Source organism: Achroia grisella, unplaced genomic scaffold, assembly GCF_030625045.1.
Source record: "Achroia grisella isolate CSIRO2021 unplaced genomic scaffold, CSIRO_AGI_Agris_v1 utg3288, whole genome shotgun sequence".
In the NCBI taxonomy this organism is placed as follows: Eukaryota; Metazoa; Arthropoda; class Insecta; order Lepidoptera; family Pyralidae; genus Achroia; species Achroia grisella.
Genome location: NW_026712800.1, coordinates 674,861 through 746,949, shown reverse-complemented (window position 1 = coordinate 746,949; position 72,089 = coordinate 674,861). Strand labels below are relative to the sequence as shown.

Genomic DNA, 72,089 nt, shown 5'->3' with positions numbered 1-72,089 from the left:
ATGGTATATGTCTATCTCTTAAGGATAACCAACAATAACCATTTTTTATCTTTTACATTTTACGGGAATTTTTTTTATCGTATGTTTCCCTTAAAATCATGTAAACTATGTTATTATGTCATAATCTAAAGAAATAATAATATTTTATAGTGACATATCCACTATAAAATACCAAAAAGTAGCAATGTAATTCGTTACGCGCGAATCAGTTGTTATAAGGTCAAAGGTCGGTGCACCCCGCGTATTTGATAAATAGTGCTTCTCTGGATGTCTTTAAGAGAAAATGGCAGTATGTACGTGTATATGTACAAGTCCTTAAGTGTTAAGTTTTTCAAATGTACAATAAAGAATAAATATTTTTAAGTTCAGTACTTACGTACATTAATATAATACCTACTTTTTACTTGTATCTATTGTTATCAAAATTAAATTATAAGTTCTTAACTTGACCACGACTATGTGACCCTCTCTTGGCGCCAAAACGAGTGAAAAAATGAACAGCATACGACGACGACGCAGTACCGTATAGAGTGGAGCAACTGCTTATTCAGTTTTATTCAACTATTTAGTCCCTCCACCGTTACAATGAATGGAGGCGGATATTACAATGTATGTAGCATTGCGAATATAAAATATCTAGATTAGGTATAATAAATTCATAATTGATAGGCCGTTACGGTATCAGAGCCAAAAAGTCTTCTTTCTTTATTTATATACTGTTAGATGCGACATCGACTTTGTTTTATACTACACTATGTAATGATTGATATACCTAAAATAAATAAAATATCTGAGGTTTAGACAAAAATTCAAAAGGTACTTAATTTTGAAAAAGTATTTTGAAAATACCTATTTTGCATTTAGTATTTGAAATACAAAACACAAAACTATTTTTGTTTTTAGAGTGACATTTCTATGAATTCACTGTCGATAGCGAGCGGTGCGATGGAAAAAGATAACCGTTTATAAAAATATAATAAATAGCCCTGGACAATTAACACAGACTGATACTGAACTGATATAAATAGATATTTTTATTTTGTAAATACATATATAATATACATATAAAACACCCAGACCGATGAAAACAATCGATGACCGATGAGTACAAATGTTTGCACCGTGCGAGAAATCGAACCCGCGACCATCGGATGTAAAGCGGTGTGACCACCGAGGCAGTCGAAATATATAAATAATCTTATGAATTTAATTTATTCTAATTTGTTTGTGTGCGCGGGGTGCGGTGTACGGTCCCCCCTGCCTCCCCCCTGCCTCCACCGTTGCTGGAGCTTGCATGTATGGAGCATTGCGAATATAAAATATCTAGATTAGTAAATTAATAAATTCATAATTGATAGACCGTTACGGTATCTATATATATTCGGATTAAAATAAGTATCGCAGTAAGGACCAGTATATAAAGTGATCAACACAATTAATTGATTTTTGAAATATATATACAGAGCCAAAAAGTCTTTGTGTATTCAAAAAATATCTAATTTGTTTGTGTGCGCGGGGTGCGGTGTACGGTGCTCCCCCTGCAACGGTGGAGTTACTATGTATGGAGCATTGCGAATATAAAATATCTACATTAGTAAATTAATAAATTCATAATTGATAGACCGTTACGGTATCTGTATATATTCGGATGAAAGTAAGTATTGCAGTAAGGACGAGTATATAAAGTGATCAACATAATTAATTGATTTTTGAAATATATTCAGAGCCAAAAAGTCTTTGTGTATACCAAAAATTTAGCCGTTCGGAGCCAGTCAGTCACGAATTATTAGTAAAAAAAGTGTCGAGTATATCGTACTATCGACGAATATATATGGCCACATCGCAAAATAGAATGCGACGTTGCCATACCGCCTGAGATATACGCAATAGGAGTCAAGTTATTCAGTGCAAAAGGTGGAATCAGCAAGTGTTTCGCTTGTGGCGTGATCAACAAAGTGCCCAAAGAGGTGTTTATATATATATATATATATATATATATATAGAGCTATTTATGTATATTTGAAATAAGTGTCAACATAAGTATCAACCCCATCAACAATTCTTATGTCGATGTTATTGACAATTTGAACTGCCAAATAGTCCATCATGAAATTAAGTATCCATCAAAAACATCCCATACTGAATTAATGGAGCTATGTTGTATTTCAAAACCGACATGATTCACGTTTACCAATTCATTTTGATCATGTATAACTTCATAGCATTTGCATAATACAATAATGTATTTTGTATACTATATATACAACATAATAAACCTAAGTTGTAATTGCGATACAAACGATAGAATACAATGATGCATCGCTCGATTCAATAACATCTGCTCATTTACAAGCGCTGATAAATCATTCGCTATGTACATATACAGTTAACGATAAAATAAACGATAGATTACTTATGTTGCCGTTATAGTCAGACTATTTATTTATAACAAATTGTAACTCCTTAAACAAAATATTTATTAAATAAATATCAATTCTAAATTGAGATATTACATTAACAAATATACGGGACTAAAACGTAGACTGGATATTAATGGAAGATTGTATACTAGTATGAGGATGAGTCAGGTGCCAACTAATACGTCATAAGTGGTAACAACTAATAAGTGATAAACTTATAATGTGGCATCAAGAATTCAATTTCTATTCCTGTCACGGGAGTATTAAATATCGACAAGTAACACGTTCTGGTATTTAATTCATTCATTATTATTCATTTGCTAACCATAGACGTATGGATGTATTCCTATCTTATGTGTAGATGTACAAGAACTAATCTAAACATAAGCTTAAAATAAAAATATTAGTAGTTTATAGTAGATTTTTTTGTTAGAAATCAAAGTAACCCAAACCGAGTTTAACCACAACGACTTCCTTGCATTTTGAAGTCCGATTCCAAACAACCAAATTCAAAACAGGAACCAAATTTCTATAAAAAAAATATTACTACTATAATAAGATAGGCACCGGCAGGTGTTTGCCAACTGTTACCAATGCAATAAACAAACTCCATACGTTCCGTCGATCTTGTTTCAATACACTTTGATAGCGTTTAATCGTACTTATACCGTCTCTGTATATTTAATATTTACGGCGAATTTGTTAAACAAACAAAGTTTTGGTGTTTACCAAAGTCGAACGAATTGTAGGTTTACCGCCTACTCAATCACTGCATATGTCATGTGTACATATTAATCCACATTAGTTTATTCTAGTCAAGTTTAAGATGAACTTTCTACATCATCAGTCCACATTTATGCTAAAGTACCTAGCCGTCCGCACACACCACTATCCGTACCTCAAAATCATCATTCTCTTCAAACAAATAGAGGAAACATTGAACTTAATGATATTATTGACAATATGATATTCTAACCAGTGTATTTCAAATTAGAATGAAATATAAAATATTAACTTTTATATATATTATGGTTGAATCATTTTTGATACCTACTGCGTGATTCGTGGATACTCCATTTCAAACATACTGATAAATATCTATCTGACTATTGGTGGAATATAAAAACTCGGAACCTAGTCTTCGATTTTCTATAACCAGTACTTTACGTTTATATGCCAAATACATATTTTCAAACGTGATAATGTGTAAGTAGATGTAAAACAAAGGAATGATGAACAAAACCATATCTAAAACAGATATTATTGCACTGCATACCGCAGTAATGACTTCCTTACTTGTTTATCTCTAAACTTTAATTGTGAAGGAAACATTGTGTATGTATTTTTTATCTTTTCTTTATTATTAACTAGCCATAATATCTGAATTAAGATAAAGCATTGTTTGCATTAGCTTTTCTGGTAATAAACGATATTTTTTACCTAGGATTTACTTTTTGGAACAACATAACATTTTAATGTGTCTTTTTATATTTATATTGTATATACTAATATTGTAAATGTAATGCTAAAGAATTTGTTTGTTACCGTTTTACAACTATAGGGCTAAACTTATCGCGATGAAATTTGACATGAAGATAAGACCTAGTATGGACATCTTTTAACCGAAAAAACCGGTCCGAAGTCGCTATCTTTGTTACTAATGAATATATGGAACTGTTAAATATCTCATACTATATTGCATTATATAAAATAGTACCCATCCATATACTAAAATTATAATGTAGTGGTAGGTCACGACACTGACTGACTCGCTCGTCATCGCCGGAATTACATTCTACTATCGTAAACTCACGGTAGTAAAAATATAGTCTGTCATTACTGAGTCGATACTACTGGAGCTTTAAAGCATAAATTACATATAGATTCCTTTCATACAGGAGATGTTGCAGGAACACGGATATTTGACGATTCGTACCTTAAAGGGACACTTTGAAAGTTTGAAATAATTGGCATAAAATCACATTACTGTAGCGATGTTCGATATTCATTGATCAAAGTTTAGAATCGATCTCATTCAATCAATTGATCAATAGATGTTATCAAATACATCAACGTATCGATGTTAAGTCTACGGTTTCATCGACAATAAAAGGTCATTCGTAAAATAACATCACATAGAACCAGATATTTGAGGTCTAAAAGAAAGAACATTCGAAATGCAAAATGACAGGAAATCAGATAGGCCAAGGGGAACATCGATGTTTGTCATTCGATATTTATCATGCATCAATACTTATAGACAGATTGATATGGACGATTAATTAGTTGAATAGTGCAACAAATAGACAAAAGCTCCATTTTTGTTAGAGTTTGCTTATAATAAATCTGCATAAAATTACGTTTAGGTAAGATACAGCAACTTATTCTACTTAGAAAAGATTTGTATCCTTTAAATTACAATATACAATACTGTATTGTATGGAAACAAGCATGATCGAATATAACAGATACATTACTTGTGTATAAATTATAATAAAATAATGGATAACTAGAATCGCCCGAATAATTTAAGCAATTTTCTTAAAAACAATCTATTCTGTAAAAATTTTAAATATTTTTTATAGTAAATATTAACATGAATTCATATTCTTGGAAGAGCAAATAAAAATAACAGGAAATCCAGGTGAGGAGTTTGATTGCGATACCACTATGGTATTATCTGTGGTTATACCAAATTATGAGGTACTACAACTACCTACTCGGAGTCGTGGTATAAATTGAAATTTATCGTTCCCCAAGGATTACGTTATCTATATACGCATACTACGTTTATTCAGTATTTATACAACATGGACGTTTGTCATGAAAGCATACCTTATTTCCAACCTCAAAGAGACAATAATATACCACTAAATTCTGTAACGATGCCACAGTTTTGCTTTTGCAACATTATAATATACAATGTGTACGGTATTCGCAGTAGGTAATATATTATAAGAAATACTAGTAAATATTGAGTTATGATTCGATTTCAAAACGATTCTGACAACTAACATCAATCGTCAAATAATCCATGTATACTAATATCATAAAGAGGTAGAGTTTTAAATGTTCGAGATACTGTACTACTCATTCGATTTTGAAGACCATAGGGTATATAACATAGGTCAACAGGAGCTAAACTGCAATGCAAGAACGGAGAAATTTGAAGCAGAAATTGCATGGGTCAGCTAACATTATAATAAAAACTAAAACACATTATCACTTTCAAGTAAAAATAATAGAAATTACACTTTTTGTTACATACTAAGTTTTCCATTGTCAATACGTACGACAATAAGCCGTTTTTTTATGATTCCAATTATCACACCAAACAAAATAGGTACATAGTCTATTATTGCTATGATTCATCACGCTGATCATATTAAATGGTCAATTGTGTTACACTTCGTTTATACAGGTCAGATGAACACTAGTGTAATTTGAGACTGAGCTCTCCATACTACCTGGTTGCATATAAAGAGAGGGTCATGGATGGTGGTCAGTTGTGACATATAAACGGTGCTAACATTTTTGCTGATTATGTGCATGTAACATTTCTCTCTTCAAGTTCATAGAGTCCATCTTTGCACACAATCAGAGTACTCCCGTGCATGTTGGCGACTTATTTCTTAATTATTTATCTTTCATTCGACGTCCTTTTCACATGCCTGAACCAATGTAACATACCCTTTCTTATTTTTATACCAACATTTCACATCACAAATACTAATCGTGATAATATTTATATTCCATTTACACGGGAATATATTCTGTTGATTGCAGAAAGAAGCATCAAAATCGCTTTTATTTTGGGGCAAAGATAACGTACACAAAAAGATATAATCGTATTGTGGATGTGTACTCCTTTTTCGAACTCTTCTAATGCTATTGGCCGCAGTTGGCCGTTACAGTTTCTCCGGAAGAAAATGGGGGCAAATGCGATCTAAACCCGCATAAGGGCTTATGGTTCGACTGTAGGCGACGGAAAACGGTTGCCTACCTAATTTTTGAAGTAGTTATAAATTATTATTTTCAAACTATTAATAACGATGGGAAACTATAATATCGATAAAAAAACTATTTTATATCAAGGGAGACCAAATTGCATTAGATTAACATTGTTTCGCAGCTATTGGCTACACCTCTAAAGTTACAGATTTAGATATATATTTTTGAGTCTCATCAGGGATAATCTTCGTTTTATATTATCATTGCGTTGTGTAGACGAAGTTTTATAATAAAACTGGTATAAAATTATTTGGATACATTCCAAATTTCTTCTGTAATTAAAGTGCGTATTCACTACTCACCTTACTAATTTCTTTTTTTATTTTGTAAATGTATTAAATTTCTATAAACGATGTGATATTCACATCGCATCTTTTATAAATATTATCGCTTTAATACATTTTTCCATTGTTTTAGCAGACAGAACCTTGACCTTGTGGGCAGATAGTTGATAATATTCTTTATTTTTTATTACTAATAAAAGAGATTTCATATGCTAACATATCCAATACAAAATTATTCATATTTCCAGTGTCGCACTATGAAATAACTGCTTATGTAGATATTTACAATAACGATTAATTTAAGTTCCTTACCTCGGTGCCCATGCGGCATAAGGACAGCATTCTTGTGGTCCGGGCGCAAGAGGCTCTCAGCCTCCGCTCCGCCCTGTTGTGACATCTCCATTGCTGCTCACAGGTCCACCACTTATATCATAATCCTGATACAGACATCTGTGTGCACGTGCTAAATAAGGATTGCAGCATCTGTCGACAATTAACATTTTTTTTTTTACATTTTTTTTAATGGAATGTCTAACGAGCTGTCTGCCATGCGACGGAAAGTAGTTACCATCGTACATAGACATGAAGGAACACCAGGAACAAGACGTCATTATGTGTCGCCTGTGGCACAAGATATTATCTGTGTACCCACCCTATAACATTTCACTGCCATAACTCACAAAGACCAAGCACGCAGATGATATTATACAAAGTCTACATCGGTAAATTAAAGTACTTACATATTTTTAAAGTGTACTTAAAGCTAGTAGTAAATTAATTAAAATATTATATAATTGTATGAAGATAAATTTCTATTTTAAGGAAAGTGTTACATATGAATGTTATAAGAGCAGAGAAAAGAAGGCCGAAAAAGAGATTGATGGACTGAGTGAAAGATAATTTGGTAAGAATGGGAGTAAATAACGAGATGACTGCGAGCAGGGTTGAATGGTAGACAAAAATATATTATGCCGACCGCAAATAAATGGAATAAGGAAGAAGATGATGAGATATTTATTTGTGTGTTCATATTATTTGCGGAGTAGTTACGGTATGTTTACACGCGTTTGTATTTAAAGAAGAGTGGCGAGGCATGTCCTTGTAGGTATGTGTTTGAAACAACTTTGATGTAATTCTACAATAGTTTAATACGAAACCAACTCGAGAGATGACACTGTGGATGTCATCAAATCTGATTACAAATTTGTGAACATATAGTCTACGTAATATTAAGAAAGGAACATTGCTTTTGTAATTGGCTGAAAAAAAAAAAACATGCCAACTGCGATTTCGCCCACGTTTGAATGTCACAGCATCGGCATGACTCAATAATTTTGCGTGTTCAGTTGTGATTCACCAGTGACCTTGTGAAGTTCGTACAAATTATGAACTAGTACGTCTAAACCCCATCCCCCGCCTCTTTTCTATATGTAAAAAAATTGCGATAGGTTCTTTATTGGGTGCATTTTCTTAAAATGTACCGAAGAAAGAAAGACTTCTACTATACCAACATTGAGCCTTAGTACAGAAAAAAAAATTAAGTAGTTTTTAGAATAGGTAGTATTCACTTGGCGCGGAAAGCAGTTTTTAGAATCGGTAGTGTACAAAGGGCACAGAATTTGTGTAAAATTAATTCAGTGAACAGTAACTTTTGATTTCCCGAAATTATGAATTCGCGCCAAAATGATTAATATAACATCATATTCGACCAGAAGATAACTCTTCAATAAAAGATTTCTTGTTTTACAAATATCCAGCTAACGTACGCTGTATCCGTCTATTGTGATTGTGATGCATTAAATGTATGACAATAACATCATTACATAATATAACATATTTCTTGTAACTCTGTGGTGATAAGAACATATCACACAATATAAATAAAAGAGGTGAAGCTAGAGTTAGGTTCGTATACTGAGGTTCCGAACAAATGAAATCATATTTTTCTTTTATTTGTTATAAATTGATTAAATATGAGATAATTTGATTAAATAAGGTGTGTTTCAGAAGCTTCGGAAATAACACATTCGTAATTACAGTTATTCTATAACGATCGATAACTATAATGGTAATAAATAATACAAAAACAGTTTTGGATTTTGAGAAAATCACTGAATCGAAAAAAAAGTTTTTGGTATACAATATCTGAAACTATTCCAAATTTCGTATCAGTATTTTTTTTAATTTAACGCTATGTATCAAATATATTACATTAAAAGGTTATCGCTTTACCCTTTTGCTACGGAACCCTACAATGTACTTAATCAATCAAGTTTTGTAACGCACTGTTGAGACACCCGCCCTAAAATTCTTATCAATTATGTCATGTTATGTCATCCATCTATAAACATATTAATAGAATAAGAGACAACAAGTCTGTTTTATTTCTTACTTCTTATTCTTTACCACATTAGAACTAATTTTTTTCTCTTTGTAAGATGTATAAAGAATGCAATTATTCCCATATTTTTAACTGCCGTAATATCAAATTTACCTCCACGCTGTCTCCTCTAGATCCCATCGTTGTTGATTCATAGTGAATTCGTCATAACTGACTGAACTGGTATCATGAATATAATTTATCCTGCAATGATGCCCCACCAGCGTATCACACCACTGCAGACGGGAGCACCATTTTATTATCATCCCTTAAAAAATATCTCTCAGTAATGAATACTTCTTTATAACAGGGTCCGTTTTCGCTTGTAATATTGCATTATTTTTTTGACAAAGAATTAAAAGACGTATACTAGCTTCTATTATTTTACTGGAAGTAAATCTGATTTTTACATTTCATAATTACATAGTATAAATTAAAGTCGCTGTCTCTGTCTGTATTAACGGATTTTGAAGTGTTTTTTTTAATAGATAAAGTGATTCTAGAAGAAGGTTTATATATATATACTATAATACATGTACACTTGGGCGAAGCCAGGGCGAGTAGCTAGTTATAAAATAAAAACGATCTATAGAAACAGTATAAATTTAGCTGATAATTCCAATAATAATAAATACGAATAGTCTTATTTTAACAAAATGTACGGTAATCATATACGTTGATTAAATTAGAGCAATGGACGTCCCGCGGTTGTGAACTGATTGTGCACTTACACGCTAATGCTTTGATAATTCAATCACATTCCATGACTGGACTGGACTAATAAGGTTTATTGCCGCTGTAAATTTATTTTCCATCTACTTTATTACGGTGTCATCTGTAATATGAAACCTAGAACACAACCCGCGACTTCATACTGATTAGAGTATTTAGACTAGCATCAACTATGTACTGGTGCCTGTAATTTACTGTATTGTAATAGTGTTAGTGTAAACCTTAATTATTACTAAATAATAATAACAATAATTTTATTTCATAAACAAGTTATTCTACCTATACACATATTGTAATTATCACTAAATTCTATACTTGACAGGTCTTGTCCAGAATCAGGATCCAGAATATGAAAATCGATATTGAAAAACAAACTTGTTAATATATATCATAATTAATAAAAGGAACAAAAAGAGTACATACTTTTTTGCCTTAGTTTTACAAAAAATTTGTTCAAACATATGCATTGGTCATATCAAGAAATATCGATCGATAGAAACTGACGCTGTTTGTAAGACAGATTATGGCGTCTTCGAAGGATTTATGCAGACAAAAGTAAAATTTTACATTGGTGAGCTTGCAACTCCACTCAAGGTACTTAATTTTTGTTAACAATTTTATTCCAGAAATTTTGAGAAACCAAGAACAGTGAGACAAGACAGTAGTTATTTATTGCATCTTTGGCGTTTCATGTTTATCTCTAAATAGTTTAAAACTATTTTAGACTTTGAAAACCATGCCCTGTTTTGTCTTTTCTGCTGCCAAGCAGCTTGTGTAAGCTATGGTTTCAGCAAGTGGTAAAATATAACAGTGCAACTACAGTATATGGAGGCATGACTCCATAATAGCCAAGAATAGAAAGGCACAGGCGTTCTAAGAGTACATGACTTATTTTATATCACATTGGTGGCATCTGATGGTAAACAGTTGCCCTAGCCAATGGACACCTAAAACACCAAGTCTGTCACATGTGGGTTTCCAACCCTTAAGAAACATTAATATTGCCTTATTGAAAAAACCATGGACTTGTCCATCTTTTCATGAAGTGTGACATCAGCTCATTTGCCATTCAGACAGATAAATAAAAAAAATTGTTGCAATAAGAAATAATGATGCAAAACATATGACATTATCATGTAAATACAATTGTATAGAGACAAAAATATAATGCCTCATACTGATTAATAACATACACCATATAATAAAAACCAGGATGTGTATGAGACATGTCATTGCATAATAATAACTGCTTGTAATATAAAAGATAGATATTACATTTCTTTAAACTGAGCTCTACCTAAGAAAAGGGTACTATTACATTACCCACCATCATTTAAAAAATACAATAGTAAATGATGCTAAGTGAGCTTTTAAAAATGCTTGAACACATTAAACATAATATAAGTTATACATATAATTAGTAAAAATCACGGGATCTTACCACATTTTATATTTATTTGCTGAGTTCCCGATATTTCGATTTTTACTAATTATACATATAAATAATGACAGCGTCAAGTTTAAAACAGTATATAATATAAGTTAGTCAAAATGTAAGCAAGTTAAATATCAGTAAAGTGAAATGGTAAACTATGGATGAATTTACTTTTGATATATTTTAGAACAATTAGTTTAAAATTTACTTAACATAAACTTAGTTTAAAATTGGTGTTAGATTTGATTAATTTCAAATTAGAACAACCCATAGCAGCAATGGTTTTGTATGGAAAATATATTTTATTTCATAATTATTATCTTGACTTACAAAGTGTGAATCCAATAAGACAAAAAATTGGTATGGCTTACAATACAAATGAATAAAAATGGTAAAAGGTAACTGGATTTAATTGTGTGATTCAAACTAATAACTTATACATATTATAGGTATTTTATGTGAAGGATAAATAAACACATCATATTCTAAAATTATCTAGTGATATTTCATGTAATTATAACTTTTATAATTATAACAGGAATCACACTGATCATAGCATAAAATATTATAAGGCAAGATATCAGGAGAAGGCTTATAGGTAGCGATTAAATTATTTTACCAGGTTAGGACTTAAGTTATACAATAACAAATATGACATGTGATTATTGGAGTAAGCAAGTCAATGAACTTTTCACTATTGTATTTGATTTTATAACTAAATAAATTCTTACTCCTTATAAATTATAATATGAATCGTGTCACTTTAAACGCATACCAATCAACTCTAACGATTTTGTAAAAAATGCCTCTGGCCAGTGATAGCAAAATGAACTGGTACAACCTCTGTCGACTTCCTGTCCTAACTACAAAATATGTGAGATAGACACGTATTTGCAACTAATGATTATTTAAAACATACGATTTCTACAGTAGACCCCTAAAACTTATAACAAATTGTGTGAAAGTAAGAAATTAGCCGTATGATTGTTAACTCGCTATGGGTAAGGCACTTACCAATTCATAATTTTGTTGGCACCAAATGTGACGTACGATAGAATTTATTAATTGGATATTTCAGCAATTTATTTCATTTATAAAAAGACCATTAAAAATGTAAGAATGTTTAATAAAAAGAAACACGTGTAAGTCGACTAATAGAAGCGACCTATTTGTATTTTGTATCGTTAGGTACTTAATTTTTTTTTATACGTTTATGGCTTGGTCAGATATTTATACATACTTAGGATTTGTGTTGCCAGAAAATTGTGTGACTATTCCCCCAATTATTAATAACCAAGGTACAAACGGCAAATGTTATTGATATTGACTTAATATTAAAGCGAGATAAAGTTTGTACTTACAGTTAAATAAGTACTATTATTTAATAAAATCTAATATATATTTTTCTTGTCGGAAAAATTAATTAGTGCATATGTCGGAGCCAACGGTATACACTGACTGGCGGCTGGAATATCAGTATGTATAGATTGTTATGAAGATAATAAAATCAGTTAGCATATCATGATGGATGTACTAGGAATTAGGAAATAGATTTACCAGAGTAATTTCAATAAGGTTATTGCTGCAAATGAGACAACCACAGAATTCTCAAAGATTAAAAATTGATTCGCCTTCGATCTTTTCTCAAATATATACCCTCAACATTTGGTGTTAACTCTAATCTGGCATCTCCGTCATACCATCTGACACCTAAGTCTTTGGTAGTCTGTGTTCGCCTTTTAACAGCACAGACTGACTCAAAAAAAAATTCAGTGTTAAGATCAATTTCAATGTCAGACGTCATTCTACCTCTTTTTTACAGATCTGTGAACTACTCTATGTGAACTGTAAAACAATAAATGTCAATTATCTATTTTTAAAATTACTTTTTATCGTTATCTATATTAAACCTTTAATTTGACCTTTTCTTTTGTTTTGTTAAATTAGCACATTTTGTTTAGCCTTTAGTGTTAAAATGGTAAACGCAAGCCTAGCTTACGAAATATTACTTTATATAAATTCGTTTTATTTCGGTCTATTTGCTACTTGTGAACTTGGTACATTAATTCTGAAATCCGTATTGATCATAGAAAAGTATGATGTAGACAAGGATCCCACAAAATTAGGTCAGGATTATGGCGTGTTATTGGGACTCTTTATTGTGGAAGCCGCTAGACTCATACTAGGTCGTAAGGGCAGTCTTAGCGAAAGAGGTAGGCGAGGTTTTGCTTTTATATCTAGACTAGATAGTGAATATTGAAATTAACTTTATTTAGTAATTATTCACATAACTTACATAGTTGTACTAATTCGACCAAAAATATACAAGTAGGCAGGAATGTAGCATTATTTTAACTTATATTGTTCTTTTCTCCATTGTTTTTTACTTTAATTTTTTGGTCACCTGTGTTTCTAAATATTTAATTTATTTTATTATGTTATAGATGTACCAGTAATGTTCTCAGTGCTGCTAACAGTTCCTTCTATCGTTGGTGTGCTGTACCTACTGATATGGCAAGTAGTGGTCCTAAGAATAGAATACATTTGGTGCACACTGATGCTGTCATTGCAAATGTTGGAGTTCACATTTGCATCAATGTTTGTTGTCACTATGTGCAGAGGGCCATCTTATGATTGATATATACCAATATATAGGTATTACATATTCATATAAAAATAAAATCAAGCCATCATAAAATTCAGATTTACTCTTCAATTAATAAACTATTTATTATATTTATTTTTTAGATAATAAGTTTTAAAAGATCTAATTTTAATGTTTTATTTTAAAAAAAACTGTCACTTTTATGTATGTCCAATGGGCAGTAATTGCTGCTATTGCATTTATTTACTTGCCTACAAATATATTTTATATTACATAGAATTTGTTTTATATTACAGCTTTAATGCATGCCTATTGCAGGAATACTGTCTGTTTCGTTATTATCGTAATATTCTTAAAAATTAGTTCTTAAAAATTAGTTCTATCTAAATTTTTAAGAATATTACAATAATTATGAATGTTATGTTTATGGATGTTTAACTTATATCAAACATTTTTTTGTATAAATTTGATAAGTGCACTTTGGCATGTCATAATTTATGATATTTTGAATGCCAGTTTATTCAATAGCTCAAATTTAGTTATCTGTACTTTAAAGTCTCATGCTGCTTACAACCTAGTCAATATTTTTTTACTTTAAGTTTATAAATCTGCTTCTGGAGATGAATATAACAGACTGTTTATTTTCTAACTAAATAAGTTGAAATTTCTGGGTTAGTCCATTAGTCTTGGTTTTAGCCCTTCTTTATTCAGTAGGTGCACAAATAAAATCCTTACAGGGTTTACAAGTGAACATATTTTAATATATTCAGTTGTAAAATATTTAACTTTCTTTCCAAATAGTAGTTGCATACCAATAATATACTTTTACATAGAATATAAAATGTGTACCTGGCCAGGATTTCCATAAAATATTTTAAAGGCAATAAATTAATAGAAAATTTTATGACATTGTTTTTGTGTGACACTGGTTTTAAATAAATATATTATATACCTACTTTATGAATGTATAGTGTGGTTTATATATTGATGTTGTGCTACTAAAATTTTATTAATATGTATACATATTTTTGAAATGCAGTTATACTGCAATTTTATTATAATATATAAACTAAAATATTACTCTTGTAATACTATAATACAAGTCTCTAGGTTTAAGTTTAAAATTAAATAGAGCAGCAGCAGACACTCGATATTTTTGTGAGAACATCATTTATGTAATATTATTACTTCATATTTAAAATAATACTTATTCATTGACATAGTTTTTCCTGATACATTCATCTGTGATGATATTTTCAGAAATTTGATAAAAAGTTTATAAATCCCATATATATGTGTAACTAAAGTGATAAAGTGGCCTTTATTTAGATGTTTATAGTATATAATCACTATCAAGTCAAATCTTCCATTGTGCAGTAGAAATTTATATTTTTAACACCAAAAATTATTTAACTATTATGTATAGGACTGCAGTATATTGTTGTTGCTAAGTTATTTTGATTGCTTATAAATTTATCTAGAAGATTTAATAGTAACTAAGTATAGTACCTAGTGTAAGATAAAACATAATTTATGTATTTTGATAAAACTGAAAATAACATTTGATGAACACTGATAATGTAATTGCCAAGCTACCCAGTTAAGGAAAACTTTTCTAGTCCATTAAAATAAGATCTTCATTTTTATAAGTACATACTTTATTTATAGTTAAAAATTCTAGTCCATTATGTATATATTCTAAGTAGACAAATACTTAATATTCATGAATATAATATTGACTACTCATACTTAGATATTTAAATTATCACATCCAATATCCAAGATGCCCAGTAACCATAGATGTACAACAATATAAAATTACTATCTTGGGGTACCATAACAACTTCCATACCTCTTTCAGATTAAATTAATTAAACATGTATGTTTCTGATAATTGTTACAATTTTATTGTTACAGATACATTGATATTTATTTTTCACTATAGTAAGTCTACATAATGTAGAGTTTGATTTTTATACCAATACTATATTTTTATTATTATTTTAAAGTAACTATAGAAAACTCATCATAATTAAGGATAAATTGTTTTCATTTGTTTTTCAAGATCATGCTTATGAAAAACGAAAGTTCTATTAATAAAAGTCTAATGTTAAAACAAACATTTGAAGTACAGTACACTCATATAATTGTGTGATCACAATGTGGGCCTCTTTAATATTGATATGTTATTCATGATTTCCTGGACCCTCGATTCATTGTATTGTTTAGGTAAAACAATTTTACTTAGCATTAGCACTGTTTGAGATGTTTGTATACATTTAAATATATATGTACAAGAACTGCTTTGATATTATTAGATGTTCATGTTTACACATTAAAAATTGTATTGAAGTGTACCTTTTTGTTGTGGAATAAAATATATTAACAGTTTGAATCATTTATAAATTGACTAGAATATTTTTCCAATATAAATGAGATACTATGATTCATAAAGATTCATGGGGCTTTCTATATTCTGCCTGTAAATATAATGGCATCCTTCCCTTGGCCATCTTATCCCTTTTGTGGACTCTCAACTCATGTCTCATAAGTGCTTTTCGTGTTCCATACTTATTGCCACACAGTTTACATCCAAAGTCCTTAATTCCAGCATGATCAGATTTGAAATGGGCACCCATATCATGCTTTGTATAAAACCCTCTTCCACACTCCGTACATTTATAAGGTCTATCTTTTTTATGAGTTAATAGATGCCTGTTCAAATTGCTTCTAGTTAAAAATCTCAATTCACATTTGTCACATGAAAAGGGCTTGTCTCCTGTATGAGTCCGCATATGAATCTTGAGCGATTCTAAAAATCGGCCCCTGTATGGGCACATTTGACATTTAAATGGCAAATCAAAACTGTGCAACTGGAGGTGCCTAAACAAGTTGTCCTTGCGATAAAGTTTTCCACACACTTCACAGATGAGATGTGAAGCTGATTGATGTCGTTCTAAATGTTTATTGTATAATTGGACAGTTAGCAATCTGTAACATATTGAACACTGGATTCGAACATTTCTATGCTGTTTCGAATTTTTATGTAGTAAATACTCTTCTTTAGTGGAATACTTAATATTACAAGTTTTACAGTTATAAGAATCGGGGGAAAGTTCATTAATTATGTCTTTAGCTCCATTTTCATCTCCCAAGAATGTGTTACTTGATTGTTCATCAGAAAAGTTAGACGAGTTACGTAGAAATCTATCAGAGTCTTTAGCAGACTTTCGAAAGATTATAGCGCCTTGTAATAAAGAATGGCAAGAATTGCATAAATATTTAGGATACTCATCATATTCACTTATGTCTATATCACCAAATATACGTATATCCTGAGAAATGTCTTCTTGAGACGAAAAAATAGGAATGTTACCTTTATTTAAACATATCCTACACTTCTGAAAATCTTTATTTTTGTTTAATTCAAATTCTTTGTCAATATTAATTGTAGATAATTGTTTTCTCAGTGCTTTTTGGCGTTTACGTCGTATTATTTTCATGATGAAATATGCGCTCGCCATATATATATAGATGTAATAGAAATTAGAAGTAAAGATTTTTTTATACAGTAAATATCGTTTTCTGTATTATTTTTTTAATTCATTCCAACCACAGACAACCCATAAACACGGATCAGACAAATTATAAATGACATTTTCAATGGGAAATTATTTACAAAGAAAACCGCTATTATGGACAAATTGGTAAATTATGTTAATTTAGATCTTATCTCATATTTAGATCTTATTGAAGATCGATGGTATTAAATGATGATAAAATATCTTTTTTATCGACAGTACTCTGTGTTCTGAAATTTCGTATTTTGTTGTGTTTGAAAATTTGACATGCACAGACGTGCCAAGCCATAAAATTTTTTTTTTGGTTCAGTTTTTCCCTTTATAGGGAAAGGCAAGCCATAAAGAAAATTTGACATTACGCTGTCAGTTTAGTGTCTGAGAAAAAAACATAGAAAGAACTAGTATTTAGTAAATAAATTTTTCTGAAAATCAATACAAAATTAAATAATTATCGAATAAAAAAAAGGTGTTGTACTCTTAATGAGTAGATCCAAGGAGGATTTATCTCAACTGATATCTACTATTCCTTTTTTATTTTATAATTACCTACATTGAATTCTAAATTGCCTTAATGCTTTTGAAGTCCTTAGTTTACTAGATACTAAATAAACTATTGTAAATATTTAATAATAGGTGATGTACGAGTTTTAGTTCATAGGTTCATACCTAAATAGAAAAAGGTAATAAATTTCTAAACCGATCTAACAATAATGACTACATCATACTATTTGTTGCGAATGTTAAAAAACAAAAAACCAAACGTACATAATTACTATTTGGATTTGCCGAAAAAATCTATAAAAACAAAAGTTGACCTACATACAAAATGCAGAGTTTGCCTTGAAAATGGTACAATATCTATATATAATGAAAATTCTGACGCTGTTGCGGCTTTGCAATATTTTGGTGATATTGTAATTAATGACGATGATGAATATCCAAAATTACTATGTGATACTTGTTTTGAATTTATTAAAGCTGCTATGTTGTTCAGAAGTACAGCCAAACGTTCGGACGAATTACTACGAAAACAAGTTAAAGAAGAAACTGATGTAGCAGAAATCTTGGATAGTACTTTAGATTCCGATTTCGATAACACTGACTGTATAACATATGATAATCCAGCTACTCAGAAATGGTTAAATGAATCTAAACTTGAAGATGAAAGTGTTAAAATAGAGGAAAAGAAAGAGAAAAGTAAACATACACTTAAAGTTACGTGTCATATCTGTCACAAGATTATAAATCGGTCATATTATAAAGAGCATATTACAATGCATGATCCAGATCACAAGAAATATGTTTGTGATGTTTGTGGGAAGTCATTTAGATTACGTTGTGCATATCACAATCATAGCTTAAGGCACAGGAATGATTTTCCATATAAATGTACATTTTGTCCATATAAAGGACGTTATGCAGAATTGTTAAAAACACATATGAGGACACACACTGGAGATTATCGATACATGTGTACTGAATGTCCTGCCAGATTTTTATTTAAAAGCAACCTTAATAGTCACATGTTAAAACATAAAGAGCCACAGTATAAATGTGATGCCTGTAAAAGGGGCTTTCATACAAAGCTCATGTTGCAGAGACATTTTGAAGCTGACCATTTAGGAATAAAGAATCATGTTTGCAATATGTGTGGTAAGGCATTTGGATATAGAAATGCAATGATGAAACATCAAAGACATGTGCATAAAAGAGAAAAGTTGCTCTTTGGCAGAATGCCCTCATATTTAGAAGCAGAAAATAAAAAACAAGATGGTAATCATTTTATGTCTGTTAGATCACCACTAAACCAAGTATCCCCTTGAGGTAATAATACTAATCCCATAAATAATACAAATTATTTATGGGACACCTGTAAGTGAACGGTTATTGACGATGGTTGACGATCAGTTACTATCAGAAAAATAAGGTCATACATATTACATGGTTCCATTATGTAGTTTAATATTAATATATTAAAAATATTGAGTAGTGAGATTGCTGTATTATTATGATTATTAAAAAAACTTACTTTTGTTAATTACATTTATTCCTTTTACAATTGATGGACACATATATTTTTTTTATATTTCTGTTAGCATGGGTTTATAACATTAACTTTATTATTACTGAATTTCCAGATATCTGTCTTAATGTATTAAACATTTTCAGATAAATGTTGAAATGTCAAGTGTTGTTAAAACTTAAATTAATATAATTTGATAATGTCTGACTATGCCATCTGAGATAACTATGATGAAGAAATATAGGTTTTTATATATTTGATCATAACTGTTTAAATTATTATTAAATAATTATAGTTACCTTTTCCTTTAGTCAACTTTTCACGTTTATGTACTTTCAACTGATGATTCATCATACCATTTCTGTATCCAAAAGCTAAGCCACAAATATTACAAATATGATTTTTAATACCCAAATGGTCCACTTTATGATGTCTTTCTAATCCCAGTTTGGAATAAAAATCTATGACATTTATTAAATTTGAAGTCAATCGGTCCTCTTTCTTTTCAAATGTATGCTTAAATTCCTTTTAATAAATTTAGCTGGACATTTTGGACATATATAGTTATAATCTCCAGTATGCCGAACATGAATTTCTCACTGATGCATGGCTTTTGTAAGGACAAAACATACATTTATATTTTAAATCATTAGTATGTGTCATTGCATGAAACTTTAATGTTGTTAATCGTTTGTATATTTTCCCACATTTGTCACAAACAAAGTGTTTGTTTGATTCAGGGTTTCTAATATCAACATATTCCGCTAAATGGTTATCTGTATCTCCAGTTGAAAGACTTTGTATTTTAGTATAATGAATACGCTTCATATGATGTTTGAGGTAAGTTTGCTTAATTTTCTTTTTGCATATTGGACACTGGGTTTCTTTTGTAATGTTCCTATTTTTTAAATCATAAGATTTAACAATATTGTTTAGTGATTCCTTTACAAATTCCTGACATATTTCATTTTTTAATTTCGGTTTCTTATTTACATATTTTTCTTTATTATCAGGAACTATGATCATGATTACATCTTCATTTTCATCTTTATTTTCTGTTTCATTAATACTGCAGTCAACCTGTTCTGTTAAAATCTCATCAACAGAATTTTCATTTATGCATTTATGATACTTTTGCACATTAATAGTTTCACAAGAATCTGTCAATGAATAAAACATTTCATCATGAAGATCATTTTTAAAGGAATTCTGTGATGCATATTTAGTTTGTCTTAGGAGGTGGTCGGACTGTTTTGCGTTACTTCTAAAGGTTATTGCGCCTTGTAGTAACTTGTAACAGGATTTACAAAGATGACTTGGCAGAGAGTCACTGGGGTGTAATTTTATGTCACCAAAGGTTCTCACTTCAGCTGACATGTCCGGGTGATAAGAGCTTCCGTGTATCGGGATTATCCCTAGGTCCAAGCATACTCTACATTTTTGGAACAATTCATCTGGTAAACATATATTAGATAAATTTCCAATATACCTGTGGGATTTACGAATTTCCATTCTTGTATCTCTTTTCATAAACTAAATAGGCAACACCAATAATGAACAATGAAGAGGAAAGGAGTAGAACAGGATTTGTAATACAAACTGTATAATTAACAATTTAGTAATTATGAAATAGAGTGTATATTGTTTTGGATTCAATTTATAAATAAATATTTTGTTTATATTACAAATTAAACTGAAATTTAAAAGCTACACAACTTACTCTATGAAACATATGAATGACATACAGTCACAGATGACAGTACTGATAGGGATGCGACCGATTTTTCGAAAAATAGCTTTTAATATGATTCATAGACGAAAATCTAATCAGTGAATCAATCTAGAAAATCGATATTCGTTTTTTGTGTTGATAAGAATAATAAAATTATATACATTTACTAAATAACTCATGATGTTTCTCCGTGCTCAGTTTTCTTAGCCCCTCCATCAAAGATACCATTAACGACTCGCAGAGTACAAACATTTATATTCATGAGTATGTTTTATATCTAAATTATGCATATATTTACAAAACAATGTATGTACAGTGGGTTGCCAAATTAATAGGGACAGTCACGAAATATTCGTTTTTTGTAAAATATTGGTCTATAATTAATTAAAAACGTCACTTTAGGCATAATTATATTTAATAATATCAGACACATATCTTATAATGAATTTACTATAATAATTTAATATTTGAACAACTAGAAAATATAAACAAGCAAATAAAAATGATGATGGGAAATTATTAGTATTTTGTCATTTTCATCTTTATTTATCAGTGTTGAATCCGCCTCATACTTTCAATACACTGTTTAGCAACCTTTTATTTCTTGTGAAACCATAATTTATTAATTTTTCAATTAACAGAATTTTCATTTATTGGTAATTTCATTTTCTATGGGATTCATTTTGCAGGCCAAGGTAATGGAATGTTGTGGTCTTCCAAAAATTTGGTTACACTGCTTTATGACAATGAATCGTGCATAAACATTTCATCATTCGAACCATTCCTTTGCGGCAAAGCGATTTCTAATACTGCTTGTATTGGTCCTGTTTGGTTCCCTGGACGATATAGAGGCGCCCAACTCCTTTTGTGCTGATGACAGACCATACCATTAACAGGGTTTTAATTCGTTCCACTATGTAATCAGTGAACTTATGGGCAGATTTTTTGTTGGCAAATTTCAAATGACTTGGAGAAAGTACCTAAAAAAATATAGAAACTATTTATAATTTTTGTAAATATGATTTTATATAACACAAATAAAATTAACCATAGAACACTTTCAGTCTTCAACATGTTCAGGCGGTGCTCACGATAAGCAGCCTTTTCTTTTTCATCGCCTCTGTTAATCGGGTTTCTTAACTGGACGATGACCTATCAGGCCTTCCTCTGCCATACTTCGCTACATTCTTTTTGAAACACGTATTCATCTATCTGAGTTAAAAATCCATACTTTTCTTTCTGTTTTGCAAGCAGATATCTCGAATTTACCTATCGGAACGTGTTGTTGTGATACGTTTTCTGCCATTCCTTTTCTTTTGGGCGAAATCTGATTTTCTAAATTTAATTTTATACGGCAGATTTCGATATCCAATAATGATCATCAGAGTGATTTGTGTGTAGGAGAAGGGTTTTAACCTCGGATTTTTTCTCGGAGTCAAATCTACACCCATAGCCAAAGTGAAAAAATAAAAATAAATTAAAATTGTTCTAAAATCCGCTCCAAAATACTTTAATTTTAATTATAGTAAAATATTACTTACTTGCAGGTATATTATTTCACAAAACCACTAAAGAAATTTTAAAAGAATAATTTACAACTTTCACTTTTACACATGTGAATGACTGTGTGTCTCTCCCGTCATTAAAATATATTTCCAAAATAAACACAATGGCATTGAAATTCACTTTGAATTTGAGTTATAGACCATACAGAACATAAAAACTTCAGCAAAAAACTTTTAATGACAAAAACAGTCAAGACCACTTGAAGAACAAAAATTATAAAAAATGATAGGGATGCGTCCGATTAATTTGGAAAAATGTATGTATTTATATCAGTTGTCTACTACCTATCCATACCACAAGCTCTGGTTATCTTGGTACAGCCTTCGAGCCGGACTAGAATAATATTAGTAGTAGTAGTGGTATATTTTATCCACAAGTGGATAGGCAAAGGTACGAGACCATACAGCCTAATCTTCAGTAGTATTTCCATGAAATTAAAAAATTCTTCAAGGCGATATCGCCAAATCTTTTCATTAATTATAAGTTTGTGTTAAGTCCATGTATGTGTCCATAATTGAAATTTTTATAATTCTCCGATTGTTGCTATGATGAAGTCGTAAATTGGTTTAAAAGTTGCAGTGCATTTGAATAATTCTTGAAGCGATGGCTAATAATCATATATTCTTGAAGCTTAGCAATGAGCAAAATGTTTAATGAAGGCCGGGCAATCAAAAAATATATGTTCTAATGTTTGATTTTCGTTACTAGAGCATAAAAGACAAATCGGAGAATTAATGATCTTCAATCGGTGTAAATGTGCATTGAATTTACAATGTCCTAGAATAATATTATCCATCTAGGATGGCACTGTTATTTGAGTTGTCCTGAAATATTATTATTATTATCTGTGTGTTTTATTTTTGTTGATTATAGTGTGCGTAATTTTTTTACTGACGGTCGATATCGCATTTCTATATTTTATATTAAAACTACATACTCGAAAATAATCGAATTTATTATTTCTCAATTTACTAATATATGTGGACATTTCATATAGCGCTGTCTATTCTGAAACAATGCCTGTATTATTATACCATTTCATGCTTAGTAAAGTCAATAACAGATACAACATACATTTATGTTGTTTTTTTTTATTTTTCGATTGTTTTATGAGATTTTGATCAGAATATATTTAAATATATGTTTTTAAGACACTCGCTGTCCCTAAATAACTCTGAGCATTTTAGCAAGTCACAAAGCAGACATTACTGGAGCAATTTATCACTGATGCCACTAGTGTAGTATATGTTAGTTTATTTCCAGAATAAATAATAATAACCTTGGATAATTCACAAATTATTTACATTCATAAATGAAATACTATGTAATTCCAATGTAAATCCAGGTTCTTAAATGTTCTGTAGCTAAACAAAAAAGTAAGGAAGGTATCAAAATTAAACAAACTGTTCTCAAAAGCAATTTAATCTATAAAATAAATAGTTAAAAAAAACAATAGGTACATCTATTGTGTTATAATCATCACAGAAAAGAATTGAATTCTTTAATAATTTCTACAAGATTCGATAATAATATCAGACAGGGTCTAAACAGATTTTTATAACTGGACTGTCTCATGTAGGGTTTATCAAAACTTAGCAAGATAGGTACATAGGCGGATATAACTGTACCTAATAAAACAAGCGTTTCACACTTCAAGTAGAGAGGTTATAGTATAAGTCAAATATTTTATACAGGATAAATTATATTTAAAACAATGTTCACGTCACAGAAATAAATTAAAAAGTGTATCTAAAATTAAAGATTTTGGTTATCGTATTTTAATTTAACAAACTATGTTAGCTATATTTCTAAGTTTAACCTCTTCCCTCTACATCTACACAGACATTACTAGCGTTACACTCAGGCAGACAATGTAATAAAACGCCTCTTCACTATTTATATTATGTTTTCCTACAATAACTATAATTTTACTCAGCATTATCAATTTAGTTAGTACGTATAATTTAGTATATAACTAATTTAACAGCATTTTTTTGTAGAGGTAACAGCATTTAGACTATTTTAAATTAAATTTATATTTTAAGTAAAATCGATGTAGCAGGTCATATTAAGATATTAAATAATATTCATATAATTGTAGATTTGATATTGTTAGGTAAAGATAAAAATAGTGTACAAAATTGGTATAAAAAAAATAGATTAATTACAAAGCATTTGTATTACAAATTATATTTTTTACTTCACTACATGAATACCCTCGGGAAAGTTAAATAGATACTAAATTATCTACGGGTCTTTGGTTCTCATATAAACGCAGTTAGAAAACATATTGCCGGAATGCTAATTTATGCTAGTGGAGAATAATTGAAATTATGGGATTTGGTAGTGACTACTACCTTCTTTCTACTTGCCATAGTTACTTGTATGTTAATTTTCCGTTAATTTATAAATAGACAGTAGAATTAACTACGGGTATTTAATTGCTAAGAAAAGTACATCGCGATGGTCCTTAAACAAAGTTTTAGTCACCACCACGATATACATTTCTTTTATCATTTTTACTAAGTTTTTACTACAAGAAGTAAATTATATAACAAACAGAGAGCAGTACGCCGCGTCATCGTGTGCAATAAATACTTATATTTTCCATTTTATTTATTAAAATTTTTTAAAAGTTTTAAGTTTTACTCTTACATTAAAAAAGGTAAAATGGCTATAAAAATTACAGAACTTTTCGTAACAGTTACAGAACATACATATGTAATTCGTCTTTTTTCACACGCGATGCGACGGGGCGGTCATCAGGATCTTCAATATTCGATACTTTATAGAGAGAAACGAAACAGGCCCATAGATGGCGCTGTGAATAAATATACCTACGTGGATTAAATACTGTTCTTTTCTATTTGTCAAATTGTATATACAAGGAAGCAACTTATGAACGTATAGTACATTTTAAATACAACATCAATATAAAATATTACAATTTGGTGCATTATTTTTCTATTTTCGTAATTAACAAATTCTAACCTTAACAATTAAAAGCAAAATTTTGTCTAATTTATACTGAAGCCTAAAACGTTTTAGATGTAGAAATAGTGTGTATAACTTCTGGAATTTCTAGGCCTTATTTTAAATTGATCATTGGTTTTATCTGTTGACTTGACTTTGATCATGATATTATTTAGTGAACTGAAATGAAGTTTACAGTTATATTCAGTATATAAATTAATTACGTGCACTTTTAATACATTCCATTTCAATAAATCGAGTGAAGAATATTATGAGATATTTTCTATAAATCTTATACATCTACTATATATAAAATACTCATGAAATTAGAATATAGAGTAATACATTGTTTTTTATACATTCTCCAGTGCGTTGCAAAGTTTACTCATTTTTACAGATATGATTGCAGCCAGACCAGAAATATAAAAAAACTCAATTCAGAACGCAGAATATCACCAATAAGTATGACTAATTTTAACTAACTTTATTTTTTATGTATTGTTCCCAATAGCAGTAGTCATGTTTTTCAAAAGGATTTAGTGAAATTGGAATACAAAGACTGATAAAATCTATTAAAAACTCGATTACTTGTAAAGCTTCGAAATATTTCTATATATATCTAGTGCAGACTGTTGTTGGCAATAAAGAAGTTAACATTTATCATAATGTATTTTATTTAATAAGACCTAATACCGACATAATCAGTTTTAATATATAATTTACATTATTATTACGTTTCATAAATAATAATAACTGGAGTATAATTTAATAATACAATTTCTTCAATATGTAAATATTAATAATACTGTATATTTATGATAATATTAACCAACACATATTATATTGATTACTTAATCGAACTTTGTGACAGAAAACATATATGTAAAATATTGGACACTTACATTCAGTACATTTGCTAATATTTGCGGGACGTACGCATAATAAAGAAATGTGGGTACAAAAGTTCGGCAACTTTTGTATAATTACTATACATCTTATAATACTAATAAATTTTGTTACGTGATTTATAGCCGTAAGCTGTACGTTCATAGAACAGATAATTCTTATTAAGAGTGTACAACGCATAGGCGGCATGGAGCTATAAATACAGCGGTGTGGATTATTATCTATTTGCGTATACGTTACGATGAAGGTTTTTTTTGTCGCACTACTCTAATGCTATTGGCTACAGCTGGCATTTACAGCTTCAGCGTATGATAGGGGGCGAGTACGAATGGCACTCGAAACCTGCCTATTCCTGCCTAACGGATACGACTTTATTCTAATGGCACCGCTAGGGGTTTAAACCTCGGGACCATGGAGTCTAGAAATCACTGTTTATGGTTAAAAGCTTCATATTAATATTAATTTTCAAAAACATGGTACACATAGGTTTGCATTGACTTTCATGATTAAATACAAAAGTAATATCATGCGAAATTAGCATTTCAACAGATACTCAGTACTAACTTTGTGTTAAAGAAGTCTTTTATATTGTAACTCTTCGTCTTCTTTTATATAAAAAATTTTGAACATTAAGCTAAACTTTTTATTAACAATACATATCATATTATTTTTTTATAATTTTAGGTATCTACTTACGTTTCAGCTAAATGTAGCTACAAAGCTTTTATTTCATTTTGCCATCATCATCATTTGGAATAACATCGGATACAAGTCTATTTGTATCGCGACAATTTGGTGTTTATAATTTTGCATAATGTATAACTAAACTACATACATATTAAAAGATAAATATGTACTATTACGTGTTACTAGAATTACATGGAAGACTACGTACACATAATCAAAATTTATTATTATAATATACATATTAACATAAACTGAATGAGGATTTTTGTAAAAGTGCTCAATTAATATTACAGTTCATACAGGTACAAGGTTTGGAAACGGAATGAGGAACGAGAAATTCAAAACAATTACAAAATAGAGGATCTATTTTGGAATTGTTTTGAGTTTCTCATTACCACTTGCTGTATTTGTCTTTTGAAAACTCATTCAATATCTGTATTAAGGTATTGTATAACATCTATATAAAAAAAATCAACGCAACATATGAGTTATGACATTTTTGGCGGTTTAAAACAAACTTACAACTCGCCCTTGACCGCGTATACTTAAACGATTACTTGTTCTCCAAATTATAAATTACACAAATCGGCAAAGAATATCCATACACTATGTACAATCATAAAAGGAATTGCAATTCCATTTTTTAAAGTCAATCAATAACTGGGACACGACTCCTTTATAAATATATAAATATAATAAAAAAAAATTGAAAATAGACAATATTCTATAATGGAATGTTTCTAATAGTCTTCAATACACGATATATATTTTTGCGACAGTGTGCAATTTAAGAGTAAGTATGAATAATATAAATCTAAATTCTAATCACAATAATTTCTCTATAATTATATGCCCGAAACTGTGTACACATAATTCTAATTTAATTATTTTATATTTGTAATATTATAACAATTATTCTAATGTAAAAAAAGAATACTGACAGTACCATAATCCATCCACCTACAAAACAAGCGTGCCTTATTTTTTCTATTTACTCTATCGCAACAGGGGCAGTTTATAATATCAGTATAATATATCCCGCGCAAACGCAAACAACACATTTACAATACAAATCACGTTAAAAGAAAATCTATTCCTGGAAGAATTTTAAGTAGGTAGGTGTTGTAAAGGTTACAATAAAAAAACCTAAAAATTATACAATATCTGATAGTTTTCACTAAATTATTTTTATTTATTGAAACAACAATAATTTTTATTTAATTGTTCAAGCCACCTCTACCTAACTGGAAAACTTCAAGCATTATACTATAACATTCATAGTAACTGGCTCTAATTCTAAAAATAGAAAGACTGGATTCTTTTTTACATATATGTATCTATATTCCATGAACTTTATTTTAACTGCCAGACAATATAAGCGACTAGCCTTGACGACGGCAGTATCCTATAAAATTGAGTTCATATTGATAATGGGTATCTCATAGGATAGGCTCGCAAGAAACAAACATTAAATTCTCTAAGAATCGTCAACATGAATAAAAATATATTCAAAATAGTCACATAATAAGTTAATTAAATATATAATATAATAAAATAAACTACGAAAACACTCCTTTCTTTAGAAAAGAAAATAAATTATAGCCAACTCATTCTATTATTTTAAACAAATGTTGATAACGTGCATACAAGATTACTTAAAAAGTATAAATTAATAGAATAAGTAGCTAAGCGAGCGATTATTAAGAGTGGTTCGTCAATATACATGCCATAGATAACATCAAATTCTTGCTAACCTGGTAGGTAAAATATTTGAAACAAAGTATTACAAATATTACAAAGCCACAAGACGGGTATTGCATCCGCGCCATTTTTCCTGTAGTTTTTTATGTTCTTCATATTGTTGTTCGCTAACATGCTTCACAGCTGAAGCTGAAGATGACTGTGAAGGAATAAAAAAAATGGGATTAATTAAATACGTTATAATATTATTCACTGTCTTAAAATAATTATTATAATATAATAGTGCACTCAAAAACAACAAATTTTTTTCATAATCTAGGTATATAAATATATATCATTATAAGTTACGATAGAAAACATCGAGCGACTTCTTAAGCCTTTACTCCGTTTTTAAATTTCAGAATAAAAATAATAAATCTAAGCAATGACAGTATTTGGTCCCAAATTACGACTTGTTTTATGCATACTAGAGAGCTGATTGATATACACAGCACGGATGCAAGAGGAAAATATAAAAACAGATTTCCTCACCTTGATCTTCCTCGGATCTAAATTCGCACCTAAGGATTGTACACCTTTAGCTAATTTTGATAGCGGCGAGAGTACCATCTCCCTAGTAGCACTGGATACTGGACTGGCAATATTTTTAAGCTGCTTGAGCGCTGACTCACTGTGTGATTGTGCTATATTTAGCGTAATCTCGTGCTGTGAATTCGAACGTGTATGGAAACTTGCGCCTTCAGTTGCGATGGTTTGATTCTCTTCATAGTTCACATCGTTGGAGCTATGTGATAGTTTCTGAGACAGTAATAGAGAGCTGGGCGGTAGTGGCTTTGTACTTTCGCCTTCAACTTGTATTTCAGGCGTTCTCAACACCTCTAATTCCATGTCGAAGGGATTTATTTTGTTCATCTGATTCGGAGTTTTTAACGACTGTTTTTCTATGTTCATAGGCAATTGTCTAGGCACAAATTCTACTTTCTCGTGTTCTATTTTTGACGAATACAGTGGGTTTTCTATTAAATCGCAGTCGTTGTCGGTCTCACTCTTCTGTCCCGTTTTACCAATGTAGTGCTGTGTGTTTTCGAAATTGTCTAAAGTGGGTTCGAAGATGTTAGTTCTATTTTCATCGTCTGATGAATAGTCAGAACTCAAGCCATCAGACAGGCTGCCCTTTTTTTTATCGGGTTTGTTTTGTCCTAAAGTGAAGATCTTCTTGGTGCGGGAGGCGCTCTGGTCGAATTTTAATTGGAGGCTGGGTCGTGCTCGGGCGTTTAGTGAGTGGCTCAGCTTGTTGAGTTTGCTGAACTGTTCCGTCATGTTGTTGAGGGCTTTTGATCCTGATAATTTATAACATTCATTTAAACACAGAAATTTTAATATTTATAATAAACATTACATTAAAAACAGGAATTATAGAACGGAGGAGGAAAAATAGTATGAGAGTCAAGAAGTTTATTGATTATATTTAGTTGTTTTGTCAGCGCAGAAATTTAGTTTCCCGTTCTTATATAAATTATTGGATTTCTATATGCTATAGTCGTTTTTTTATGGGTGAATCTTTATCTCATGATTCGCGAAACCAATTTTGTTAAAGGGTACCATCATTTTTAGGTTAATATCTTACCACGTTTAGGCATATTCTTGTGATGATATTATAAACAAGCAGATAAATAATTAAAACAGATAATCTACGATAATGTCTATTATCTTACCTGTAATCTACGAAAATTTGATATCATTTACTAGCATGTCAGAGTTCAATTACATTTTAAAACTCATTTAATACAGACGAAGTCAAGTTTACAAGAAATGCTATCTAAGAGTGATACAGTGCATCGCACTAACTAACAGGAATGAACCGACACTCCGTCGCATGCACACCCTTGGCCAGCAACACTATTTGATCAAGGACTGCACTGGTTCCAGTTGGTTGGCGTTGCTGTACGTCTAGGAATGGACGGAGACAGGATAGGAATTAAGGCTTAATAAAGGATTGGAATAATTTAATAGTAGTATAATTTATATTAATTAGTTTATTATATGATATTGTTGGTAGAATTAGAAAACTTATATGGCTAATTCAAATAAAATATGGGAAAGGGTCACAAAATTTCTAGAAGTATAAAGGGAACAGCGCTGGTTTCTCACAGTGTAACATAGTGTAATTAATAAGTGTTCAGCAGTTTTTGCGCGAATGCGCGACAGACAGACAGGTAGAGTTACTTTCGCATTTATAATGTTAGTGAGGATTATGTACTGTATTGTATGTAGTAGCATAATTTTTGTGATGTAACGTACCAACGCTGCGTATGTCCGCCACGAGTTGCGTCTCGCTGACGTTCCGGGTGAGTGATGGCAGCCGCGACACGTCCACGTAGAGAGACGACCGTGCACCCGCACCAGCAGCGCCCGGTTGTGGCTGACATATGACATAGCAAAACAAGAAACATGATATAAAAAAATGTAGTTGTGGTTCTTGCCAGTTCTTCTCAATTGAATCTGTATACCGTAATCTCGGTAAATCGGTAGGGAAAAAATATTAATACAAAAAATGTTGATATGGCGTTTATACGGTCCTGCATGAATAATTGATTTTTTATTTGATTTGGTTAATAATAATATATCGCCACAACTGTTATTCCAGATGGGGTAGACAGAGGATTTTTTTAAAGACTGACAATGTAATGCTTTTTATAGTTGATAATGGTATGATGCTGTAGTGTATAGTGTACATATATAATTAATAATCCACAGTAATAAATGCATCTATATCCGAAATCTTTGTGATATCATCTACCCTCACAAAGTGGAGAATGATAAAATGAGCATTAAGACAACTAAACTATTAGGTCGGACATATATTTGTTAACAATTAATAATTAGTCTATATACTAACAATCCCCCTCCCACAGAAATGGAATATCGTTCCCATCTGCACTTACAAAATTACATATTAAAGAACACTTTGAGAGTCATGTGTCGCCTATACCCTTAATATTACTCTCTCTAAAATACAGTTTACACCAGAAACCTCTTTCCCAGAAATTGATTACGAGTACAGTGGGCTAATTATCTAACTTCGTTCTCAACGATTTGCGTATGTAACGTAGTGAAAATGACGTCATCTGTCAATAATGCGATTATATTGACGCCAGTTGACGAAATCAAAATTGCAACGTAAACGCATTACATATTATAAAAATTATTTAATCGAATCTCGATTTAGTAACCTTTTGCAACGTCACGTAATCGCTATTTTGCCGAAATGACAGCGTGGAATTGAAACTTTTTTACATTATGAGAAACAATTTAGAAGGTTTTCTTTTGGTTCAATCTTTAAAATATCAGCATTAGCAGCATTATTTATCTTGTTTTGGTAATTTTCAGTATTACATATATTTTTATTATATTAAACATTACATAGAAAGTCGTGAAAAGGTTTTAAATTTATTAAAATGAGAAAATTGTCACGACTCACAACATGACATCAGTGTTGCCAATTCGATATTTTATTTTCGTCCCAAATCACATAGAATGTTGTACTAACTAGAGTAAATGTTTAATATAAAATTAGGGTTGATTATGATATTAATATAATTAAAAAACTATTTCAATGAATATGGTGCTCTGCGAACGGAATACAACGTTTATGATGCTCTGTGATTTGTTTAAAGTAAATAAATTTATTTGTTTAAAGTTTTTACAATTATGTACAAATTTAAAAAGATGTGCCCATATCATTCTAAATTTATATGGATACCTCTGTACTTACATAGGTATCTATAGCAGAAAAGAATATTTAATTTGTAGGTTAGATTAATATTATTAATGATTATAAATAGTTTGTATAAAATATGCTTTTATATTCAAAATTATTAACCTTATTTTATCATTAGAATAGAATAGACTTTCTTTATTTTATTTTATTAAATGTCTATTAATAAAATTAAAATAAAAGAACAAGTGAACGCTGCAGTATATTTTGTAATTTTTGAACGCAATAAAAATTGTTTCAAATCAACAAACTAGTGTATTAACCCAATAATTTAAAATGTATCCCTCTAAAGGTATAAGCTATCTAATGTACTGACTTTTTAAATTGGTCGGATTAACAATATTCCGCTGCAACTTCATAGTAGTGTTTTATCGATAGAAATGATTTATGTTGCGGTCATTCGACCTTACTTGATCGCATTTTTTAAATCGAAATGATTTTATATTGCATCACAATTTCAACAGAAACAATTTCATATCGTGTTACATAATTAGCCCACAGGTATCCACGCAGATGACAATGTACACATAATGGATCAAATCATTCAGCTATTATAAAGGCTAAGTAGTATTAGATATTAATAAAATACATACCTTTGACTTCTTGCGTTCCAACTTGACACCGTCATGGAACGGTATTTTGACAACTAAACTACATCACGCGCCATACTATTGATTCACATATCGAATGCAGCGATTCTGTTCAATAAAAATATAACAATTCACTTTTTTGCCATTCGGAAATTATGAGGGCATATACAAAGCAATATGTATAGAGGGCATATAAAAATGAAATTAGAGGATAAAATTCTGTAAATACGTGTATATTGCGGGCGTATCAATCTACGCCCGCAATATACACGTATACTGATAAAGTGCTTTTGTTACATTTGTAACATTTTCAATGTTTTACAGACTTACGGGAAAGAGAAAATATCTATCATATTATTACTTAGTCATAATTAAAATAAAATATTCACATATATTTTTTTAACAAAAGCTAATCTCATAAAATCTTTTTATCATATGTCATAACTTTATAATGCCTTATTTTTGCGTATGGTAAAGTAATTCATTACAGAAATACAAGTAATATTTGTGTATTTATAAATACTACAGTAGAAACAATTATAAAATAAAAATATATTACCAATCATCTCGTCCTTGGTGTTGATGACGACAGCCATATTGTTAAAGAAACGCAGAGACGTGGATCGGAACATGTGGAAGTAGCCTGCCTCGCCATTATACGTGTAGTTGACGCGTATACAGAACACCGGTTCAGTACTGCTCTTGCGGCCTACACCGAAGATCTGCAAAATATGACTTCACTTAATAACCAATAAGATTCCATAATTATAATAATAAGCCTGGACAATTCATACAGCGCCATCTAGTCTCAAGCTAAACAGAACTTATCTTATGGCTACTAGACAACTGATGCAAATACATAGATATTTCATTTTATAAATTATGTACAAAATAAACATACATAGTAGTACATACATAAATTACAACATAAAATATCTATGTACTTAGACCAACCGGAACACCCTCAAACCGATACAAACAATCATACTCATGAATACAAAAGTTTGTTCCGAGCGAAAAATAGAACCCGAGGCCGTATAATATCTTCTAATAGCAATTAAACCATATGCAATTATTATCAATACTGTCAGGGGTTAAAGAATTATATAACTTGTGTTGTACTTAAAAAGGACAACACATAAAATTCTACCTTAGTTAATATATTTTAACTTAAATACATACATAACAATCATAAAAAACACCCAGTCTTACTGGTTGCCTCGCACGATGCAAACATTTTCATGACTGATTATGTATTTACAATTACAGTCATGAATTATTAAGTATTCTTTTTGGAATGGCAACCCTGGTCAGTACTGACCGTGGCATTGGTGTCATAGGTGCCGAGCTCAACAGCGGTGACGTCACGCAGTGGAACTCGTTGTACGCTGAGCAGCCGGTCCGATGTTTCATCATAGTCGGTGACGTAGTACGCCTCGCTCGTTAGCACGAGTACGCTGTCCATTTCCGTTTCTTGTGGATCTCCCGTACTGGGGTACGATCGTTAATTAAGTTAAATGTTAATTTTCGCAACTATTATTTTATTCATTAAATGATTAATATTGGACAAGTAAATTCGCACAATGTGAGCATACCTACAGAACGGTGAACCCGACTATCTATTAGGTGATTCTTCTATTATTGTGTTTGTAATTAACAGGACAAGGTTTGTATGAAAGAATCAGTTTACAGAATAGCGAAAAAAAAACAAGCTGAAGGGAAGATTTAGTATCATATTTATTATTAGCATATTTGTGCGAAATACGGTAATCAGATACAATAAAAATTAAAATATAACATGCTAAAATACTCACTGTGGATCAGCGTCGATAAGACCCCAAGAACCCAATACTGGCTCGGTGTCCACCAACAGTTTCTTGCAATCGTCGATTAGAGATTTTACGTGTTGCGCCATCGCTGCCGTATCGGGGACGGACTGATCCTATTCAACATAATAATCATTTAGAAAGCAAGGAACATATATATATACAAAATATGAAATTTTATAACATATATAAAAAATACAAAAAGCTGTGTTCATGTTACTTGATAAGTTGCTTATATTTAGTAAAGCAAAGGATATAACAATACACAATTCAGCAACAGCAACTGCGGTATAAAACAATTTTCCTTCAACCTAATTATATAAGAAAAGAATAAAAAAATATGATAAAATGAAGTGATGATGATTGTGATACACGTAGTTAGTCAATATGACACGTAGTGTGTTAATCGGGTTAGTAAGCTGATTTGTGTCACATTACAATTTTTTATCTGTAATTCTTAACTTGCTTTAGGTTGTAGCTGCTCGTCCTGACAATGTTATTAAGGAACTATGATATTTTATGGGATCAATCGTAAAGGATACACTAAGCTGCAAACCATTGATACCACTCATGAAAGTGAACAACTAAATTAAAGCAGCAAATTTAACAATTAAAAATATTTTTTTATAACTGTCATACAAAATGAGCGCTCATTTAATCAATTGAATTTGAAAATTCAAAATGTCTGTTCAAAAATTGAAAATTTGTGATAGTGAAAATAATGATATAAATTATGTATGTTACATGGGGGTGGGCCATATGAATTTTAGAAAAGCTAAGGTGGGGTATGCCACTAAACAGGGAGTGAAACACTGCGCTACTTCAAAGCTACTAGTAAGCAGAACATGCACGCACATTGAACATGAGAACCTTGACAGACGTGCACCGGGAGCAATCCGGGACGATCAGCTGTTCAGGAATGGAGCGCGACTCGCCGGTCATCACGTCTATGGCTACTTGACGAAGTGCATCTTTGAAAGTTGATAAATAATACCTGTAACAAAATTATCCTTACTTCCTTACTAATATTATAAATGCGAAAGTAACTCTGTCTGTCTGTCTGTCTGTCTCGCTTTCACGCCAAAACTACTGAACCGATTTAAATGAAATTTAGTACGCAGATAGTCTAGACGCCGAGGATGGACATAGGCTACTTTTTAATGCGAAAAAAGGGTTGTAAGGGGTTCAAAATGGAAATACAAGGTTATCTTTATGCGGTTGAATCCTTATTCGTCATATTTTCATTTCACTAGCTAACAACCAATCAACACATCGCGTGCGTTTGCGCCATTCGCCATCTTTTCATTTCACTAGCTAACAACCAATCAACACATCGCGTGCGTTTGCGCCAATAAGGTATCCATCACAGAGAACAAAACCACAGATAACATAATGTAAAACGAAAGATCTTGCCGGAAACATGACGTTGACGTTTAGTGAAAATATTGTTTTTGACACTTTTTTATGATAAAATCGTATATGGACAATTCATACGTGTGTATGTGTTTTTTCTTTAAACCTGAAATTGGCCGATTGCGAGACAAATTTGGCGATTTTTTTTATCAATTTGTTTTACGGCTCTGGATACAAGCCCAGTTTAGCCCAACTTAAAGTTTTACAATATAAATTACAAAAATTAAAGTCAATATCCAATGTTAAATAATAATAAATGTCAAATGTTGTTTCCCTGTTCTGAACAACTTAAAAAAAAACTATTAAGTTTTCTTTTTAAGTTGTTCAGTACAATCACAATTTCTTCAAATTTTATTATTTACATTTTGTAAAGAATGTTGTGGTGTGGCACTATCCGAAATTAAATTATTTACCCATTTTTGTAGGTTATACAGAAATAATGTGTGGGTGTTTATTTAAAAAGCATTAACACAAAATTAATAAAGTATAGGTATTAATATGGTTGTTGTATCAAAATAGAATTTTCTTATTTTTCACTAAAATAAAAACTAACTGTCTTTTTTATAAAATAAATGACCTTTTCATTATGCCATATATTATGGAACTATTTAAATTATTTAGCTGATTGTAAGAAACAAAATGTTGGTTTGTAGATTAATACTGTAAAATTATTATTTGTACGGAAACGATAAAAATATATTTTTGTGCTGCGACAAAAACTAATATTATAAATGTGAAAGTAACTCTGTCTGTCTGTCTCGCTTTCACGCCAAAACTACTAAACCGATTTGAATGAAATTTGGTATACAGATAGTCTAGACCCTGAGAACGGACATAGGCTACTTTTTAATGCGAAAAAAGGGTTGTAAGGGGTTAAAAGGGGGGATGAAAGATGGTATGGAAAAATCGTCATTTTTGAGACTGTTGATTAAATATAAATAAAAATGACATTCAATGTTTGTAAAAAATTACCCTTAAGGGGGTAAAATAAAATAGGGGATGCAAGTTTTTATGTAAATTCGTCATTTTTGAAGCTAGAAGCTTAAACTTATTGTTGAGACTGTTGATTAAATATAAATACATATGACATTCATTGTTTGTAAAAAAATTACCCTTAAGGGGGTAAAATAAAATAGGGGATGCAAGTTTTTATGTAAACAAGTCATTTTTGAAGCTAGAAGCTTGAATCTTATTGTTGAGACTGTTGATTAAATATAAATACATATGACATTCATTGTTTGTAAAAAAATTACCCTCAAGGGGGTGAAATAAAATAGGGGATGCAAGTTTTTATGTAAAATCGTCATTTTAGAAGCTAGAAGCTTGAAACTTATTTTTGAGGCTGTTGATTAAATATAAATACATATGACATTCATTGTTTGTAAAAAAATTACCCTCAAGGGGGTAAAATAAAATAGGGGATGCAAGTTTTTATGTAAACACGTCATTTTTGAAGCTAGAAACTTGATATATATATATTAAATATAAATACTTATGACATTCATTGTTTGTAAAAACATATATAAAAAAATAAAATAGGAGATGCAAGTTTTTATGTAAAATCGTCATTTTTGAAGCTAGAAGCTTGAAACTTATTTTTGAGGCTGTTGATTAAATATAAATAAATATGACATTCATTGTTTGTAAAAAAATTACCCTTAAGGGGGTAAAATAAAGTAGGGGATGATAGTTATTATGTAAATTCGTAATTTTTGAAACTAGAACGATGAAACTATTTTCATTGGTTCTTTTGGGGTAGATTTTTAAAAACCCCACTAATGTTATGACTGTGAAAGTAACTCTGTTTGTCTTTCTGTCAGTCTTACGCTCCAAAACAAAATAAAAATTTAAATGAAATTTGGTACACAGTTAGTTTACACCCGGACAAAGAATATAGGGTACTTTTGAATGTGAAAAAAGAATTGTAAGGGGGTTGCAATGGTAGGCTGTATGGAAGAATCGTCATTTTTTAAAACTAGAAGTTTGAGACTCATTTTTAGGCTGTTGTTTAAATATCAATAAATATGATATTCAATGTTTGTAAAATGTTTACTCTTAGGGAGAGGGGGGGTAGTAAAATAAAATAGAGAATGAAAGTTATTGTGGAAATTTGCTGTTTGTGTGGTTGTGGAAGCTAGAACGATTAAACTTTTTTCTTTGTCTTTTTAGGGTTAGTTTATTAAATACCTTACTGATATTATAAATGTGAAAGTAACTTTATCTGTTTGTCTCGCTTACACGCCAAAAATACTGAACCGATTTAAATTGAAATTTGAAACAGACATAGATAGACTAGATCCTGAGAAAGGACATAGGTTACTTTTTAATGTGAAAAAGGGTTGCAAGAGGATTAAAAGGGTAGATCCAAGGTTATATAGATGTATCGTCATATTTAAAGCTAGAAGTTTGAAATTTATTTTTTAGCCTATTGATTAAATATTTATTTTTACTTTTTATCATTTTTGAAGCTAAAACGATGAAACTTATTTATTTGACTTATATTGTGTTAATTGAGTTAAATATTTTTTCATTATTTACGCGGACGAAGTCGCGGGTACAGCTAGTAATCTATATATATAAATATAAAAATTGTACAGCTGTTTAACACGGCTTCTCGCTAAACCGTATGGCATATATTACTATATATTATACTGTAATAATAATACCCTAGTCGACAATTCACACAGCGTCATCTAGCCTCAAGCTAAACTGATTTTTTGTTATACTAGACAACTGATACAAGTACTTAGATAATTTTTTTTAGATGTATACACAGAATATATCCAGGCCAATATAAACAATTCTACACTCGAATATTTTTGTATCATGCGAGGAATTGAATCTGCAACCATCGGAAGTAAGGCAGTGTGTTAAACCGCTGGAACGCTAAGGCCGTTATATAACGGGTTGCGGAAGAGTAAATCCTAATATACATAATAATAACTTTTAACTTTAACTGCGCACAGGAAACAAATGTATAAAACAAAACAGAATGTTAGAAAGTGCATTACAAAAGGCGCTGGTATTATTATAATAAGCTATCATTTATGGACAACCTGGAATCAATTACATAATTTGTTTATTTTGAATTTCGTTATCAATAAATGCAATAACTCAATGAATATATATTTTAGAATAATATGTTATGATATAAGGGTAATGTAATGTAAATTTTTTTCTAAAATTAAATAAAAAGGAATAGAATTTGGCTTATGCCAAATTATATAATTACATTTGTTCAAATTTAGAAATAAATAATTATTTATCTAACGTCAAGTTATACTATAACTTTCAAAATAAAATAATATTTGCAAAACACATTTGAAGATGGCTTCACAGTTTAGTTGCAGGCCACAATGACAAACGAAACATGGTTAGAGAAACAGCACAACAATAATTGTAAATCTACTATATTTACATACACAACAAAACTGCGTAAAATTTTCATTTTTGCACATTTCAATAGATAACAATTTGCTGCACAAACCACGAAGGTGGATGTGCATATTCATATTTAGAAAGAATCTCCAAGATATTATGTATATGAATAACATTTTCTAAGAAATATGATTATGTAGTACGTAGTATTAGTAGGTAAATGCTGTAATCATTGAAAATAATTAATATTTTTGAATATTTGTTAATAATGTTACATTTATGCGTATGTTTTAAAATATGTTCAACTCCTAGCACGATTAATTTAAACGGTCATTCAGGAATACGGAATATTGTAAACTTCTAAATTATTTTAAAAAGTCTTCAACTTTTATAACAATAGTTATAAATTAACCATTGTAACATTTCTTGAAAAACGGAAGACACATTATGCAAAGCACTATTGTCTATAGACATAGGACACAATAATCACAGAAGACAAATTTAACTAGTGTTACGGAGAGGAGGTCGAAGCAAACAATAAGAGACAGATTGATTTATTAGTGCAATTAGTTCTATCGTCCAATATAAACTGACCTCCCCAATCCGTATGCAATCTCTGCAGACAGCAGTTCATTGGTCAGCGGATGTCCAAAGTAACTTGGCATCAATTCTAATTTTGGTCTCTCCGTATCCAAATTCTCATACAAAATCATTGAAGTTGTTTTGACGTCTCGCCAAAGGTTGTCATGTTCTTCAATGGTTGCCATATTGATAGGCTGTCCAAGCGCAATGTCTATGGCACATTGTGTCATGGCGTCACAAAAATGGTGGATGATGAATCTGGTGGGGAAAAAATGCCATATATTTGTGGCCCTATCAGAGATCGGAAAACGGATATATTTTTACCTGTTAGCCGATGCGACACCGTCTTTCATCATGCCGGTGAATTTTCTTTCGCCAGTCCTCGTATAGTCGCCCTGTATTGAACATCTGTAGATTTAGTTTTGGTAATCCATTGTTTATATATATGGCATTTGACATGTTAGTAGATTAGTATCTAAAGCTTTAATCTTTAATGCATTAATTAGTATGAAGAGATTAATCAAAAACATTGCAACACATAAGGTTAATAACAGTGTTATTCGCCACTCAATAGGATAGAATAGAATAGAAAATAATTTATTCAAATAAACTTACACTGAAACACTTTTGAATAGTCATCACATTTTTTTAATCTACCGCTCATCCGGAAAGCTGTATCATCACAAGAAGAACGTGCTAGAAACTTGCGTGTTGCTCTTTTAAATAATTATATTGTTACTTTACATTGAAGTTAAGTTTAAGTTGATGTGTGTGAATTAAAAGTTGTGTCAATTGCATTGTTAAAATAATTTTAAATTGATATTGCGAGTAACTAGAGGGTGAAAATAGAATCAGTGGTAGAGGAGTTTGATTATTTAAGGAATTAAAATCCGTGATAAAGACAGGAGTTATAGGAAGAACTACTGGATAGGGAAAGGAAGGAGCAAATACCTTAAGTGCCTTGGTCCCGGCATACTGTCGCGACACCAGGTCTCCGCTGTCTGCCCACATGGCGAGGAAGGCGCTCCGCAGTGGAGGTGGTAAACCACAGCCAGGAGCACCCAGCCCTAACCGGCATAGTTGCAGCTCTAACACATATTTCGCTATCGCCGTCTGTAGACACCACCGATAGATACTCTTGAAATTTGACCGAGATAAATTTTGTACAAAAGCATTAGCGTCGTCACTTCTGTTTTAACTATTTTAGCCACCAAGCAGCTACCTTTATAAGCTGAGTTTCGATTAAAAGATGAGATATGGAAGTAGAATTACCGATTACTGAGGCATACTATCTAAGTCCTCCAGTAAAGCAAAGCATAAGAGGTACCACGGGTTTTAAATGATTATGGAATGTTCGTGTTATTATAAATAAAGTGGTGTGGTAAACCGCTAGACCACCGAGGCCATAATATACACAATCAATATGCAGTAGCATTGGAATTGGTTAAAATAGGGATGATATGGAAATAAAACCGGACGGGCCTTATCATTGCCATACAATTTATACACAGATATTATTTTTATACAACAATATATATAAAAGCTTGACAAAGAGACCTAGAATAATACCTGTACAACATTGGTTCTATCCAGGCAATCAATGCAATTTACACGGAAGACGCCGTTCTGCGCGCATATGAGACCGCGGTCGTCACGCCAACAGAAGCGCATGTCGCCGATTATATCTGCGATAGCATTTATAAGAATACTGACGTTTTCGTAATGCATGCCACGGCTGGAACAAGACAAAACAGGTGTAACCAAAACAGCAGGTGTAAACAAAAAGGTGAGGTAACTGGAAATGACTGATAATGACAGGTAATGACTGGAATATGATAGGACATATTAGAAAGATAGATGGTTATTTAAATATTGATCATATTTTTGTTTCATTGTTCGGGAGACATGCAAATAATATTTTTATGTTACAGATTACAAAATGACATAGATTACAATTTTTTTAAAATATGGCAATATTTATGTCTCAGGAATCCAATGTATGTCAACACTGCTTTTCGTTATCATTGGCTACATTTTCCACAATGGGAATTGTCAATTTGTTTTATTTCAATTATATAAAACTAACACGAAAAAAATATGAAAGTAGTCCAAAAATCTACTGTGGTTACAAAATTCAAAAATCTATAGTTACAAAATTTTCAGTAGTTTTCTATCATGCATGATAATGGAATAGTGCAACCACCTAACAGTATATGCTGTAATGAATGATGAAGCTTGTGACAAATTCTCCAGGAATCAACACTGATGATTTTCAGGAGGACCATGGGTTTAAACGTGATAAGGTTATTATTAGTTTATTACCTTAATATGTTTGACCTCTACATTGTCTTCCTTGAAGCCCCCAGGAGGCTTATTGATAGGAATATTGATGATATTGCTAGCAATGAGGCTCCCATTTCTAACACCTCCCGCCCCCATTCAATCTGCCTCTTCATAATATAAAAGAAACTCACCAATACTCATGAAAGTCGAATGTGGCGTATATAATATCGGGACTATTTAACTTAAGTACGTGGTTGCCGTACGCCTCCCATATGATGCGCTCTCGACCTTGCTGCTCTACGAGATTCACTATACACACTTGTTTGTATGTATTCAGTTCTTGATCGAAGTGTTTTTTGAAAGCAGTATGTGATTCTTCTTCACCTATTTATAAAATAGAATTATTCTAAAGTGTGTGTTTACTTTAAATTTTCAATAAACATAACATGTCAGTTAGTTAAATTTCGAGATTTGTTCATAAAAAAGACAATGGTAGGGTAGGTAATGACACCCTACCATTTTTCACTAGGATGATGACATTATGTACTAATTATTTTTTTACAAAAAAATTCCCCGCTTGACTTGAAACAAACTTGACTAACCACTTGTGTTAGAAGCTCCCATATATAGAAATGCTTTTAAATTGTTTGATGAATCTGAATAATATTATAAACGATATTTTTATAAAGATGGATTGATGTAAATTGGGTCAGAGAAAGAGCACTAACATATTGTACGTACTTCTATCAAGACGAGGTGGTGGTCTAAATTTGTAATCTGGCTGACTCCAGAAAATGGGAACCGATCCCCGAATCTGTAATAAAAGAATCTTTTTTATATGTGTAACCTACATACAGATATCAAAATTCTGCAGCATGGGTATGCAGGCTATAGCTAGGTATTGCTAATATACTAAATAAGAAAATTATTATAGAAACTTTTTTTTCATAATACAGTTATATCATATCGATTATCTGCATACAGACTGTTTGAAGCTGATTTGTTGTCTACAGCTATCTAACTGCAGTAACATTGAAACTCCGTTCAGAAGCTAATAAGCCTTCTTGTATATGTATATGTATATATATATATATATATATATATATATATATATATATATATATATATATATATATATATATATATATATATACATATACATATATATATATTGACGTATATTTTTAAAGATGACCGAGAGATGTTGTACCGAGTATTTGAGCTCAGTACAGCATAATCAAAGCTTATTGTTAAGGACTCGTTATCACTTTTATCGTCACCTGTAGATGGGTATTTTGAATAAGACATAAAATATATAATATGCTCATTTATTTTAATTTGTAGAAATGTGAATAATCAATGTCTTACAGTGATGGATGAAATATGGTGCGAGTTTTCTTTTAATGGCTAATAATACACCAGTGAAGGAGCATGAATCGTGACAAATTGACCAAGAATTAAGCAAGATGATTTGCTGATGGGCCCACGTGTAGGGTGATCTGACCAACATGTCCATTATCCATGGGATCGCTAGTTCCCATTACTAAAAATCCTTTCCCCTCTAATAAGGTGCGGCTGTATTGTAATAAATTGCTAGCATTAATAATAATAGACCATGTGAAGGACACATTCGAAATTTAGTAATTAGTTAATTGTAGGTCAGACTAAATATACATGTAGCGTGGCCGTTCAGGGAACCATCAGTGCATGACGTTACTCAACATTTTATTATATTTTACAATATATCTTTGTCTCAATGTAACTTTCACTAAATATCACAATGAGTGATTTCGACTCATTGTGATCTTCAGTACATTTTTAATTTTATTTTTAATTTTAATTCAATACTAATTCTAATCTTTAATCTACAACTGCAGTATGACGTTGATGATGATTCTTGAAATAATGTATTGATTTCACATAAAAAAAAATAAAACTGAATATTAAAAACTAATTATACACTATATATTTTTTTATTTACTATCTTTATATACAAGGAGTTAATCCGATGATCCCTTTAACTTTTTTCTTACTAAATTCAATATTTGTTATGTTTAGTCTTACCTGAATGAAAGAAGCTCTATGTACACTATCAGAGCATATTATGGACACAATTTGCTCTGTTTCCACATAATTTGCCACTTTTCCTTCCGGCTCGATACCACGACGATTGTATCTGAAACAAATATTTTATCATTTTACATTTTAGAAACTTATTACAAATCCGTCTAGTATTTCTAAATTAGCCATAGTGTGGCTATGTTTTTTTTTCAAGGGTATTATATACTAATATTATAAATGCGACAGTGTGGCTGTCTGTTTGTTACATATTAACATTCCAGATCTCAAAGATATTTACATGATGATAGAGTATATCACAAGAGCGGATATAGGCTACTGTGGCAGTTAATTTTCGATTACTCCTGTATTTTATGTTTCAGCGGGTGCCATTTGTGGTTAACACAAGAAAATTCGAATTTAACTATTACCAGTAAAATAGATCATGTAATTAAGGCACCATAAGATATTTATGCTTATGTACAAAGTTGCTTTTTATGTGAATACTGGATGACAAAATTCATTTCAACAGGGGTGAGTCCTAGAGTCCTAGGTATTACTAGCATTTAGTAATCTACATTTATAGATATCTTATCAAATATTATTCTTCATATAACAAAAGTATAAGTATAAGTACTAAGCTTATAGTTTTTCAGATAAACCATATCTGCTTGCTTCACTAAAATAATCAGATGTTGCTCAATTGTATGACATGAACATGAACACAAAAATGTCCTATATCACACTGTACTCATATCAAGGTTTTCTCTAGAAACTGTAGTATGAAGCTTTGGAAGATATTAAGGTTTCTTAAGGGTCAGCACACATTTAACACCTCTGATGGTTCAGGCATCCATAGGGTGTATTGTTCACCAATAGATGCACTAATTCAAATTCAAATTCAAATTTCATTTATTCATGTAGGACATTTTAGCCGCTTATGAACGTCAAATTTTTACATTATAATTTTATTTTTTTTCCTACCGTGGTTCATAGATCCAATTGAGAAGAACTGGCAAGAAACTCAATTGAATTACTTTTTTTTTAAAGCCAGTTTATTTACAATGTGACATGAAATGAAACATAACATTAAATGAAAATTCAGTGCATCAACTTTGCCATGCACACATCATTGTAATCGTTTATAAAAAGTGAATATGATTTAACAGATGTTTTGAATTTATTTAAGAATTCAACATACCCTTTGGTATCTTATTGTAAATTTTTATACCTATTCCCATAAAAGACCTATTAACTTTTAAACGATATAATTAAAGTTTGTCTTTAAATCTTGTATTAATATTATGAATATTGCTGTTTTTTGAAAATAAGTCAAGATTTTTATGAACATATTTTTATATACATCAGCTTGCACCAGTACAGGTGGTACTGGTGCAAGCTGATGTATCATTTACAACATACATCCGTGCACTGGAAAATAAGATTCAGGGAAATTCACAACAAATTAATTTTAAAGAAAGGGAACTGCATGGAGGTTAAGCTGACAAGGTCCATTAACTACATTGAGGTCACTAGTTTCCATTAATAATAATCAGCTCTAATCTTCAAATACTTACCTAGTGCCTGCTTGATATCTTGATCGCCTGGATATCAGGCCTAATGTGAAGGTCTCATCACATGAATTGCTATTGGACAGTGATTCTGTATTTAATGGGTTGATATCTGCTGGCTCTACTGCTATTTGAGATAGATGAACATAGCCTTGAATGATGGGAAGTACCCACTCATCACAATCTGGACTCTGAAAAAGTCTCCTTTAATGTATTGCATTCACTAAAAATTAATCAAAAAGATATGTGTTTCTAATGAATAATGGAAATAAAGAAAAACAACAACTTATAGGTAGATCTCAATGTATACTGCAACATTTGTTTAAAATTGTATTCACTGTTATACTCACTCCCAAATTAATTATATCCTTAAGCATGTATTTATTCCAGAAAAATCTATCATCCACATGTTTCCACCACCTTGTTATATCCATAACAGGTTTACTGTTCTCCTCTGATTCTAACATCTTCTCTATTTCATATTGTCGTTGTAGACTGTTTGTTATGTCAAGGGTGCGTGAATAATAGAAACTATCTGAGTCATCAAATATTTTATGAAGTTCATCAGTTAGTCTCTTCTCAAAGCGCTCAGCTAGTTTGGGATCCCTTTGTTTCTTGACAGTTTGTTTCACCTATATTAAATTCAAACTTCTTTAGAATAAGTCATATTTATTTTAATACAGATCTACATTATACTTTGCGATCCAAATTAGATTGATTATAGTTCCAAGTTTTTTATAATTGCTTGATACAATTATTCTAAATTTTAATGTGAAAATATAACAAAAGCCCTATATGCTAATATAAAATATATATTTATACCTGTGTTGCTGCTTGTTGTGTCGTGGTTTTGATTGTATTGCTAACATTTTTAACGGCTCCTACAGTTTTATTCAGAAATGCTGAGTTCTCAAAAAGTCGGCCACCCATTTTCTTGTTGATAGACCTTCCTGAATTACCAATTGAACTTGATGAACCATGCTTGGTACAAGCACACAGTTCTACTTCATGGTTCACAAGCCCCATGTTTAGGAAGCATATTGATTTTATTTTATAAACTGTATGGTGAAAATATAATTGACCTACTGGTACACTCTCCTTAATGATCATAAGTCGAGGTTCAAATATATTTGAGTGCTCCACTTTCCCTATTATTCCTTCTGTTATCCCTAAACATTCTATGTCCTCTATATCCGAGAGATCCCAAGCTAAAAAAGTAAAGAAATATTTAGATTAGTTTAATTTTATATTTATTACATGTAATATTATTTTATAACAATAATTAATAAAATAAATGTTGAAGGTTATTATTAACTAACATTTTAGACCCAAATCAGTACAATTAAAGTAGAGAAATTGCAAAATTCGTAATTTTAACTAATACGTACCTGATCTTACGGAAAAGGCTCCGGTTTGTCGATTCCACCAAAGACTTGACTCATTTCTAACAAATATGTAATATTGATCTGATCTAAACAATTCCATTTTGCTGTAATTTATTTCGCGTCCGTAAAATTTTTATTCAGATTCATAGTGATAAATTGTTTATTATTATTGTGATTTTCTTTCATGCATTTGACGTTTAAATAGGAAAGGAAGGAAGGGGTAGATAGGTAGATAGATAGTACAGAATGGTAGATGCGGTAGATGAGTGAATCACAGATGTGATTGACAGAGACTCATATAGATTAGGGAGTTGGGTAGAGAGAATGAATTGCCGAGTCTAACAATAAAGTAAAAATTTATTTGGTTGGTACACCTGTTTTCAATCATTTTGCGATTCTACAGCTTTAATGTTATGAACGTGAATAATAATTTTTAATTAGCACAAGAAGGTACACGAGACTGATGTGACACTATTGATATGTAATATTATGTTATCTGTGCTATTGATATACATGGAAATAATTATGAAGCCAAAATCGACATACTGATACGACCTATATGTATGTACTGTAACGTAAGTGGATAAAGTAAACGATAATCGTCTTCTACACAGTATCATGTACATCACGTTATCATGCGTTACCAATACGTTATTTCAATGTAGGTATAAATAAATTTACTGTAAAGTTTCATTATAATCCGTTTAATAGTTTTTGCGTGAAACAGTAATAAATATTCATCATCATTCATTATAATCACAAACTTTTGCATTTATAATATTAGTAAGATTTTACTCAATATGGTTATAATAAAAAAAAATTACAGTATATTTAAATCCTGCTTTAAATTAAATATTGCATATTGGCATTAACCGTCTTATAATATGACTAATGCTAGGTATTTTACCACTTTGTGTATTTTTAAATTATTTTGGTATCTATCCATACTAAATTACTAAAGACATAGATAGAGAAATAGTCTTTGTCTATGCTGTGTGAAACGAAACATCTTATCTGTGACGTAAACGCCTACTGTACTGACATGACGCCAAGTAGCGAACGCCGAACTCTGAAGTGAGCGGCCAATTAATTTTCTTATGTTGGCATATCGTTACAATGCTTTTTCCATTTTAATGAAATAAATGTCTGTTTTAGTGTGTTTTATATGTAATCGTATTATATTTTATTAAAATGGATTGGCAATTAACTTGTAGAGTTTGTCTAGAAACTGGTGACATGGTTTCCCTTTTTGATTGGGATGAAAATAATGAACAACTGGGCGACAAATACACCTACTGTTGCGGTATCGAGGTATGGAAAAATTACCACCAAAATGGTTGCGATGGCCACCCTATAATTTTTACTACATAAATGTTGCTATATTGTTTTATTTGCAGTATTTTTGTGATTTTTTACTGACATCCCAGAATTTCCAAGTTTTAAAATTTTTTACCAATATTGATTGCATTTGTCCAATTTCAGGTGAAAAAAAATGATTCTTTACCAACGCTCATATGTCTAAATTGTGTAGATCGGCTTACTTTTGCGTATCAATTCAAACAACAATGTCTCGCTTCAAACGACACTTTAAAAGAATGCTTAGAAGAGTTTGTAAAGAGTTCCGAAGCAGTTTCTGCAGCCAACACTTCAAAAGGTACATAATGTTAACCGATTTGATTTTTATACAATAGTGCTAATATTTTGGCACTGTATAGAATAGAAGAAAATACCGTAATTACAAAAAGACAATTGAGATATACCTCATCTCAATAATCTCTCTCATATAAAGAAAAAACGTATTTATAAGTAGATGTACTTTATTTTATACACAGAACCATGCCACCAAGCCAGTGTGTTCACATACCTACCATAGTACAGGATTTGATACAAAGCACAAGAGTATATGTATATACTCATGTTATTGATATTGACACCATAATCCAGTAAACAGCCTGTGCTCAACGATATAGGACAACCAATAAATAATGAAATTTGTGGGAGTAATGTTTTACTCCCACAAATTTAATTATTTATTGGTTTTGTTACTGGAGCAAATTTTATATGAAGTTGTATGAGTTGAATAGAGACCTAGCTGTCTTCATTTTAACTGGACACTTTTTATCCAATACCACTGATCATTAGTTCATAAGAGTATAATGTGTGTTACCTATATTAAAAAGATAGGATTGGGCACACAAAATTACTGTATTAAATTATTATAAAATTAAATTAAACTTTATTAATATTCTGTTTCAGTCACAGAGACAGAGACAATAACTATAAAGCAAGAGAATGGATTGCTTTTGCAGTATGAACTCCCAGTGGAACATGACCCTCAGGTGCAGTGGACAAGAACTCTTACTAAAACTCCCAGCAGTGCTGTGGTGACAAAAGCACCTGGTCCAAAAAAGAGGGGTCGCCCTAGGAAATACCCCAATGAACAGGGACAAATTGGTATATCTTTTTATAAATATCTGATAAAACTAGAATTTTCTTACTTGTTTAAGCTTTTTTTAATCCTTTCCAAAACCAAACCTATTTTAATGATTATTTTTGCACTTGGTACTATTTTATTTTTATGTATCAAAATTTGTACCTATTAAACAGTTTTTATGTTATGGTACACATTTTCATTAAATTTGAGAATTATTGTTAATTTAATTTATTGATTCTTGTTGTACCCTGCAGTGTTCTGTCTAATTTAGGATATTGTCTACCTGTATATAAAAATACATCTAATTGTACTCCACCATTTGTGTATGATTGAGTAACAAATATGTAAACATTTACATATTTATGCAATTATTATATAAGAAAGATCTAACTCATTATAAAATTAAAGAAGAAAAGAATACCTCAATATTATCTGATTAATCTGATTACGAATTTTTAATGATTAAAATACCCATTTATGATTTGTTAACATTACACATATTTTGTTGCAGATGTATCCCCATACCAACGAAAAAAACCAATGCCATCACTTAAGGAGCCTGACTCTTTGGCAACATTACTGGCATCTGGCTCCCTGGATATGAAAGAGGAACCTCTTGATGATGATGATGATGAACCTTTTGGGGCTGATGGTAAATTATGTTGTAAATTAGATTTTGATTAAATTTCTTTATGAACTAAGTGAAAAAATCCTTATAGACATATGTATATTTACGAATTATTCTTATTTTTTACTAACATATGTCAATGTCTGTGCACAACTTCATATGTCTATGCTCTGTAATTTTGCCTGTGTTAATTACTAGTCAATAAAAAAATAGTATTTCTTGTGGTAAGTATGTTACCAATTTTTGAAGACGGCAATAATATTCATCCCTTTTATCCTTATGGATAAAATTTTGAAAATTATTAAGTGTCATGTATAATTTCAATTTCTTATATTAAACAGTTTCAGCTATGTTTATCACTTAGACATTCAACTTTCCCATTTGTAGTTGTATAAAGATAAGATAAATTTTAGTAGTAGGTTAATAATAATACAATGTATATTTAAAGTATTTCAAATGTTATAGGTTTCGATGTAGATGACAATGATCCTGAATATGATCCAGCAGAGACTGCAGAGACTGCAGACTCGGATAAGGAAATTCCAACAGAGGTAGATATTATATTAGTTTTCATATTTTATGATTATAGTAGTATTTTCATTTTATATTATTATATAATAAATGAAATATACATAGAAGAAACAATTTGAACCGAACCCCACCTTACTGTTTGTGGTTACTGTCACATTTATATAAAGTGCATTGGTAATGTAATATCCACATTATAATGTGATTCCCATTATAGCACTCATACATTGCCATTCCAAAATGCTAAGATGTTGTAGTTCATATCTGGTAATTTCTCTACCTTATTTCGTCTTTCAAGCGAAACACTGCTTATAAAATAAACTGCTTGGCAGCTGAAGTAGGCAAGACTGAGGTACACACGCCGATTCTTTCTTTAACATTGATGACTTAATCTTAATTATTCATTATTATTTTTCGAGGGTTATTCCATCCTTATGATGTATTTTAGACCATTATCTACTTTTTGTACAGTCCCATCCGCGTAAGAAACGTGGCCGACCACGGAAACCACACTTAGAGAAGAAATCTAAGAAGAATGAGGAGGATGGCGAGGATGTATTGCTAAAGGAGACCATAATGGCTTACTCAGAACCAATTCCTGATCATATACTTAATCCGAAACCAAAGAAGAAGTATAGTGGTTCCAAGAAAAAATATCACTATGAAAAGACGTAAGTTGTCCTAATAAATGTCTAAAATTAATAATGATATGTGCTAAAATTATATACCTAAATGTAAAATGTTTGCATGTAGGACATAAGCTCATTAGTTAAAGTGATATAAATATCATGTCCTAGAAGCCGGGATAATAGGATATTGTTAAATAAAATAAATAAATAACTGTATTGTTAGAATGGGCCATTATAAATTGTTATTTGTTCTTTTTAGACTTTTTAGTAAACAATAGAAAGTATGAATCCTGGCCTAATAATCGACTCTGAATTCCATCCAAAGTGGTATGCGGCACACTCCACTTTGTGTCAATTAAATTTCTGAATGGCTTCTTGGCGAATAAATAACAAATATATCGTCGATTAAATAGACAAATGACATTTTTCAAAATTAGACGCTGTAATTGACTCCTTTTATATAAGTCAATTAAATTAACCACGCTGTCTTTATCATTATCTAAATACTTTTAAAATGAAATATAAAAGGTAAATTTAAAACTTTAAAGGAAACAATAATTTAAATAAATAAAAAAAAAACTTTAAATGCTTGTCTTTTAAATATGTACAATTTCAATACTGCCATTTTTCTATTTAAACAACGATATGTCAAAATCAAGAAATATCTGACAGACGGCGTGGTAGGGGACGACAGTTCGCTCCCTCTGCCATGTTAGAGTTGAGTATACCCTTACTGGGTGTACTGACCTTAATGTGGGCATGTCAAGTGTTGCGTACATCACGACACTTGACATTGCTTCTATCTGTACCACGTCTTGTATAATGGTTGTGATGGTATGTTTTTGTTGTAGTCAAGAAAAAACTTTGGTATTTTTATTTTAATCTTTATATTTCTAGGCATGTGTGCGAGACCTGTGGTTCCTCATTCACGTCAAATGCATCATTGCAGGCGCATATACGGCGGCATTTAGGCATCAAGCCATTTGTATGCAGGTAACTAATGTTTCAAATAACCCATACAGTTGTGTTTATAACTTTCTTTGACTATATCTAACCTGACATGGCGGTGCGTATATTTTGAATCAGTACGATAAACAATAATCTTTGACTTACAAGGCTTAAAATCATACTGTTGTGTTATGGTGCAACAGCACGTCGCACAATGAAAATAGATTTAAAAAACATTTATCTATATATATATTTATCGAGAAATCGTTGTTCGTTGTTCATTCTTATGTGTGCAGTAGTGATCGAAACATTGGTGGATTAGCTTTACTATTTATTCTAGGCCGTATATTCTCCTATATTCATGGTGATATGTTTATAGCCGCCCGACACTTACAAATTTATGTTAAACAGTCTTGTTATCATACAGTATAAAAATATATATTTTGCTGATTCTACCCAGTAAAGATTCGTATTAGTATTCTGAATATTTGGTATAATTATAAATTATTTAATATTGGTATTAAAATGTATATTGTAGATAAAAAAAAGACCTATAAACATGGACTGTGTGAAAAAGGATATGGCTATAAAGTAAGTGTATACTAAGATTGCTAACATATTACGCCGACCGGTAAATGCTCAATTGAGGGCTATATTATATTTTAAATAATATATTGGATAAATTATTCAGCTCCATGTTAATACTTGAGACATGGGTGCGGGTGTGTTTGTGTAGTCCTACACAATCGTTTGCCATAGCCTTCTGTTATATTTATCAAATTGCCGCGGACACCACCTGCGCCCATTACAGACCATCGTTCCCGCACACGCTGTTTTTTTTTAATTTATTGTTCTGGATTATATAGTCTCCAAAGTTATCTCTCTCCGAGGGCGTCCTTATCAAGAATTGTATTGTGGTGATGTACTGTCAAATTCTGTGGTTATTAATGAATATTATGAATGAATTTATTTCTAAATCTATTACTATAAACAACAATGGTATAGATCTGACTTATAGAATATATACATATGTGTATGTATAATGTTTATAATGTAATGCATGCATATAATTGCAATATTTATAATGACAAAAATTTTTCAAAAAATATTTATTCTATCTCTAAATGTGAATCTAAATAATTATTTTTTATATATTAAAACCACGAAATGACAGTATATCGTTCATAGAAATTATGCAATTCATAGCAAAATATTAAAACCTGAAAATGTTGTGATTATCACTATGTATTAAACACACCCGCACCCACGAAAATCCTTTAGTCTGATCAGATAACCAAGATAGGTATCCATAGCAATAGACGTGCATATTATTTATGGTGTCTACGCTATATGCTGAAAACTACAATATATAAGTTTTTGTGCTGACTAAGATAAGGTCCTGTATTATTGTGAAAAGAATGGTGAAAAATGACGGAATGCTGAACTCTGCTTTCTCTCATACGTCGTAGTGTATAGATTTATTGATTATTACATTATTAAACACATATGTAATTTTTAAGCTTGGCACTTATCAATTAAGCGGACTTTGTCCAACTGAATGACCTCGAATAATACTCTATAGAGTAAAATATCATAATGATTTAATAGTAATTGTATGTTATATAAGTGACTAGAACTTTTTATTTATGATACAGCTTCCCTAAACCTGGCAATGTATCTTAAATCTGTATTACTTGTCAAAATTCAAACAAATACTTATTTGAATTAATGATAAATTGCCGTCAAACCACTAAAATTTGAATATTATATTTTATTTATTATTCAGCAAATAACAATATAATTCATTTAATGGTAAATAGGCTTTTGGAAAATCAATTATAATGAATACAAGATAGTTTGGTTGGTACCTACATCCGAGTCTGATGTAATCTCTAGATTACATCAGACTCGGAAAAGCACTATGGTCGTCAAGTATGTCAATAGTGCTTTTACGACTTTCATAGGTATTTATGAGACTGTTTAATTAATTTGATACCATCATTACAAAGTAGTAACCGTCGCCTGTAGCAAAACAGGAGAGCACTCCATGGATATCACAATACACGTTATGACACTTAGGGCAAGACCTTTGGTCTTTAAAACTTCTCTTAACCCAAGGGTCCTGGCTTAAGTGTCACGAGTCACTTTGTTTAATTTGCTTTAAAAATTGAAATGTTACGTAGATGTTGCTAGGCTGTGGTAAGCGTGATCTTAGTGAGCAATTATGTCCAGCGTTTGCGGGTACGCGTGCGTTCTGAACATGGAGTTGCGGCGGCACATGATGCGCCACACGGGCCAGCGGCCCTACAAGTGCCGCGTGTGCGACCGCCGCTTCGGGGACTTTGGCAGCCGTCAGAAGCACGAGAGGCGAGTTCCGTTAATCGCGGGACGGATCGCTCATGTGTTAATGGGATTTTACATGTTTGCAAGCTGCATTCGAATTAAATGTTAGAATATATTGATTCTATTTATAATTTGCGTGAATTATCTGTAAATGATTTTTTTATTGATGAGGTTTTTATTTGCATAGGTATAGTTTGGTACCAATAAACCCCTAGGAAGATTAAATAATCGCTTTCCACGAGTCATGATAGAATCCTATCTTAGGGGAAACTGTACAGACTGTAGAGTAACTGTAGAGACATAATAAACATAGATGTTTATTATGTCTCAGCATGAAAATTTAGTTATATTTTTTTCCTATACATTAGGCCGTGGGTACATATAATGAATTATAGGTAGATTCCAGAATGATTGAATCTGTAAAATGTTTTTTCTATTAACCTTTGTATTTTTATTAACAAAGACTATCGGGCTTAATTGTGAATCTTGAGCAACTGCTTATGGCACGATAACATAAATTTATTTAAAGCATTAAACAGCGAGAGCATTATGAATAATGTTTACCATTACTTGTGTTATCTGAACAACATCACAGGTATGTTCCATGATTCATAGATTCAGTGTCTTGTAGAAGAGAGGAATGGTTTAAATAAAGTATAAGTATACAAAAAGTATAAATGTAAAAATAATTTTATTGTGATTCGTGTACAGATTTAATTCTGACTATTCTTTAAACACTTCCTTGGTCAAAATGATTCCATTTACAGATAACATTTGCGCATTAGGATTTTTACCATTATTTTCAATAATAGTTAAGTATATAAAATCCAATGTAAGCTCCCTTGCACACTGAACGATCTGGACCGATGTTTATTATTCAAAACAGCGCTTGCCCATTCGCAACAACGAATCGTTTGGGTCTCAAGAGGCATATGATAAGACACTCAGGACAGAAGCCGCTCAAGTGTCGTCACTGCGATAGGCGGTTCGTCGAGCATGGAGACAGACAGAAACATGAAAGGTGACTGTAGTAGCAATTAGCTAATTAGTCTTAATTTAATTGAATAGACCAGTTCATCGGCAGACTGTTGAACAGTGTGAAGCAAAGGTGGTAAGATGTATATTTTTAATAACTGTCCATTCGGTCGTGATCCATCTCCATCAGCGAAAATATCTGTAAATTTTGAAGTCTGTTTTCGAAGATTTCTTAATGATAATATAATCAATGAAGTAAATCCGCTCAAAACTATAAAAAAAAAATTCACATTTATACAAATGTTTTTTATATTAATTGATGTATATTTTTTACAATTTACTAAAATTGTTACCTGTTTATACTGAACGGTTTAGTATGTTATATCAATTTTCTAGAATCATGGCTTTGATCCTCACACCATATTAATATTTGTTTTCGTAAGTATGTATGGTTATATTGACCTGGCTATTTTTCATACCAAACTCATACACACATGTAGGTAGTTCTTTTCAGTACAATTAAATAATGTCTTTAATACAAGTAATGTTGTCTACAAATTCTCAATATTTTGGGATACGTGACAATATTTTTTAGGTTCTGGGAATAAAAGATATATAAATATTTACAAAACATTAATGGTTGGATATCTGTGAACACAGGTTACACATGGGTCTGCGGCCGTACCAGTGCAGCGTCTGTGGCAAGTCGTTCACCTATTCATACGTACTGGCGAACCACATGCTCACGCACACGGGCGAGAAGAAATACTCGTGAGTATATACATACTAGCTGTGCCCGCGGTTTCATCTGCATTAAATTTCAATAAAAAATATAGTCTAAGTGTTATTCTGATGCACAAGCTATATTCCTGTAAAGTTTCATCAAAATCCGTTCAATAGTTTTTGCATGAAAGAGTAACAAGAATCCATATATTATAGACTTTGTTTCTCGCGTTTATAATATTAATAAGATATCTCAAATATGTCACTATAACATTATTAACTACTTTAATTTATATTCTGTACATGTCAAAGCGTTACATTCGGAATGGATAGACGGGATATTTAGTGCACTGGTTGGTTGAATGTACTTAAGATGTAGTCTTCTGTGCTATATCTCAGACTTAACTATTTCAGCCTTGGCGGCTGAAACACCTTGTTTTGTTAGCTGTTTTGGTCGTAGGGTGCTATTAGGCAGTGAAACTATAGACTAAAAACATGAAATTTTAGTTTCTGATATTACAACGCATGGGTGTCATACGATAACGTGATGTCCGTAGTGCTGTTTGTCATGTTTGCAATTGCATAAAAAAGTCATGTAGTACAGAAAAGGTGAGAAATTCAAACATTTGTAATGTACCCATGCGAAGTCGGTGCAGTTTGCCAGTATATATATGTTTGTTTCTATGTTTCTTTCTCAAGTATCTAAGTTTGAGACGAGTGGATGTAAAATAATAAAAGTATTTTTTTTTACCAGCTGCGGTCCATGCAACAAGAAGTTCACAAAGGCCCACCATCTTAAATATCATAACAAAGTCCACCATAAAGAACTCTACCTTCAGCAGCAGCTGGAGGCTGAAGCCAAGAAATTACGCCAGCAGATGAACGTCACCGGCCTCTCCGGGGTCCAGATCGTTGATGGCACGTTGCAGATTTTATCAAATACGGCTGAAGGTATCTTAATTTTTCATGTTTTATTTAATCCTAGTTTTGTTTTTTTTTATAATACGATAGTGGCAAGCAAGCATTTAGCCCTCTGATGGTAAATGGTTAACTGTCCGAGACTTCATTTTATACTATGTAAAGATGCGTAATACTTGTATATTCCTGATGATCAGTGATTTTAATTTTTTGTAATGTTCTGTTTAGAAGGTGACCAAGAAACACAGATGCAAGTAGTTGAAGAGCAAGAAGAAATTGAGGACTCTGAAGAGAAGGAAACAGATCGAGCAGTCGCTGGCATGCAAGCGGTAAGTTCATCTGGTCATGTGTGACTTTTAAAAGACCTTAGACTGTGTATTTTGCGAAACTAGTAATCTGTCCCGCCTTGGCACGTACATATGAACTAAATTAACCTGTTGGTGGAAGAAAACCTTTCAGTACTTTTTAAGATTATCGCGAACATAGCGACAGACTCAGCGTGGGGTCTGGTAAGTAAAAAATGCGAAATAATGTAGTGTAATCCGAATATGTGATCTAGAAAAAACCTACAACAAACATTAATACAAATGTTTGTACTGTGTTAGAATCTATCTTGTGAACATTGGAAGTAAACTGGCGAGCTACAGCGCTGTACCATCGAGTCCGTCGACATGGGGCATAACTCTAGGTAAAGTAAAGCGAGGCATAACTATAGTCCATCAGGCCCTATGTAAATGACAGATTAACCATAATAATTAATAAATCTGTGACTATTATTTAATTTGTTCCAGGTAGTATTAGATGCTGAATTTTGTGTTGAAGAAGAAGAGGACCCTAAAATAGAGTAATTAATTAAAATGAGACTGGCATATAGTATGAGCTTGTTTTTAACTCGATCTGTTGAAAGTACTTAGTGATTATGTATATAAGAATACATTTGATGTATTAATGTTTATATAATAATTTGTAGGTTATTGTGGCAAATAAAATTGCAAACGTTTAATGTTACTAGTTATTATTATTAAGGAAGACAGATGATACATCCCGATGGATGCACCATTGTTATAATAACGTAAACAGTTGATATCTGATTTAATGATAACAGACGGGTGGCAAATAAAACATGTTCAATATAATTCTAAATTAATAAATATACTCTTACAATCTGAAAAATGTAATTTAAAAGAATATTTAAATAAAATATATATGTATTGTAGTAAATTACGCAGATTTATATTTTAACGGCTATTACAAACCAATAATTTTCTCTCCACAATATTATTCGTACATTTAAATAAAACTATTATATGTTGTAGAGAATTTTTGTACACTATGGTTAAAACTTTCTAATTAATATCCATTTAATGAAAAGAAAAAAAAACTATTTACTTTTTTACGTATACAAAATGGCGATAATTTCGCTAAGTTTTACAGGAACTTCTCTAATTAAAACGGCTAAACATGATTCTAAAATCATGGGCAAAATTTGTGCAGTAATGCAAAGCGCCCTGGATCGCCTCTTCGATTGCCGAATCCATATGAGTGTGTGTATTTGGTTTTAGGAAAGTTAGAGAGCCGTTTTAAATTCTTATTTCTCCTTTATGAGGAAGTAGATATAACGAACTTGTACATAAGTATGGAAAAACTTAAGAAGAATAACTAATTCCTAGTTCTTAGGCAATAATGAACCTGGCATGGTCAACCTTGTTAATTTAACTCTAAAAGCTGTATTTACACTATGAAGATACTGACGCAATAGTAATTTTATTGTATAAATGTGGTTTGTAGTAAATATGATGATATTTAATGTTAATAACTTACTTATAATTACAATAAAACTATAAATCATGGATGTAAAATGGGTTTTATTTAAGAAATGGATAATTTTACCTTTATTTTTTTACTTCTTTAGACTACTTTATGTAGCTAACGCGAACATGTGATTTTTTAAAGTGATGATCTCATATACCACCTTCGCCGTTCTTCCGGCTAAGAGATGTGGAGTATGAAAATGTGTCTTAGAGAATATATTTCCACATGTTAAAAAAAGGTATATTGAGTACTATTTATTTTGAAGTTTTACTATGAAATATTGCTAATAATATACCACGTCAGGTAGACATCCACGCGGTTTTCCCTAGAAATCACATATGTAGTTAATACGTCACGACGGGCTAATTAAGCAGATCCCATTTTCATCCTATATTTGTTTTGTAAATCAATACTAGCTTCAGAAAATAAACAATATTTTATGTACCTTACCATTAAATTAACTGTACAATAAGATTTTAACCAACTTCCAAAGTAACCATTTTAATTTTTGTACATATACTTACATATTAATGCTTATTCCTGGTTACTTATCTTTATATCATGACCTTACATATACTAATATATTTATTTATATATATATACTTATAGGTACACAACAAAATAGTACCTAACAAGAGTAAAATACTCCCTCGTGAGTTTGTCCCCATCAGTTTTTAAATTCGCTAAGCGTCTCACATATACAACCTGTTTATATTATGAATGTACCAACATTTTATTTGCTTCGAACAAATTTTTTGCCAAGCCATTTTCAGCTTTAAACCCTAGCTAAAAAGTGGTGTGATCATTTCATGAGTTTTGATGTTAAGCTACCGTCCATCTGAAGGATATTAAAAGTTGTGCCACCCTTCTAAGTAGGAGCTCTTTTTTCTTTTTGTCCTTAATGTAAAAAGAAAACGCGAAAAGTTTTGGGACGCGGCGAGTTTAAATTTTTCCACCCTTAATGCGCTTATTACGAGTGGGAAAAAAATCGAAGGTTCTCAAACTGCTGCACACGATTTTTCTCACTCCGCATTTCTACAAAAACAGATAGACTGGTAGACTTGGTTTGACTGTTACAGATCAAAGCTTACAATTATTATTTCTGATATTAATTAGATAAGTGCGTGGCATAGATAATTATGATAAGGGGAGGGAAATAGCTACTCTGATGCAGAAATTTGTAGATAATAATCTGTAGAATGCATAGAAATATGTATCAGAACTAATTAGGCTTTCGAAATACCAGTGATACATAGATATTATATCTATAGTATGGGTTCCAGGGAGTCTTTACAAGAGTGCTTTAAAGAATTAAATGTCCTCACCGTTGCTTCTCAATACGTTTATAAAAATATCATCTATGCTAGGAAAAATATAGACAGTTTCAACAGATTGTGATTGCACTAATAAAAGCTTACGTAACAATAACAAACTGATTTTACCTAAATGTCGTTTGGCTAAAGTTAGTAATTCGTTTTATGGCAATTGCGCAAGGTTTTACAATAAAATACCAGAGTCTGTTATAAATCTGCCAGAAAAAAGATTTAAATGACAAATAAAACAAATCCTTTGCAAAAAAGCTTACTGTAAAATTGAAGAATTCGTTAACGATAATAATGTTTTTATGGATAAACTTTAAATCCATAGCACTGACAATATTATCTGATTACACTAATAATGAGTGCGTAGCGATTTCTATGTTGATTATCGCATGCCTCTTACTTGTTATACTGTAATTATTTATATAAAAAAACATCTATTAAAAAGAGCAACACACAAGTTTCTTGCTCATTCTTCTTGTGATGAATCTGCATTCCGAATGGTAGAGTCACAATATGAATATTAAAAAGTGCTTGTAATGAGTTTATTTGAATAAAAATGATTTCTATTTCTATAGATTACCAGTGAACCGCCTGCCTGGTGCCAATTGCAAATTTGTCTCCTTCTATTTTAATTAAAATAGAGCATTAGTAAAATTTAAAAAACAGCTTTTAAGTTACACATTATGTCAATTAGTAAAAAATATGTATGCACTTTTAGTATTTTTTTCCATAGAGTTCAATTGTTTAATTTAATAAAAATTAACATCCATCCGTCCCATTTGCTAGGCCGCGCGGTGTTATGATCATCAAAAAAATACCAAAAGTAAGTAAGTAGTAAATATTTTAAAGAAGAGAATAAAGTCTCATCATTAAAGTAAAAGGGGTTTTTAGATTTGTATTTACCTATAGTTTGCAATATTCAATTGTCGAATTATCAAATGAGTTAATAAGTACTTTGAGAGGCTCTGGTTAGCGGTAGAAGTGTCTATGTAGAGGAGAGTGAGCGGAGGGTCCCAGTGGGCGTTATTTCCATTTTTATTTTATTTACATCTAGTGAAACATTCGAAAAAATTCTGTTTAAAAATAAACAGACACCCGTAGATAGCTATGGTTCGCGTCGAGAGAAAACGCCATATTATACGATTTTTTTACGTTTATACGCACTAAGTTCATATATTAGTAGAATAATAATTTGAATTATTATATATTAAACTACATATAAGACATTCCGCAAATTGCTTCTCCATATAAGTGAATGTAAATAGTAAATCGCATTAGATATAGACAACTAGCTGTGCTCGCGACTTCTTCCGCGTGGAGCAGTGATCCTGGATAGCAATATTAATTATTTAGAATAAAAAGCAAAAAAAGTTTTATCGTTCTAGCTTCAAAAATGACGAATTTTCATACCAAACTTTCATCCCTTACGTTATTTTACACCCTTAAGGGTAAATTTTTTACAAAATTTGAATTACATATTTATTTATATTTAATCAGGTTCAGTAGTTCTGGCGTAAAAGCGCGACTGACAGACAGAGTTACTTTTGCATTTATAATATTAGCGCAGATAATATAATATAAGTAAGGATTGGAGAGACACATGCCATGCCTGATATAAGTGGCTAGCTATATGGATATGGATGCATTTTAAATAGTGCACTCACTTGCGCTAACGGTGTACGCTGGCGAGGATCTAGTGGAGGATGAACATGAAGTCAACTTTGTTAGTTTATGTGGTGATTTCACCAGAATTTGACTGTGGTCATTCAGATTCACTTCTAGTTTGTGAATGACTCTTAAGTCTGGCTTATTTCAGGGCTAATTTCAAGTAGATAGTACTGGGTTCTTAACGTGGCCACAACATTTTTCAGCTGTATCCACGCATATAAACACCCAGAACTGTAATAACCTGAACTCTTGACTAATTCGTCTCTATTTTTAGTATATTACTGGTGATGGAAACCAATAAAATAGCCCAATGAAATGTCCACAATTGACTATTGACTACCCTTGAATTTTGTTATGAGCATTTGGTTTTAAAAGTAACCTGACCCTATAATTGAAAACAAGAGAATTGTTCAATTGACAAAAGTATTTGTAGAATATTGTGGATCCAATTAAAAATCTCTCATGACCCTAAAATGGGACGCAAAGATAAACAAACAAACGCATAGAAAGTGAACGGTTTATTTGAAAACACAGATGTGAGAGCTATGTTGTAAAGGGATTGTTTTAGTAATAAGTAGACAACTAACATTATGTGCCACTGAAAATGCTGAAAGTCAATGCTTTCAGCATTTTCAGTATATTTCAATATTTTCATATTACTTATTAGGGGTTGTATCTATTTTTTTAATTCTTCCTTTTCTCTCATATCTATCCATAGGTAACTAAAGTTTTATTACTTCATAGGTAGGTATAGGTATGGTATTTAGCCCCGGTAATTTAAATAGAGATAAAGATTCTGAATACAGATAAAATAATACTGTGTAGGTACCTAAGTACTATTGACAACAGCGACGCCTGACCCCCATAAGAATCATTTTTCTGTGTATCAAGATTACCTACTTTTAGTTTTGTTCACCAATATTAGAATAAGTTTTTTTATTAATTAATTAATAATTAATTTACTGTAAAATCATAAAAAAAAATTATGATTTTACAGTGTCTGGCATATTAGGTAAGATATATATACCTAATATTGTTTAAAGATAAACCTTTACTAACAATAGTTTAGTACCTGCTATGTAGGTACTTATAAGTGCATTACATTGTATAGTTTAATATTTACAGAGATTGATGTAAGAACAATGAAATCAAAATCTAGAAGAACCATTAGTTCGGAGATAAATTTCCAAATTACCTTCTCGACCTGAGCCGATCAATTATGAATTTACAAAATTATATAAATCCGACTCAATGCGAGCAGATTGCCGCGAAATTATTCACAAAGCACCCCCGGCGTGGACTTGATGATATTGTATTAGGCGATCACACACGAATGCGATTTTAATGGATACTCGGATGCGACCCCTCGTAAAATATATTATAGCCTTATGCCGTACGCAATAAGAGCATAATTGTAACAGTCGTTGTGGCGTTTGTGTTCTTTGACTCTCCAAACGACTGGACCCCAATCTAAATTAAAATCTAAAACCTTGTAAACAAGGCAAGTGCTCACTTTTTCGGGGATTTTAACCCTCGGAATTAACGAGAGTTATAAAAGGGGGTCGTTACTGCGATGCAGTGGTTTTGTCTTCGAATGTGTGTGATGTGTAGGAAATATATCTAGAGTTCCACTTCATTTGACTTTTATTTTTAATGAGAATTTGGAATAAACTAAGCAGATTGATAAGTTTTTATCTTTAGTTCGTGTTTTAGTTGAAGGGTATATGATGATGATGAAATTACAGACTAGGTACTAAGACATGTTACCTCAGGTCTCCTGAATCTCATCGTATTAAGGTTATATAGCAACTTGTTGATATATGTTTATACCTATAGGCGATGGTTGCCACTTATTATCAGTTCGCCAGCTTTTTTGAACTTCCAATTAGGGACATAAAAAAACTATAAGGTTTTATAACAGTAAAATATAATACGCAAAAAATTACAAAAAAAAAACAGTAAAAATAGTTTAACTGTTGATTTCACTACAATATAATTTAAAAGAAGGTTAAGATATAACAAGACTATTGTTGTTGTCTATTAGGCGACAGTATGGCATCTCTTTAATCGGTTGGGGAGGTCTTCCAAGATCCAACTGGTGTAGCTCTCGGCAACAGAGGCTCTTTACGAATTCGTAATGATGTCAATGAGTGTTCACATTGAGGCTTCTCTGTTACTCTGTGTTCTGTTACTCGGCCACGTTGGAGATCTGCTAGATTACACGCCAACTCTGCCGCCGCTTCTCCATACAGCCTCTGGCCCCGGCGGACCTGTAGGTATATATAGAAAATATTAATTGTTAGTTCTTAAAGTAAAATATTAACCTATCTGCGGTTCTTACTCCGTTCATTCCGGGGGACTAATATTTACCTACGTCAGGCCTCTAAACCCTCTAATTTTACTGCATTACTTCACCCTTTAACCGAAACACATCTTATAACGCACGCTGCTTATCGGATAGGAAAAGAGAGACAGAGGTTTAGATATGCTGAATATGACTTAGATAGGCACGCATATCGACGATGAGCAGACGGTTACACAAAATCTACTTCAGTAAATATATATATATCTATATATATATATATATATATATATATATATATATATATATAATAATACTTATATAAATACATATATCTTATTTACTTCAGTAAGTAAATAATAATTCTTTGTTACTTTAATCAATTTATTAAAGTAATTATTTATGATTTTTAGATGATTAGTCTATGAATTAAACATTAACATTACCTCGTCTCGGAGTTCCGCACGACGCCTTGAAACCCATTCAATCTGCTCCTGCAGTTTCTTGCATTCTTTCTCGTTACCCAACAAGTCTTTGCGCAGAGACTCCATAATCTCACAATACTTGAGCTTCACGCCGTGGTCTATTGCATGCAAGTTGTCGATTTCGTGTTGGGTCTCTCGTATTTTGGACTTGGAAAGGCGGAGACGACCCTCCTTTAGTGATCAATTGAATTTGATAAATACTACAATTATTACAGTTGCTGACACAAAATTACTGGATAAAGAATGTGTAGGTATTTTGTACAAATTAATTAGAATCCTACATATCTTACTGTCATACAGCAGAACAAGGACAACTATATATATATATATATATATATATATATATATATATATATATATATATATATATATATATATATATATTATATATATATTTGTCATATAAATATTAGGTAACTTTATTTAATGTATAAGTAATTAATAAGTAATTGTTATAATTTATTTGAACATTAACACATTAAACTATTTTAATATCATGAGTACCTACCTTCTCTGCAAGTTTTCTGGTGAGTATATCGAGATGTTCATCAAGACTGTCTTTCTGCTCCACCTCGTAACTTTGAACCACGTTGTGATGGGGACAGAGCCGGTGTACTAGTTGCACTGGCGTGCAAGGAGGACATTCCTGTGTTAGCCGAAGAAGGTGAAGCAACTGGAGATATCAAATGAAATCTTTAATATAGAATCATAATAATACATTTATAAGCAATATATGAAGCTAATCTTGAATTTAAAATGAATTTGAATGTTTTAGCAAATATAGGTAAGTGTCGTTATTTCAGTATTATAGGGAGACCTAATTAGTGATTATTAAGAATGTAGGTACATTATTAGCGAAGTCATTTGGTCAACCTGCACGAGATCCTTCATGTAGGTATAAAATTCAACACTTGACCTGCCTTCACCCTTATCTTTCTCTCTGCTATACTGTTACGGTTAATGTAGTATTCCACTATTATTCATATAAAAACAATATTTAATTTATTTCATACCATGATGAATATCCAATGTATTTCAATTGTTTTAATCATTTTTATAAATGCAAAGTCGAGAGTAGGTTTAATTTATTAAATAATTGAACATGTAAAAACCAGACAGAATTTTAAAGATTTTAATTCTCTTAAGAACGAAATTATTACTTTCTAAGTCAAAATGAAAACATAAGTCATTGGAACTGTAGTGTTCTTGTATAACATCCGCTTCCAAAGACCTGTTAATAATCTGGAACTAAAATATTCTCAAATATGTACATAAATGAAGAAACACGTCTTTGTGAGTGTTGTGTACCTTGTATGACCTCCATTTCCACCTAACGAGTAAGAGTACGAGCACCAATATGACTCCGAGACTAGCAGCTGTGGCAGCATTCATGGTCACACCAAATGGTGCATACCATTATCAGTCGATGACGTGTCTAACACTTCGGCATCATCTTGAGGGTTGATAAATATTTAAAAGAACTCTATCGTCAAAAAACACACCTATGTGACATACGTTATATATACACGTTCGAAAATCGTATGCAATGACATTTTTGTTTTTCACTGCTTTTGTGAAAGGTTCAAACCTTTCACAACTAGTTTTGTAAAACAGAAACATTTCAAACACAAATGAAAATGATGTTCCCATCCGGCAGATGGCATCCTGCCCAGAAAACCAGAATCACACTTAAGGTAAAAATTGTGTTTTCAAACGATCCAAGAACCCTTTGAAATATACACACAAAATTTCATCCACATAGGAGCAGTCTAACAGGAAGAGTTCCAGTAATATGTTGATAAAATAATTTCTACAAAATTCAAGATTGTAAATAGATATTAGGCAACAAGGATTTGTCCGACATATTTAGCCTAGTTGACATACTTACAGTACTATTAAATGTTATAAAAAGCCAATAATTCTCAATATATTAATTATATTTATTAGTACCTAATGTAAAAGTAAATATAGGTACCTATAGGAAAAAAATATAGGTATACGAAGTAATAATTAAAAGAAAATGTAAATTTAATATGATAATAGGTAGGTCTTTTATGCATTTAGGTTTTTATTATAAATTTTTGACCTTTGATGATAATAATATATTGGAGATATACCTAATAATAAGAGATTTGAGTATAATTTATTTGTATATTAGTGCAGCTTTGTGGTAGTTTTTATGAGACTAATTTTTTTAAGACCCTCATTTATAATAATAAATTCCATTGCGTTTTACAATTTCAGAAAGTTGTAAAAATAATTTTTGTTTATTTTAACAAATACTTTTTCCAAATAATATCTAAACAACAAAAAAAAATGTTTTACAGGCGTGTAAAGCTAAAAAATAATCACTTCTGATTACAATTCTTACGACTAATAGTCTTATATTTTTTAATATTTTGTAACAATATAACTGCAAGAAAGCAAATAGTTAGGTAGGTAGATAGAGCTCAAATAATAACACTACATATATCTCTTGAGTTTCCAATCTTATACAATGAGACAAAAGCTTGGATGAAACTGTATTCAATCTACATTTATATTTATACTATGTGTATGTATAATTAATTAGGAGTACCCTTGCAGGCAGCGCTCTACCGGGGCGCGGGTTCGTGTCCGGTGACAATGGTCCAGCCATCCATCACCCGCTGTCGACGGCTCAGGTGTCGAGATGTGATGGCCCGGATTACATATTTTCATAGAAATATACATAGAGTTTGCGTAGGTTATTTGGAGTAAATTAATATATAAATAATAATTATAAATATAAATATCTTTAATGGATTTTTACGTGGATTTCTTACAATCGATTGATTTTTAAATCGTCAACATTCTTGAGAGAGCCTTTAATATAGACTCTTGTAGTTAACAATATCTTTACATCTTCATACCCTGAACCATGTGTCTGTATTTTTTTTATATTTTGAATATTGCCATAAGATTCATCGGCGTTCATTTATATTTTTACGCTAAGTAAGAAGTAAATATATTACATGATGTCGATCAGTCACGTAATGGGAACCCACCCGGCCCTAGCGGGGTGGAGCGGGCAAGGCAATTACGTTCAGATACGGCGAATAATTGAAAGGGGATCGGTTCCTAATTGATTGTTTCTGGACGACTGATTGATATGATAGAACGATTACCAACCGGCGTGATGGCGTGGCTAATGTGTAATTAGGAGATATTAGGTTCTCTAGGTATGTATTGATATATGTTTATTATAAACCCTAAGTACCTACAATCATACATTATAATCGTAGTACAAAAAAGTAATGGATAACTTGTGGCTATAAATAACCCTTGAATATACTGGGACTTATTTTAGAAACTTACCTATTAAAGTCGAGCATTCGTTTCCATTTGTCCGCCTATCTGCTTACCTTTTATTAGATACACACGGACAGTTTTCACAGATTCTTCAGGAATTAGGTAAAGGATTTATGTGGTATTTTATAGAACCGAATGGAATTGGCTCCAAAGCTAGCAATAGATTTGGAGCCAATTCTTTATTAGAATTTAGATTATATAGATATCGAATAAACAGATTATCAATCTTTGCATTGAGACATACAAAGACTCCTACAATTGACGGATTTGAATAGTACCATCTAATATAAATTAAAATAATTATAAATTAATATAAATAGCAACAGCAGGTCCCTTAACTAAACATAATAATGGGTATTAGAGCAAATAGCTTTAGGTACCTACTTGGCGTAGACAAAGGCTGTGAACAGGGTAGGAATCCCTGAAAATCTGGTCAAAGTCGATAATCTACTTATACGTACTTATACGTATAGAATTAAACTGACAACACTGATACAGTTTTATATTAAGAAAGGAACCTTAAAAACCATAGCCATCATAAGGACGGAATTACCGCCACATTTGATGTTAAACGCTGCGTCCAACTCACTCATTCATTCACTCACATGTTCGTTCCGTTTCACTTGCCATGTGATCAAAGCGCTGCGTCGACGTCGGCATAGTTTACTTTAGATTTACAGCTTACGGAAGCTAATTAGAAGGGAACGGTATGGAAGTGAGCGCTCGCAAGGCCCACTAGTAGTCACGAACCGCACTTGCAATGGAACGTAACCGTTCAGAATATTTATGTGATAAATCTTTTTAAATTTGAAATAGGAATTTAAATCGTAATTTCGTTTTAAAAATTCTCGAGGATAAGTAATAAATAGCACTATATTAATATCTAACGATCACAAACAATTCTACCATTTTCAAAGTCCCGTAAATAAATTGTGTAGATACCTATGTAAAGTAAGTTTACAACAAGTTAGGAGATAGGTAATTTAGATTATTATCTTGTGTTACAAAACTATAATATATTATCTATATGACCATGTATTACACGCTTTTAAAGGTAACAAAGAGTAAGTACCTAAGTGATAGTACAAACGTAGAAAGTCGTTTCGGATTCAATAACAAACTTACTCTATTTCAATTGAGGCGATGTTTATAAATGTTTCTAATTAAGAAGTTTTTGTTGTGGATTTAACACATTAAAATCACATTTCTCACATATTCGGGCACGTTCCGCGAGATCGCCCGTGACAATGTTCACGCTGCGCCAGCGACTGCGGCACTTTTTGTCCCATAATTTGTAACTAATTAATATACAAAAAACTATGTTTCTTTAATGGTTTGACATGTGGCAGTTTTGGAATATAGTGGGAACAAAATGTAAAAGTCAAACGACTAAGAGTCGGTACAATCACTATAATAGGTATAAAGTACCTATAGGTAAGTATCTACCGTCAATCGTCCTTATTTCACCTTACTACTTTACAACTTTTTTTCCTTATTTTCATACGTAAAAAGATACACCTATGTATCTATATAATTTTTGTTACTAATTAAGTATTTTTATTCAATTTAGACCATTCAATGTAAATTGGCTAACTGATGTAACCCTTGATATTTGACACGGTAATATAGTTACGTGTGTAATACTATTTATTATATTTATATATATTATTATTATATTTGCACTTTATTAATCAACCTTCTGAAGAATACCTCTGTGCCTCGATGGACTAAATTCAAAATGGCTGCCAGAGGCGTTGGCGCGGTTTCTTTCCTCGTATTACTAACATTACCATACTTCAGACGGCGAGCTTATTTAAATGCTCCACCGACTCCATTTAGAGCTTGGAAAAATAAAACTGGGGAACAGATCCCGCGATCTCGCGTTGAGCCGCTTTTGTGGTAAATATGTATAAACTAAACAAATGTCGTTTACAGTTTCATTTTAAAATGTATCCAGTATTTTGAACTTTATTTCTACGAAGTTAAAGGTGCATCACGATTGCGTAGAAATGGTTTTTAAGTTGGTAGCTCTATAAGCATCTACGTTTTGTCGTCGGCATCTTTTTATTTTATCGCATTTTATTTGGGAGCTCAGCTGCCGGTCGTGTTGTTTGCGACTGTTGAATATCGTTTTTTCGTGTAGGTAGGTATATGTTAAAAACGTGAAGTTGTTTGTGAATTATAAATTGAAGTTAGTGGAAGAAAATATATAATAATCACCGAAACGGAATAATGCTATGATAATATTTCCTATAGATAGGCACAGTACCAGATATCTACACCGCGCTAATAATAGGCTGTGGGATTCCAATATCCATATCCAGTAGGTATATACCTACCGCGTAATAATAAGTTGGCTATTAAAAACAGCTGTTGCAATCACATTTTGCTTTGTTGTCAAGAGTGTTCAATTCAACCTTAGTTCCTTCATGATGACCTATCTACATGAAGTGAAGAAATATTTGTATGATTGACAATTTTATTTAATGAGTATCGATTTAATATTAAATACATATATGACTACCTATATCTAACTACCTATTCTAAAATAGGAACGAATCTGTTTTTATGTTCAAAGAATAAATACACATAGATAGATAGTATTTTATATCTAACAATAATTATTACATATTAACAAGGACAGTGGGGGAAATAGGCCACCTATGTTTTCTACCTATAACACAAATTCTAAAAAATAAAAGAACGCCACAAATAAAAAGACAAGATTAGGTATAGCTTAGCAACGTACAATATCTGAAGACAATTTCCCATCCATCAAGATTATTTGAATATAAAACAAAGCAAAAATTAAGTTAAACGATTAAAAAGGAGTCCCGGGAGCTGGATGTTTGAACAGCGATTCCATTATCTGAGTTCCTACTTACACATAAAAGATAAAGCTGAATCGCCGCCAATTTTGTTCCATTACTCTCGAGCGCCTGAGAATACATATTATCCGTAAAACGGAAGGCAAACAAAGTGAACGTCGTTACCAAGCCAACGATAACTTAATTTCAGTCCGCCATAAGTACGTAATTAGCGAGCCGCTGCCTTATCGCCAGGCGGGTAATTAACCTCTCACGGGGGCGCCCACCCATCCCCCTATATCCTCCCGGCGCACCTTGAATGCCTCCTCTCCTCGTA

At 31.4% G+C, this 72,089-nt stretch overlaps 6 protein-coding genes across 8 annotated transcripts; 3 read left to right on the top strand and 3 right to left on the bottom strand.

The window, feature by feature from the left end:
• Positions 1 to 13,131: 13,131 nt before the first annotated feature.
• On the top strand, positions 13,132 to 14,170 carry LOC131843751 (transmembrane protein 80-like). Its single transcript, XM_059192481.1, has 2 exons — positions 13,132 to 13,475; positions 13,707 to 14,170. Exons 1-2 carry the CDS (start codon positions 13,238 to 13,240, stop codon positions 13,898 to 13,900), a joined length of 432 nt encoding a protein of 143 aa, XP_059048464.1. The 5' UTR covers positions 13,132 to 13,237; the 3' UTR covers positions 13,901 to 14,170.
• A 1,665-nt stretch (positions 14,171 to 15,835) lies between these two features.
• LOC131843734 (gastrula zinc finger protein XlCGF57.1-like) lies at positions 15,836 to 17,575 on the bottom strand. The gene has a single exon (XM_059192463.1). It carries the CDS (start codon positions 17,389 to 17,391, stop codon positions 16,315 to 16,317), a length of 1,077 nt encoding a protein of 358 aa, XP_059048446.1. The 5' UTR covers positions 17,392 to 17,575; the 3' UTR covers positions 15,836 to 16,314.
• Positions 17,576 to 18,103: 528 nt separating this feature from the next.
• On the top strand, positions 18,104 to 19,452 carry LOC131843746 (zinc finger protein 37 homolog). The gene has a single exon (XM_059192476.1). It carries the CDS (start codon positions 18,159 to 18,161, stop codon positions 19,269 to 19,271), a length of 1,113 nt encoding a protein of 370 aa, XP_059048459.1. The 5' UTR covers positions 18,104 to 18,158; the 3' UTR covers positions 19,272 to 19,452.
• A 9,642-nt stretch (positions 19,453 to 29,094) lies between these two features.
• Positions 29,095 to 48,114, bottom strand: LOC131843731 (phosphatidylinositide phosphatase SAC2-like). The gene is given in 19 exon segments (XM_059192460.1): positions 29,095 to 29,235; positions 29,568 to 30,376; positions 31,338 to 31,458; positions 33,408 to 33,480; positions 33,482 to 33,512; positions 33,964 to 34,126; positions 34,726 to 34,894; positions 35,219 to 35,346; positions 36,086 to 36,224; positions 40,928 to 40,998; positions 41,555 to 41,716; positions 42,173 to 42,338; positions 43,078 to 43,270; positions 43,628 to 43,700; positions 44,951 to 45,062; positions 46,522 to 46,706; positions 46,866 to 47,147; positions 47,338 to 47,723; positions 47,904 to 48,114. Coding segments are annotated over 19 exon segments (3,468 nt in total). The 5' UTR covers positions 48,001 to 48,114; the 3' UTR covers positions 29,095 to 29,127.
• An 839-nt stretch (positions 48,115 to 48,953) lies between these two features.
• Positions 48,954 to 59,873, top strand: LOC131843743 (GDNF-inducible zinc finger protein 1-like). Of its 3 annotated transcripts, none has more exons than XM_059192472.1 (12): positions 48,954 to 49,211; positions 49,383 to 49,554; positions 50,157 to 50,354; positions 50,846 to 50,986; positions 51,428 to 51,513; positions 51,962 to 52,161; positions 53,017 to 53,112; positions 56,297 to 56,431; positions 57,046 to 57,156; positions 57,863 to 58,059; positions 58,255 to 58,355; positions 58,818 to 59,873. In XM_059192472.1, the coding sequence occupies exons 1-12, from the start codon at positions 49,092 to 49,094 to the stop codon at positions 58,872 to 58,874; spliced, it is 1,614 nt and encodes a 537-aa protein (XP_059048455.1). In that variant the 5' UTR covers positions 48,954 to 49,091; the 3' UTR covers positions 58,875 to 59,873. The 3 variants fall into 3 exon arrangements, with proteins under 3 accessions (XP_059048455.1, XP_059048456.1, XP_059048454.1); XM_059192473.1 differs by lacking the exon at positions 56,297 to 56,431 and adding an exon at positions 55,300 to 55,434 and having other exon boundaries at positions 58,822 to 59,873; XM_059192471.1 differs by lacking the exon at positions 56,297 to 56,431 and adding an exon at positions 55,300 to 55,434 and having other exon boundaries at positions 48,955 to 49,211.
• A 4,864-nt stretch (positions 59,874 to 64,737) lies between these two features.
• On the bottom strand, positions 64,738 to 67,161 carry LOC131843745 (uncharacterized). The gene is made up of 4 exons (XM_059192475.1): positions 66,924 to 67,161; positions 66,124 to 66,288; positions 65,577 to 65,786; positions 64,738 to 65,098 (listed from the first exon to the last, which is right to left on the bottom strand). The coding sequence occupies exons 1-4, from the start codon at positions 67,005 to 67,007 to the stop codon at positions 64,892 to 64,894; spliced, it is 666 nt and encodes a 221-aa protein (XP_059048458.1). The 5' UTR covers positions 67,008 to 67,161; the 3' UTR covers positions 64,738 to 64,891.
• Between the last annotated feature and the right edge of the window lie 4,928 nt (positions 67,162 to 72,089).

Excerpts from the sequence above, each read along its gene's own strand:
- LOC131843751 (XM_059192481.1), top strand. The coding sequence starts at position 13,238 with ATGGTAAACGCAAGCCTAGCTTACGAAATATTACTTTATATAAATTCG. Across the intron at positions 13,476-13,706 it reads GGGCAGTCTTAGCGAAAGAG|ATGTACCAGTAATGTTCTCA; the intron begins GTAGGCGAGGTT and ends ATTATGTTATAG.
- LOC131843734 (XM_059192463.1), bottom strand. The coding sequence starts at position 17,391 with ATGGCGAGCGCATATTTCATCATGAAAATAATACGACGTAAACGCCAA.
- LOC131843746 (XM_059192476.1), top strand. The coding sequence starts at position 18,159 with ATGACTACATCATACTATTTGTTGCGAATGTTAAAAAACAAAAAACCA.
- LOC131843743 (XM_059192472.1), top strand. The coding sequence starts at position 49,092 with ATGGATTGGCAATTAACTTGTAGAGTTTGTCTAGAAACTGGTGACATG. Across the intron at positions 50,987-51,427 it reads TGAACCTTTTGGGGCTGATG|GTTTCGATGTAGATGACAAT; the intron begins GTAAATTATGTT and ends CAAATGTTATAG. Across the intron at positions 56,432-57,045 it reads GACAGACAGAAACATGAAAG|GTTACACATGGGTCTGCGGC; the intron begins GTGACTGTAGTA and ends CTGTGAACACAG.
- LOC131843745 (XM_059192475.1), bottom strand. The coding sequence starts at position 67,007 with ATGAATGCTGCCACAGCTGCTAGTCTCGGAGTCATATTGGTGCTCGTA. Across the intron at positions 66,289-66,923 it reads GGAAATGGAGGTCATACAAG|TTGCTTCACCTTCTTCGGCT; the intron begins GTACACAACACT and ends TGATATCTCCAG. Across the intron at positions 65,787-66,123 it reads CCAGAAAACTTGCAGAGAAG|GAGGGTCGTCTCCGCCTTTC; the intron begins GTAGGTACTCAT and ends TGATCACTAAAG.